At 45.5% G+C, this 71,148-nt stretch overlaps 2 protein-coding genes and 2 long non-coding RNA genes across 15 annotated transcripts; 1 reads left to right on the plus strand and 3 right to left on the minus strand.

The window, feature by feature from the left end:
• Nucleotides 1-5,564: 5,564 nt before the first annotated feature.
• On the minus strand, nucleotides 5,565-37,957 carry LOC119238867 (ribonuclease pancreatic-like). 11 transcript variants are annotated; one of them, XR_005123698.2, is made up of 5 exons: nucleotides 14,057-15,310; nucleotides 13,655-13,750; nucleotides 13,422-13,552; nucleotides 6,873-7,326; nucleotides 6,230-6,266 (listed from the first exon to the last, which is right to left on the minus strand). XR_005123698.2 is itself a non-coding variant. In XM_037502959.2 (3 exons), the coding sequence occupies exons 2-3, from the start codon at nucleotides 37,052-37,054 to the stop codon at nucleotides 5,807-5,809; spliced, it is 756 nt and encodes a 251-aa protein (XP_037358856.1). In that variant the 5' UTR covers nucleotides 37,055-37,082; nucleotides 37,692-37,778; the 3' UTR covers nucleotides 5,565-5,806. The 11 variants fall into 11 exon arrangements, 1 of the variants encoding a protein (XP_037358856.1); XR_008549501.1 differs by lacking the exons at nucleotides 13,655-13,750; nucleotides 14,057-15,310 and adding an exon at nucleotides 37,692-37,843; XR_005123696.2 differs by lacking the exon at nucleotides 13,655-13,750 and having other exon boundaries at nucleotides 14,057-15,304.
• Nucleotides 23,475-47,355, plus strand: LOC129144820 (uncharacterized). Of its 2 annotated transcripts, XR_008549510.1 has the most exons (6): nucleotides 23,475-23,547; nucleotides 24,876-24,996; nucleotides 38,917-39,144; nucleotides 42,756-42,883; nucleotides 45,185-45,242; nucleotides 46,903-47,355. It is a non-coding gene; the product is annotated as an uncharacterized LOC129144820 (long non-coding RNA). The 2 variants fall into 2 exon arrangements; XR_008549509.1 differs by lacking the exon at nucleotides 23,475-23,547 and having other exon boundaries at nucleotides 23,928-24,996.
• A 4,098-nt stretch (nucleotides 47,356-51,453) lies between these two features.
• Nucleotides 51,454-53,068, minus strand: LOC119238213 (brain ribonuclease-like). Its single transcript, XM_037501923.2, has 2 exons — nucleotides 53,012-53,068; nucleotides 51,454-52,134 (listed from the first exon to the last, which is right to left on the minus strand). The coding sequence occupies exon 2, from the start codon at nucleotides 52,104-52,106 to the stop codon at nucleotides 51,672-51,674; it is 435 nt and encodes a 144-aa protein (XP_037357820.1). The 5' UTR covers nucleotides 52,107-52,134; nucleotides 53,012-53,068; the 3' UTR covers nucleotides 51,454-51,671.
• Nucleotides 53,069-63,090: 10,022 nt separating this feature from the next.
• Nucleotides 63,091-65,258, minus strand: LOC119238214 (uncharacterized). Its single transcript, XR_005123504.2, has 3 exons — nucleotides 65,004-65,258; nucleotides 64,172-64,382; nucleotides 63,091-63,358 (listed from the first exon to the last, which is right to left on the minus strand). It is a non-coding gene; the product is annotated as an uncharacterized LOC119238214 (long non-coding RNA).
• Between the last annotated feature and the right edge of the window lie 5,890 nt (nucleotides 65,259-71,148).

Below are 71,148 nucleotides of genomic sequence, written 5' to 3' on the forward strand. Positions count from 1 at the left end.
AGCACGTGGCAGGTTTATCTACATGACAACCTGTCCTGTGGGTAAGGGTTATATACTAGAAGGAAAGAGGAACCAAAACCCCAAATCCCTTTCGGAGGAAAAATAGAGAACATATATCATGATATCATATTTCTCCCTCCAGATTGATGGTGACAGAATTGAGTTAAACAGTGGGGCACTCAGCTACTGTCACAGAGAATGGCACCGCGGGGAAGCCCCTTACATAACCCCTTACATATCCACTGTCACAAGAGTCATGAAGAAGAGAATCGAGTGAGAACGAAGAGGAACACAATAGAGAGGCTGGTCATTCCCAACAAAATTCTATAATGAATTTTTGACCATTATCAAAATTCATTTAAATGAAATTCTAGGGTGCTCGCTTCAGCAGCACATATACTAAATGAAATTCTAGGGGTGGGGACCGGGGATTTGGAGATGTTTTTTGGCAGCCATGGGACTGTTACCGGCAGCCTAGATTGCATCAGGGAGACAAAACTCCACCTGGGGACCCCAGGCCTGTGACGTGTCTGGTGCCACCCAGAGCAGTGTGGGCTTCACAAGCTTAAGGGGAAGGCGAGGAAGAAGGAGGAGGGTGGGAAAGAACATAGAGAGGAGAAGGAAAGTCCAAATATGGCCACAAATATCAAGAATTTATTTCAGAAAGAAATTACTGCCTTTGGGCTATTAGATGGTTCAGAAGATCTTGTCCTCAGACTGTGGCTTAGGCAGGTGCCAAATTCAGCAGAAGAAAAGAAAACCAGCACAATTCCAGTGCAGACAAGACAGTTTTTTCTTGTTTTTTCAAGTTTTTGAAAAAACTTTTTTTAGATATAAAAGTTTTATACATATATCATGTCAATCACAAAAGACAGAAGCAGAGGCACATAGAAATAAAAGTGAAGTAACTGAGAGAAAGAACTATGGAAATAGAACGACAGAAACACATGGAAAAAGCAACAGCATAACACAAAATAAAAATGAAAATGGCAGTAATTAAGCCTCATATACCAATAATGACCCTAAAGGTGAAAGTCTAAACTAGCAATAAAAGACACAGTGTCGTTGGAAGTATTAAAAGATAGGATCCACCAGCAATTCCACTCCTAGGTATTTACCCAAAGGACACAGAAACATCCATTCCAAAGAGCACCTGTACGCCTATGTTTATAGCAGCACTATTTAGAGTAGCTAAGATTTGGAAACAACCCAAATGCCCAAAAATAGATGACTGGATCAAGAAGATGTGGTACATATACACCATGGAATATTACTCAGCATTCAAAAAAGATAAACACATGCAATTTGCAGCAACATGGATGGAGCTAGAAGGGATCATGTTCAGCGAAATAAGCCAGAAAGAAAAAGAAAAATACCGGATGGTCTCACTCATAGCAGGAATCTAGAAAACTTAAATAAGGGACCAGGAAAAAGAATAACTATAAGAAAGAAAATATCAAAATCAACAAACAACTATGAACCAGAGACACTCTATGGGGGGGGGGGGCGGGGAAAGGAGGGCTTGGGGTCAAAATAAGGGGGTTGTAGGGCCTCCCTGGTGGCGCAGTGGTTGAGCGCTGGGTTGCGAAGCTGCCCACAGCCTCTGCAGCACCGGTTCGATCCCCGGCTGCCGGGTGAGGGTCCCACATGGCGCGCAGACCTCTCCTGTCACCCGCTGCTCCCCTCAGCAGTGTACTTCGGTCCTTCTGCCTGCTCTGCTCCCCACTCTGGCTCTGGTAAATTCTCTCACCCTCCCGCGCTTCTTACTATACCCAGTGCTGTATAAATAAATAAACAAATAAATAAATAAATCTTTAAAAAAAATAAGGGGATTGTAATTGTATGGGGAATAAATAAATAAAATTTAAATTAAATTTAAAAAAATAAAATGAAATAAAATAAAAAAGATAAGATCCATTTGTATTATGCAAACAAGAAACTCACACCAAATTGAGAGAGAAAAAGATGCAGTGAAAAGCTAGAGCAAGAGCTATCTGGATTTTAGAGAAAAAACTAGAAACTGTTATTTTAATTACTGATAAGTTAAATTCTTAGTGAAAAAGGTAATAATTGCACTGATGGGCAATATATAATGACCAAAGGGGTGTCCCTATAAGAAGATATAACTGTCATTATGTTTATGAACCCAGCATATTTGCAGCTGATACAGAAAACACTTATGAACAAAACTGACAAGACCGTGACAGCAGTACCCTGATAGTGGGGACCCTGACACACCACTTAGGTCAGAGGACAGATCAGAAAGCAAACAAAGAAATGACTTTAGGTGAAATAATTGATCACAAATAGACCAATACAGCAAATAGACCGATACAGCAATTTCATCCCAAAAGAAATGAATGCATAATGCACATTAGCATACTCAAGGTCAGATACTACGTAGGGATAAAAAAAAAAAAACCTCCATAAAAATGTGAGGTGAAAATCATATCAAACACCTTTCTTGACCACAATGGATGAACCTAGAAATCAACCACAGAAAGAAAACCAAAGAAGATTCAGTTATGTGGCAATTAAAATTAATGCTTCACAGTAACTCTTGGGTCAGGGCAGAGGATAATTGGCAAGGAGTGAAAAGAAGAGAGCAGCTCTCAGATCCTGCAGTATGCAGAGTGACATTGAAAGAGCGGGTCACAGCAATACAGACTCACAACAATAAATAAGAAAAGGCTCAAATAAACAATCTTTACATTGGAAGGAACCAGAAAAAGAAAAAATGAAACCAAAAGGCAGTAGGAGGAAAAAAACAGTAAAAACTGAATAGAAATAAATAAAAAAGAAACAAAAGATGATACAAGAGATCAATGAAACCAAGAGCTGTTTTTTTAAAAGGATAAGCAAATTGACAACCCTCTGCCCTGCTCACCAAGAGAAAACCCTAATAAAAAGAGTCAGAACTGAAAGAGGTGGAGTCACAACAGATACTGCAGAAATACAGAGGATCATGTGAGACTGCTATGAACATCATTATGCAAACAAACTGACAGGGAAGAAAAAATAGACAGATTTTTAGACATACAACCTTCCAAGACTCAGCCCACACAGACTAGACAGCTTCAACAGACCACACCATGCAATCGAGTCAGTAATCAAATCTCCATAAGGACACAAGCTGAGGACCATATGCCTTGTGACAGCTTTGTCGCTTCCCTGGAAGGGTGGCAGGGAGGTGTTGTCATGGCCATGGGAATGGGCTCCACTTTTCCTGCCCCCTCTTCCATGCCACCAAATCTCAGAGCCCTGAGATTTCGTCTTCCTGCAGTTGGTGAACTCCCGGCAGGGGGCAGCTGGAGAAAAGGAAGGAGCAGGGCAGATACAGGTGGGTATGGTTAGGAGAGGAGGACAGACCTGGGAGGGGCTCTTTCTGTCCTGGGTTTGGTGCTTTGGGCAACTTGTCAGGTGGGCAGGATGATGGCAGCTCCATCCGGGCCTTTTGATCGATTGTCCACTTTGGACAGTGCATTAAAATTTGGGTCTCTCGTCTCCCACCCTCTTGAACCCTGACCAACCTATTGATTTTTTCTTTTCCCCCCTTGGAGGTGCTTTGGACTCATTCTCTGGCTCAGCTGTGCACTTGGTCTATTTGCCCTGATATTTCTCCAAGAGACTTGGGAGTTTCAAGTTTGATTGGGAGCATCTTCCCTCCTCTTCTGAGCATTATCATTGTTTTTAGAAAAAACATTGGATCTGATCATATTTGCTTTCAAGTAGACACACATTTGAACAAGTTACCACATAATCTAAGATTTAACTCCTGGAAAGGGTGAGCTTCCTAATGTGTGGGCTAGCAGCATGGTCCCCGGAGCAGACTCCAGAGTGTCCATGACTGAGGTTTCTCTCCCGGTGTGCGCTGACCCCACCAGGACAGGTGCCCTCTCCCCTCTGCCAGGGTCCCCTACTCAGAGCACATCCCCACCCCACAGGCTCTCTGTTGTGCAGGGCTGCGCCTGGACCAGCGTCCTCCACACCGCTGGATCCCCAGATGGAGACCCGCAGGGATCCTGGGTGAGGACCAAAAGAGAGCAGATGACTGTGAGACTGAGATGCAATCAAACTCCATCTGAGCGTGCTTACACCCCCTCTACAGTGTCGACTTAGCAGGAGGGAAAATGAGGAGTTTGGGGTTAGTAAGAAGAGTAAGATGAACTGAAGAATAATTCTGGCTAAAGGAAATAACACATGCAGATACTTGAACTTTCCTTCATGAAAACCCACCCTCCAACACAACCCACCCTAACTAAGGAACAAGATCCCCATTTCCTCATGCAGGTGTCCCAGCCCCTCTCACCTGCAGGGCTTCTCCTCACACAGATGCCCCCAGGGCTAGGAATTCATGTTACTAAAAAAGAAAAGCAGTCACAACAATTACAAATGTTGAAAACAAAGACTGAACTGGTCCAGGAGATTGAATGGTCTGTCTCTCCAGGGGCAACTGTGAAGCGGGTCAAGGGAAATGAAGAAGTGGGAACAGTAGAGTACAGTCTTCTCAGTGCCTGTAGAGAAGGGCTGCCAAGAAGGGAGCAGTATGACCACAGGCCCACAGGCTGGGTCTGGGGAAGAGGCGCCAGGGAGCTCAGGAAGCAGCCAGATGCCACAGCCCAGGGAAGGAGGGAGACACAGGAACTCCCTTCTGGGGGACCCAGCAGCAAGAAGAGCAATGGCTGGGCAGCCATAGCCCTGGCGGTGCCAAGACAAGCAGCGGGACAGGGGCAGGACACGGGCCTGTCTGAAGCTCCAGAGGCTCCTGTGTCAGAGGCAGGGGTGACTTCAGACAGGGATGGGCAGTGGGTGGCACATATACCTCCCCCTACTCTCGTGCCCTCCACAGAGGCAAGGACTGTTCAAGCACCTCCCTCCTCAGACATGCATCTGGGGCACTGCAGGCCGGGGCTGCCAGTTAGAGCAGGTGCACAATCTGGAACCCACTTGCCCTCAAATGATGGTCTCACAGTCCCTTCTGCTCCTAAATGTGATGTTTGACTCTTCAATAGAGGTTTCTTGTTTCTGATTTAGTACTGGCTCGCTCAAAGGAAAAAGAAGTAGAAATTTAGGATCATAACTTCACAGATCCCTCCTCCCTACCCTGAAGCTGAGCAGGGTCCCCTGACATCCTGCTGTTCTTCCCAGGAAAGGGAAGAACTGAGCCTCACCCTGTGTCAGGTCACCCAGCAGGACAGTGTCCTAGATTGTATCTCATTTAAAATTTTTTTCTTATTTTTTTAAAGAGATAATATTGGTTTTCATACCACATATGACTCTTGGTATGTCTTTATATGTCACCCCTTCTTTATATGTATGTTACCAACATACCCCCCACCAGGTCACCCACAATCCCATAGCTCTCTTCTATCTGAAACAGCCCACACTTAAAATTTCATCCTGGCTCCACAGAATCTCTAGCAAAGGAATGTTCTTAGGTCACTGAAAACTAGGGTCAGAAGAGCAGGCACTTGATTTCTTCCGTGCTGCTTCCCAGTGCTCCCCAAAAGCCGGCTCTCAGCCCTGCGGGGAAGCATCACACAGACAGGCCCTGGCTGGGGCAGCTTCAAGTTGCAAATGTGTTTTATTGAAAGAAGCAATGAGGAGGTTAACATGGGGCCCCAGACAAGCCTGTGCCACTCCCCAAAGCCACGTGGTGCAGGCCTCAGGCAGGGATGCTGGTGTGGGATGGCCAGGAGCCCATTCTGGGTTATTCCCATTTGGGCAAAGAGGGAAAAGCTCGGGATTTAGGGGCATTGGGATGGGTGGGGGTGGGGTGCATCTCTATCAGCCTTAGAGGAGACCCTCACGGAACTGAACCATCATAGTGGATAGGCTCAAGCGGGTTCCCTGCACATGCAACGACAATGCGTCTCATTCTGTTAATAGTGTTGTAATGGGAGGTCGCTCCATTCCAATCACACTCTGTGATGCTCATTTGGGAAGTGCTCTTGCGGCACATCGACCCATCCTTGCAGGGGAAGTTTAGCTGGTGGCAGACAGCCTGGACAGCCGCCAGGGGCTCGTGCACAAATGTGTTGAACTGCTTCGTTGAAATATTCCGGCTACTCATCATCTGGTCACAGTAGGTGCGGCCAAAGGGGCCCCTTCTGGAATCCACGTGCTGCCGCTGGAACCTCTGGGCCTGAGTCTCCCTCAGCTGGGAAGGCCAAGCCCCCTCAAGCACCAGCAGCACCAGGCCCAGCAGTGAGAACAGGACAAGGGACTTCAGAGCCATGGTGGTCGCGCTCCCCTGGAGGCCGCACCTGGGAGAGGAGAGAGGAGGAAAAGCCGCCCCTTAGGAGAAGGACCCCCTCCCACCGTTGGGCTTCGGGTTACAGGTGCCCCTTAGATCAGCAAGAAATGCCCCTCTTCCTGAGATCTGCCAAGTCATCAGACACTATTGTTCTAAAGAGCATTTTCTCCTGCTTGCTGGAGACACTCCATCCTCCCCTCTGTGGGTGAGCGCCAAAGTGACCAAACCCTGGCAGTCCTGTCTGTGACTACTGAGCTGTTTTGATGTCAAATACATGTGTACCCCAACTCAACCGCCTCATTAGAGGATCCTTTCCAATAAAGCCTGAGCTGCCCTGACACTCAGGGTCAGGCTGACAGACCCAGCTGTCTTCCAGCTGAAGGACATTCAACCCAGTGCCTGACACTGGCCTCAGAGAGATGCCATGTGCTGCACAGAGAGATGCTCCCCTAGCCCAGCCTGGGGCTGCTCCTTCCCCAGCCCATGGGGGTCTCTTTGCAGATGGCAAGCTCTACCCAGGCCCCAGCACTGCCTGCCCCAAGCTGTCTCCCCTCCTGCTCCTGCCTCTCCACCCTCAAGCAGAAGCAGCTCCAGAGACCACCTGGTGGGCACTCACCTGGGCTTCCAGCTTGGTCTCTGGAGAGTGCAGGCCAGTTTCTGCAATTCTGGGGTGCCTGGGGTTCAGATCTTATAGAGACTACAAGGGGCGTGGCTTTCAAGAAGAGAAGAGTGGGAGGAGCATCAGAGATTGAGTCCACAGGAGGAGGAGAAGGACAATGTGAGAAGGGGGATTTGTCCAGGCTTCCCTCTGTTTGGAGGAGCCTCTCTCCCACGTGGATCATCTGTTTGTTGGCTCACCAGGAAGAACAGCGAAGATCATACAGCACTGATGCCTGAAACCTAGCCTACTCCTGGCTTTCTTTTTGTGGCCATTTTCAACAATTTGCTCTTGGAGTTAACAAAGGGCCTGTAACTTGTGATCTCAGGGGAGTGGGGGATGGAAGCCTCTCTCTGCCCAGGAGTCCTGGAACAGCTTAGACTGCAATCCATATCTCCCCATAGTAGTTTTCCTGGAGACAGAGGGAGAAGAGAGGTGTCCAGCTGTGCCCACATAGAAAGCTTCCCCAATCTGGAGAAAAAGGGAGGCGTGCCTGAACCAGAAGGAGAAGGAAGCCTCTAATTCTGCAATGGGCCTCCCCAGTCCTGGCCACTTCCTGCCCACCCTTCACTCCCAATACAGAAGGTTGAAAATTTTTGTTGGCGGGTTTACTATATTGACAATTTGTCCTGGGATTAGGGCAAAGTAGAGGAAAGAAAATAAAACAAACTCTAAATCACTTTTGGAGAAAAAATAGAGAACATCTGTAAAAAGAGAGTGATTTGAAAATCACAGAAGGTTGAAAATTTTTGTTGGCGGGTTTACTATAGTGACAATTTGTCCTGGGATTAGGGCAAAGTAGAGGAAAGAAAATAAAACAAACTCTAAATCACTTTTGGAGAAAAAATAGAGAACATCTGTAAAAAGAGAGTGATTTGTTTAATTTTAGTTTTATGTTTTCTACTGAGTGACAATTTAAATAACTAGGACATAAATATAACAAAAATCTTCCTCCGTTCTCTGGATTTAGACAGTCTCAGTTCAAATTTTGATGTGGCACCTTAACAGCAGGGCAAGTTATGGAATTTAATTTCCCTCTCTGAATTGCCTCATATCTAAGATGGGGTTCTTCACATGAACCTCTTAGATTTGTTACTAGGACAAAATAAAGCAGACACAGAATCTTAGAGCAGTGCCTAAAGCATCAATATATGTAACTATGTGATTGTTGACTTGAGGGGGAGGTTGAAAAATTCCCCAAGTAGTGGGTTAAACAACAATGGGCTGAGCCTTCTGAGATGCTGTCTACATAGCGTACAGTCTAGGGACACCACACTTCCTTTGCTCAAAACCTGAGCTGTAATTAGCAGGTACTTTTGAAGCTCTGAGAAGAGAAGAGAGAGACCTGCTGGGAAGAACAGAATGCTTTAAATGGATATTTTCATTATTTTTAGATGATATCAAAGAAATCTATAAAGTCAACATTATTTCTTATGTGCATGGATTTGGATATGGCCATGGGGCCAGGAAAGACCTGGTGGAATGAATTTTAGCTTCATGCTCCTTCTCTCCCCCATACCCAAACATCTACTCAGGTTTTGTCTGTTCTTAGTCTTCAGAGCCAAAGGGGATCTCTCTCTTCTCCTGGCTCTGGATTTCCCTTTAGATTCCAGCAGCTCTTCCTACTGTGGTGGTAGAAGACAGAGATGCCTTGCTTAATCCCAGCCATGATGGTAGGGTCTGCAGACTCACACTGAGGTACAACTGGGAACACTGTCCCATTGAACCAAGCAGAGTAAGGGCCGAGAATACAGGGCAGGCATGAGTAGGTCAGGGCTCCCAGCTCTGTTGTGTCTGTGGAGGACACTGGAGGAAAGGGAGCCTGTTTAGGAGAAAAAGGCCACCAGAAGGACAGTTCCTCCAACAGTACCTCCCTCTCTGAAGGGGTCTTCCATGCCCCTCCATCAAGGAAGCAAGGCCTTGCTTTAAATAAGTCATTTGCTTAGATATTGTGCCAGTCACTCCTGTTCCTGCTTTTCTTCTGTTAGTCATCAGTGACAGGAAAAAAACAGTACCACACTGGCAGGGAGATCTTGTCAAGGGACAAGCCATATAGGTGGGGAAGGAGGAGAGCCTGGCATTATGCAGTGGAGGGGCCAATTTTCACATCTACTTTGTGGGGCCTTTTATAAAGTCACCAAGTCCAACCCTCTGTCCTCTGATTCACCCTCTTTGACCTTTGGAATAAATAAAACTTTTCCTCATTACAAGCAACCTTGTAATAGACCCCAAAGAGGCAAATATATGGATCATCTAGTGTTCTCAGAGCTTTACACACCTCTAGAAAACCTGGTCTCAGGATCATGTTTCTGCCTTTAGAGTGGATATTTGAGCAGGATGGATGAAATGGCTGATGCTAGTAGTTACACAACTGGTAAGGGAGTTATTTCTTAACATCTTACATCATACCATTTCAACACAAACTATTACACTTTCTAGGAATTCTACCCATCTAGGTTTCTTAATATAAACTGCTAGCTAGCACTCATGTGCCAGGAGATAGTTCACAAACTCTGAGGACCTCCAGCATCACCTTCTGCTCCCAGCAGTCAAATCGACTCCTATTCCTTTCCACAAATGTACTCTTCTCTGCCTTCTTGGTTAACACAAGAGGACACTGCTCAGGAGATACATTTCCTCACAAAATTGCTCAATTGTTTTTCATCTTGAGGAAAGAAACAGGGCAAAACCCAGAGGCTAAGTCTGGATGTTCAGATTTATTTAAGACTTGTTAAGATTCAGAACACGTCCATTTATTTTTAAGAATACAAAGATGTTTCTCTAATGTAATAAGTGTACCTAGATCTAGATGACTGGTGGATTCTTTGGTGAGCCCAATATAAAACGTTGGTTCCCTTCAGTGCTTTGTGATCAACCATCAAGTCTACTACAAAAAAGACCAGAAGGGGCATTAAATACTTACCAACAGTTATCCATCTGGACATTCCTTTCCCATGTTAGAAGCAGCTAATGATGCCAACAAAGTGATATTGTTTTATTTTATTATTTTTTAGGCATGTTTTATTTATTTATTTATTTGTTTGTTTGTTTGTTTTGTTTATACATGCACTGGGTACAGTCAGAAGCGCTGGAGGGTGAGAGAATTCACCAGAGCAGGGAGCAGAGCAGGCAGAAGGACCGAAGTACACTGCTGAGGGGAGCAGCAGGCGGCAGGAGAGGTCTGTGCGCCATGTGGGACCCTCCTCTGGTGGCCGGGGAGCAGCCGGGGATCGAACCGGCGCTGCAGAGGCCGCGGACAGCTTCGCAACCCAGCGCTCAACCGCTGCGCCACCGGGGAGGCCCAAAGTGATATTGTTTTAAAAGACAGACATATTGGGCCTTCCTGGTGGCGCAGCGGTTGAGCACTGGCTTGCGAAGCTGCCCGCGGCCTCTGCTGCGCCGGTTTGATCCCCGGCTGCTCCCTGGCCACCGGAGGAGGGTTGCACATGACGCGCAGACCTCTCCTGCCGCCCGCTGCTCCCCTCAGCAGTGTCCTTAGGTCCTTCTGCCTGCTCTGCTCAACGCTATGGCTCTGGTGAATTCTCTCACCCTCCCGCGCTTCTGACTGTACCCAGTTCATGTATAAACAAGTAAGCAAACAAACAAACAAACAAATAAATAAATAAAACATGCCTCTATTAAAAAAAAAACAGACAGACATAGACAAATCAATAAAATATGAAAGAAAATGGCTAGGAAATTTTAATACAAAGAAAATACTAAAGCATTATCTTCAAGAGATGTTTTAAGTAGGGAAAGTCAATGTGACTTAAAGCTTTAAGAATTATTGTAACAGTTTGGAAATACAAAGAAATAAATGTATATTTTTGTAAAAAGCTTTATATTTAAAATAGTTACATACAAATTAGAAAACTGTGTCATGACAAGAGCATTAATAAACACACACTCACATACAAATCTAATGTGACTAAAAATTACATATATGGAAATTGCTAATGTATGAAATGAAGAAAGACGAGGTTGGCAACAAAAATTCTGGCTGACATGGTGCTTATAATACAATCTAGCATTTGGGGTTTTTTTTTGTTTTCGTTCTTTTTTTAAGATTTATTTTCCTTTACTTATGCATACAAGAACTTGGATTAGGCCAAGATGTAGAGGTGAGAGGGATCAACAGAGACTGAATGGGGAGCAGAACAGGGAGAGCTACTGAAATACATGCTAAGGGGAGCCACAGGCAAGACAGGAGGGGTCTGCTGCACCATGTGGGTCAGCTACCTGGCGGGGGATAGAATTCATGCCACAATGACTGACAATATTGAGAGTGCTAAGACTTTAAACCCCTGCACCACCAGGGATGCCCAATCTAGCATTTGTCTTAGTGAATTCATTGCACATTTTGACTGCCAGTCCCCACATTTGTTGGCTCAAACTCAATTTGTTTTTCAGGAGAAAACATGCAAGATCATAAAATATCCAGATATAAACCGAAATGATATTTTTTAATAACTGAAAGAATGTATAATTGCCACATTTCCTGAACTGCAGAGGTCAGCTAGAGCAATATACTCTAAAGAGGAAGAATACAAAGATATTTGGGCAGTGTCTAGTATAGATTCTGCGAGGATTTGTATGACATACAGAGTGTTTATAGATAGAAAGAGTCTGGGTCAAGTTGATTAGCAAAATAAAGGATTGTTCAGTAAAAACATCTTTCCTCAGGGGAGGCAGGGCTGTCTTAACTTAATTACCAGATAACTTATTTATCTGGTGGGCAAAGGATTTGAGAGAAAGGAGAGGACTGAACTATTGAAGTGTTGATGGACACCAGGCAATAACAGGGATCTACAAGTGAAATATCTGGGTCTAGTCGGTGCATTCAATGGATTCACAGGCAATTCTGCTGCTTTGGGTCCTTATTTTCACATATAATTTCTGACATTCCTTGCCATACCTCAGCCAGATTCATACATTTTTAAATGTATCTAAGAAAGGTGTCTAAAAAATTTAGGCAGTGGGCCTCCTTGGTGGCCTAGGTGTGAAGACTCAGCATTGTCACCACTACAGCCTGAGTTTGATCTCAGCCAGGGAGCAAACCCACATGGTGCAGCAGACCTCTCCTGTTCTATCTGCTGCTCCCAAAATAGGGCTGACTGCCCAGCTCCAAAAATAGCCCCTTCCCACAGCCTTGGATAAAGCTGGGCCATGGGGAAGGAGGTTTAGGAGTTTAGCCTCAGAAAGTGACAAGGCAGAGAAGCCACTGTAGGAAAGGCATAAACTCAGGTGCCAGATGGAACAAATCCCTCCCCTCTGCCTAAGGACACATTGCTACATGACACTAGCATGCTGTGTGATATTTCCAACCTCAGTAAAAACACAGTTACTCACATGAAGACTAATGGAATGAGCTAACAAGGAATTGAATATAAAGTGTTTTTGTAGTGACACCACCACAAACCAGGTAATCAGCAGTGCTGCAGAGCAACTATTATATACTGTGATCAATATAAGTGGACAAATGTAAGACACTAGTTTAATTGGTATGTTCTAAAAGCATGGGATTCACAGGCAGGGACATGACAGGGGCCCTTGTAGATATAAGGGATGAGAACCTCAGGAATGGAGATTCCCCTTCCCTCTCTCACATCCTAGAATATATATCTTATTATGCAATCAGCATCATCACCTAGAAAATAAGCCTGAAGATAAAGACAGATCATCCTGGATGAGTGTTCCTATTTCAGAGAAGAAGAAACACCAACAAGAAGAAGCTAAGAATCTATCCAAATTTTCCATGTAGCCAGTTTCATCAAGAGGCAGCCACAAATAAATGAAACACTCCAGCTTCAGAGGGAGACACTCCTAAATCTGCTACCGTCTGTCACTACAGTCGTCTCATTGCTCACATTTCTGGGTAACTGATGCTATCGACATTGGCGGTTTATGAGCAGATGTTGGGGGATTTCAAGCGTGGGTGAGTCATGCACTTTCTGCCTCTTTCTGTATAATCTCAGGAGCCAGATTCCCTCTTAGCCTCCTCTGCTGTCAGCCATGAATGCTTTCCTCCCTTCCCTCCAGCATGTCCTTTTCCTTCCCCAAGATCCTTACAGCCAGGACCAGCACCATCTTCAGTTTGAAGCCTAGCATATAAAGAGCTGGAATAAGCTCAGAGACAGCTCCACAGAGAGTATCAAGGATCAGGAAAAGAAAACCATCTGATCATTTTCAAATATATGAATCCCCACAAAAAGAAAAGCGAGAGAGGTTATAATGTGGTTTCCTAACAGGAAATAGTCCCCTGCTGCTGGAATCAGGGTGGGTGGGTATGTGTGAGCATGTCAACCAACCAGACATAAACACACACACACACACACACACACACACACACACACACTGACCTGAGGGAGGAGCCACAGCCACTGACAAAGGTTAAGCAAAAGGGCTGCTGACAGGGCTTCTGTCCCCACACATCAGTCTGCAGGGATGCTCAAAGACACCAGCTGTACATTACTACAATGTATTGTAAATGAATGAATGAAAAATTACTTCATGAGATTCAGAATTCTCAAGCTGAAACCATGAGGCTCCTGTCATTGTATCTTCTAGTTTCATTCTCCTTCGCACTGGGCCCTCTCCAGTTGTCGGGCTTCTCTCCCTCAAGTCAAGGAAATATGTTCCTGGAAAATGAGGGGAAGAGAGAAACAGGAGTCTCAAGCATGAAACGGAGACAAAAAGCAGGGAGTTAATGGTTCTGTTTCTAGGCTGTGTGTGTCACCCACCTCTCCTCTGAGATTGAGTGCTGATCTTGAAAATAGATACAGCACAGTATGGCATCAGGCCCTCTCTGCGTGGCTACTGGCTATGATCACAGGAAACTGAGAAATGAATTGGGCAAAGTTAGGAAGAATCATACAAACCACAGCAAGGCACTGTGTTCCCACGGGCTCACAGGAATGTCAGGCCCAACACAGTAGAGAGGTTAGTCAAGGAAAACAAAGCTCTCTCCCTGCTCCTCTACCTAACTTTTGGGATTCTCCTGCAGAGGCATCTATAGGAGACATACACGCTGTCAACATCCACTTCACACACACCTTCATGAAAGATATATACATACACACTCACATATGTAATCTTCTCCCTCTTTCAAAGATCACATGAGTCCAGGTGGAAGCATCACTTACCATCATTCCTATTGACCCATCGGGAAATTTTGTGTTTTCATCTAGTAACTGTGGACTCTGCAAGGTAAAAGATACAGGCCTCCAGAGGAAACTGCTGAATGTACATGTGCAGCAACCTCAGCCAGAGAGTGACTATCAAGGGCTTTGGAACCCTAGGGAATTTGGGTCATAATACAGGTCAGTCTCCAACACCTAATGTCATGACAACTGAGGGTGAGGAGTAATTAGCATGCAAAGTAAAGGGGGGGGGTGTGTGCCAGCACAGCCCTGAGATCAACTGCAGTGACAGAGGCAATAGTAGCTTGCCCCCCACCCCCGAACCTTTCCTAGAGGTCAGACCTGCATCTCAGTCTTACAGCTCTTCCTGCCTCATGTGGCCTCCTCTCCCTGTCCCCTCGCTGACATGTCACCAATAAATCTCTTACAAATCTAATCCCATCCTAATATCTGCTTTGTTGAGAGCCTAAACTAACACAGACATGCTCAAAACTGATTTAAAAGGTAACTCATGATTTCACACTAAGTATACATGAAGCCAGACCCAGGGTGTCTAACACATGTATCTGCCCCTCATCAGGAAATGTGGTAGTGGCCATCTCTCTGCTCATGAAACCTGCTTTTTCTACATTCTCTCTCAGAAACTCACTTGGTCACACCCTCTTCCACCTCACCCCCTTCTTCCTGTTGATACCGGAATTGTCAGGCCTAGTCTCCCAGCCAGGAACGGATTCCAGGCTGCAGGGCAGTGCTGAGCCCCAGCCGCTAGACCCCCCACAGGTTGGTGTCTCACGAAGCCGCAGCAGGAACTTCGCAGACGCTCAGGCAAGCAAGCGAGAAGAGGCAGTTTGTTTAGAAAAAGAAAAAGTTTATTGAGGAGAAAAAGAACAGAAATAAAGTGGGACTCCCAGGCCAGGGAACCAGGCCTGGGAGGGGCAAGGAAGCCAAAGTGGAGTCGTGTCTTAGGGAATATATACCTTTTTTTCCCTCATTATTCTAAAGCTGCCCCAGTCTCTCTGTGATTGGTCAGTTCTCGGCTGTCTCACTCAATTTGTTACTGAGTGGGGGAATCTTCACATTCCTTATCTAACAGCTTCCTCTTTTCCCATTTGTTGCATCTTTAAATTTATGGCCCAGTCTTCTGGATGGGCATCCCTGCATTGAAGTTAAACAGCTGCCCTTCTAATGTGACCATAAATTAAACCACTCTCCATTTCTCCAATTTCCGCCTCCCTTTACCACCTCAAGGAAACCAGGACCAGCTTTAACAATGTTGTCCTTGGTCCTGGCATGTTTGTTTTTCCTAATGGAATTGGTTATATTTCTTTGGTTGTCCTTATCTCTGAAGCCTCCCTAAATTCTTCAGAGGTCCCCTCCTGCACTGTCCCTAAAACTGCCTAATAACCCTAGCTTGCCCTGTCTCAGAATCAATATCTTATTAAAACAATATATTATTAGGTGATGATTTCTCTATGGAAGCCTTCTGTTTTTACTTTGATCATATGGTTATATGTTAGCAGGTTAACTAGAAAAAATCCCTTTGTCTTCCTTCCCCCAAATAACTTCTGTCCTTTAATTCCCCCAGCCTTTAGTTAATCATTCACTATGGTAAACATAGAAATGTTGTTAGTTTCAGGGCCTCCCTGGTGGCGCAGCGGTTGAGCTCTGGGTTGCGAAGCTGCCCACGGCCTCTGCAGCCCCGGTTCGATCCCTGGCTGCTCCCCAGCCACCGGAGGAGGGTCCCACATGGCGCGCAGACCTCTCCTGCTGCCCGCTGCTCCCCTCAGCAGTGTACTTCGGTCCCTCTGCCTGCTCTGCTCCCCGCTCTGGCTCTGGTGAATTCTCTCACCCTCCCGCGCTTCTGACTGTACCCAGTGCATGTATAAACAAAACAAACAAATAAATAAATAAAAAACATGCCTCTATTAAAAAAAATTAAAAAAAAAAGAAATGTTAGTTTCAGTCTCATAAGTTTTTTACTAGCAATAAGATGATTGCTTGGTGGTTTAAGATATATGACTACTCTAAGAACACTTTTGTTTAGCAACTGGGCCTTCTTTAAAACAAAGAATAATAAATGTCAGGACCTCTGCAGGAGGGCAAATAGACCCTTGGCTGTTCTTGAAAAAGATGTGATGATTTTTATCTTCTTGCTTTAATGCATATGCTTATGTACTGTCATGGTTTGCTTGAAATATATAAAAAGCTGCTGAGACCCTCAGCAGAAGATACTGGCACAAGACATTGTGTGTGTGCCTGCCTCATTCCTCAATTAAACTGATGCCTCCCATCCTTCAGAAACCCTCGACACCCAGTTTGCGAAGGCTGGCCCCCGGCAATTCCAGAACTTACATTTTTAAGTGCTTTAGGGTTTACTGTTTTTTTTATCTGATTCTCACAATCTTGTGAGTTCAGGCAAGTATTTGAAGTATTTTACATAGCATTCTTTAAAGAGATAAGTGTCAGAAAGTTTCAGTGACCTTTCCAAAATCAGACAGCTAAAAAGTGAGAAGCAGCCTAGAATAATTACCCATAAAAATATAGCCTCACCCCACTAGAAAACCATTTCATGCCACAAACAAAGAACCACACCAGCCTCTTCTCGGGCTCTTATTCCACCTGTTCATAATCATCTCACTTGGCCCCATCACCGAACCTCCAGCCCCCTCTTCTCCCGAAGTCCAAGAAGGGCCACCGGGCTCTCTCTGACCCCAAGGGCATCCTCATGTTCAGCTGTGAATCCTAGTATGCTGTCCCCTTTACTAGACCTGGGGCAGGTAGAGTTGGGGTTCTGGGACTGGGGAGAAATCGAACATCTCTCCTCCAAGGTGTGCTGGTGCCATGCTCACTGCAGGAAGGGACTGGAACTGTCCCAGGGAGTAACAGGAACTGTCCCCCAATCTCCCAGGGGTGACAGTTCAGACATTCAGTCCTAGACTCAACAACCTCCAGCTATGTGTGTAGAGACGGCCCCGGGGTCCTTAGGAAAATTAGACCCATGCAGAGCCTGGAGGGTGAAGGAAATAAAGAGGCAGCCCCAGCTCCTGGGGACCCCAAATGACTGACTCTCCTCCTTGTGCCTCCTTTTCACTGTGGTCATTGTCAAAGAGGTACATTGTACTCCTTTATCCAGAAAAGCAGTGGTGAATCCTCTCACACAGACCCCCACACCTCTGGCCTATAGCCTAGTTATTCTATATAAAAAAAAATTTTTAATTAATTTAAAAAATGAGATGAGAATTCTAAAAAAAATAATTAAAATCTACATGATCCACTTCTGTGCATTTATCCACTTCTGTACATTCATCCACTTCTGTGCATTTATCCTAGAATGCAAAACACTCAGTTGAAGAGATACATGTTCCCATTTCTTCAAAATATTATTTATTTATTTTTTTAAAGATTTATTTATTTATTTATGCAAGCACTGGGTACAGTCAGAAGCGCGGGAGGGTGAGAGAATTCACCAGAGCCAGAGCAGGGAGCAGAACAGGCAGAAGGACCGAAGTACACTGCTGAGGGGAGCAGCGGGCGGCAGGAGAGGTCTGCGCGCCATGTGGGACCCTCCTCCGGTGGCCTGGGAGCAGCCGGGGATCAAATCGGCACTGCAGAGGCTGCAGGTAGTTTCGCAACCCAGCGCTCAACCACTGCGCCACCGGGGAGGCCCCAAAGTACGATTTACAATAGCCTGGAGGCAGCCTAAGACTCCCAGGAGAGATGACTGGAGAGAGGGGGTGCATATACTCACTGCGATACAGCTCAGCTGTTAAAAAAAAAAAAATGAAACCATGCCATTAGCCACAGCATGGATGGATCTGGAGTGTATTATGCTTAGTGAAGTCAGTCAGATGGAGAAAGGCACATATATGATCTTGTTAGGGGGAAAGGATGTCCTGAGCTAATCCCATACAGGCTTTGTGGACTCCACCCCTACTCCAGACCAAAGCCATCAAGACACTGGGAAAGACAAATCCCATCACCACCAAAGGGAAGGTGGCTGGGACCTGAAGGTGGAGTTAAGCAGCCAGGTTTAGTATAAAAACCAAACACGTGGGCCTTGGGGGGCTCGCTCTCCGCTGCCTCCTGGCTTCACCGCTCCTGGCTTGTGGCCAGCTCTCACTGTGCCATTTGGGATTCCAGATCGGCGGATCAGGTAGGACGGATTTAAAACTTTTGTTAGGAGTTGGCGCCTCAACTCCGACCGGGGTTCCCAAAAACTACATGGAGCCAGAGATGCAAAAGCAAAAAGGCTTTATTGCTAGCTTAAGCTAGGGTCCAACTCTGCCTGGTGTACTGACACAGCAGTCTCATCAGGTTGAGAGAAGGACCCCTTTAAGGGTGACAAGCTGTTTTTTATACTCTATTCACAGTAGAAAAGGGGACCTTTCATATCAGTGAAAGGGGACCTTTCACAACAGGGACCAAGTTCGATCTGATTATGTGCCTTTTTTTGGCAATCTTTAAGTTTCATTCACCCTGGCCTTGTGGTTCTTGTGGTTTTACCCTGCAAAGGACAACTGTGTTCTTTAAAACGGTCGTTTTCCTTAAAATGGCTGTTGTCTTGCTATGTTTAGTCCTTTAAGTTCTTACACTTTGTCTCCCACTTTTCTCCCTGAGTTGTACATTTCCTCACTTGCCCTTCCCTTGTAAATAAATCTTTTATTAACCTTTCGTGTGTGCCTGCAGTAGAGTAGTGATAAGTCCTTTCAAGCGCGTGGGTGAGGACCCACAGTCAGGCAACCCGTTTTGTATCGGGGCTGCCCTATAACAATCTCACTCATATGTCCTACGTAGAGAAACAAAGCAAGCAAATGGCCTATATTATTAAAAATAATATTTTGTACATAAGACGAAATTAGTGGTTACTAGAAGGGAAGGGGAGTCAAGGGTGAGCAAATCAGGTCAAAGGGGTCAACTATATGGTGAGGTACAGAAGAGGACTGGGAGCAGTAAAATGTAGTATACACAGATGTAGATTTATAATGATGAATACCTGAAACTTATGTAATGTTATAATACAATATTACTTCAATTTAAAAAATGTTTACTTTTTAAAGTCAACCTTGAGCAAGGTGGAGGTAACTTCCTGAAAATCCTTTCAGGCCTGCCCTCTAACCATGCTGAATCATGGCCAGCCACCTCCAGGTCTTGTTCTGGCCTTGCTCCACCCTCCCCAATTTGGTCTTCCAGGAAAACTGTTCCTAATCATTCCAGATTCTTCTGGTGTCATTTTCTGCAGGAAACCTTACCTGTCCCCTGCCATACCTCCCCAGGCCTGCTCTTATGCCCCCTTCTTCCTACTCACCTTGGTATTATTATCGCTTATAGTTATGTTTTCCCCCAGCAGACTTGTCAGTTCCTGAAGGATACAATCTAGAACGTCAATTTCTGGCATCTCTGCCTAGAATATTATCTGTCAGATGGAAGAGACTCTATAAATGTTTACAGAATGAAGCTGGGATCATGTGCCAAAGGACATGAACATCCTATTGGATCCTGATATAGTGCAAAGTGTCCTCCATAAAGTTTGCACCTATTTACAATGCCATCTACAATGTATAAATATATAAATATAAGTCTACAATGTATAAATATACTGGAAGAAACTGTGTCCTTGTATTTCTTTACTAGTGAGGTTAAACAATTTCCCCAATGTTCATTTCACTGCTCATACACCTCCACTGTGAATTGCCTCTTTATGTCCCAGTAATGATTTCCTACAGCTTGCCAAAGTACATTTCTTTCTCCCCCTAAGCAAGGATCCGCAGGTCCAATCTTCTAACTGAGTGAAGGACATTTTTCCTAATCTATGTAAATTCATATCAATTTGCCCCAGAAGGAGAGTTTACAATCTAAGTGTGCTACATATGCCTAAGGCAGTTAAGATTTTCTACATTACAGACTCTGCCTTCTTGTAGCAGCTACAGATGAGAAATCGAGTTTGTGTTTTCAGCAAGTAGTTAAAATTTCTGGAAAAGCGCAAGTCTATTAAAATGATCCTTTCTTTTTATTCCTTCAACCGTTTCAAGTTTATTCTCTGAAATGTCTTCCCTTAAACCTCTAGATGGAGAGGGAAAGCAGGAGTAGGAGCATGGCTCAAGGTCAGGCCACCCTGCAAAATGGCACAGCATCTTTGTAGGCAGTTGGTTAAGTAGTTGTTGTGACACAAATTTGCATGTCAAAGCTTTTTCCAAAAAGTGTAGCCTGAGATCTTATTCTATCCCTATACTGTCACAATAAGCCTCCTCATTGCCTCCCATCTGTTATTTAAAGGACACATATTTTAGCAGTGACAGTGACTTTATAGTACCTCCCATATAGCATCAGGGTAAATCTATAGACACCATCTTATGCCACCTGATTCAGTTTGGCATAGTTTCACCCACTATTCGGGCATTGAAGTCTGCCCTGGTCCATTTCAAAGTTCGCATGTACTGCCAGGCTCCATTTTTTAGACCAGAGATATTTATCCCTTTATCTCTGAAGAAGCAGCTTCTTACCAAGTGAACTCTGGGCCAGGCTTCCTGACTCAAGTCGAAACCACCTCCTATTTCCATACAAAGCCAACTCAACTGCTTATCTGTATTTTGTTCCAAGAACATTTCTAAACTAGGCTCTGCATGACCAATGATTCTAAACCTTTCCTGCCCTGAAAACCTTCTCCCCCTTTTCTGGACTCCAAAGAAACTCTTCTTAAAATTAACCAATTTTCCAGCATTTAGTGACACGTCTCCCCAGACATTTGTCCCATTTACTAAAATATATTTGATGAGCAGCTTATTAGGAATCTACTATGACTTTGTGTAAGTGCTAGAAATAAAGCCAGAACAACTCTTAGACCTGGGAAAGAGGGAGCTCTTCCCATGACCACCTCACATTGTAACTAATCCAAATACACAAAACAATAAATTTCTCAAAGAATAAAAAAGCATTCTGTCACTTGGGATCCACTGCAACCTATAACCCTAACCCTCTGCTCTCATGACTGACAAGACTCTAACTCAAAGAAAACACTTCTCCGCATCTTTTGCTCAAGATTCCTAAATGGTGACTACATCTGAGAGACAAGTCTTTGTAGGTTGTGCCTCTGCCAGGACAGACACTGCCTCCATGTGCTGATGGTTCAGGGCAGTAATGTACATAGGTGAAAGAAGCACTAACTTGTCAAATTCTCTCTGACAGAGAGCACAATTGTGATGCCTTTTAAGATCATGATGCATCCTGGTGCCTGAATCTATTTTTGTTTTACCCTTCACAATCCTGTGCATAGTTCTAAAGGTTCTCACAAGTGAGCACAGTATTCACAATTGTACACAGTGCTAGAATACATGCTGCAATATTCAATCATTTCTTTTTTTTTAAAGATTTATTTATTCATTTATTTATACAAGCACCGGGTACAGTCAGAAGCGCGGGAGGGTGAGAGAATTCACCAGAGCCAGAGCAGGGAGCAGAGCAGGCAGAAGAACCGAAGCACACTGCTGAGGGGAGCAGCAGGCGGCAGGAGAGGTCTGGGCGCCATGCGGGACCCTCCTCCAGTGGCCTGGGAGCAGCCGGGGATTGAACCGGTGCTGCAGAGGCTGCAGGCAGCTTAGCAACCCAGCGCTCAACCGCTGAGCCACCGGGGAGGCCCTTCAATCATCTCTTTACTCTTAAATTTGTACACATGTAAGTTTGGACAACATCCGTGAAACATGATGCTAATTCTTTATAATACTCTATGTCTCTAAATACAGTTTTAAGAAGTTGTGAAACTTAAACTTAATAGCACTCCTATATTAAATATAACCCATAAAATATACTGCAATAATGTTAATTTAGCATTTGCAAGCCCATTACATTTTTTAACACAGCATGTAAAGCACACATTCTTTTCCAAATCTACGTACTACTTTAAGAATTATATTGACAACACTAGGTGCTGAAGCATTGACAAAGCAACATATCTTCAAATTTAAATTAATTTTTAAAAATGCCTGATAATTGCAATGATCAAGAAAGACTGATGAATTTGACAGAATGGGGAGCAGAATAGGTGGATTTCCTGAGCGGAGTGGCGGATGCAACATACTTAGTCTAAGTTTATCTAACACGTATAAGCAGGTATTACTTTAATTTTCTCCAGTATTAAGGACCAGCAATAACGCTGGCTGGAAACAATAAAGCTGACTTCCATGTGCAGTGATTTTCAGGATTTCAGTACATGGAAAACACTTGACGGGTCATCTTCATAGTTGGTAAAAAATACCCCCAGCACCTCTGGGGCCAGGACCATGTGCACATCTGGAAGATTTGGGTGCCACCTGTCCAATAATAGAAGTCCCAAAATGAAGTCCCTCATTCTGGAACCCTGACCTGGAATTAAACCCTATTGCAATATCATCCTCTCCCAAAAGTGTAATCCTAAAGAAACTAATGTGAGGTTTTCAGGTCAGCATCAATGAGGTAAACTACATAAGACACCCCTGCCTTCCCCTGAGGAAAGATGTTTTTACTTGAAATAATCCTTTCTTTTGCTAATAAGAGACAGTCCCAGTGTCTATCTGCCTACAAATACACTCCATAATATACAAGCTCTTGCAGTACCTAGACTGGATGCTGCCTGACTTGTAAAAATTTTTATAAAGCCAATTAGATCTCTAAATTTGTAAATTTGGTGTATTAGGATACCCCAGAGCCTCCCCGCCATGCAGTAGCTTCCGTGCTAGCTCCAAGGAGCGCTGATGGCACGTTCAGAGTGAGCTGCCCAACAGCTCCAAGCACAGGACCCGCTATTGCTCTTTTGTTCCTCCACATACGGAATTCATTGATAGCGGTAGATGATTGGAACATACTTGATGCACCCGAACGAGGGACTAGTTTCTAAAAGTGTTCAAACACACAGAAGACCATGCAACCGTTAACTAGCGGGAGATACACGCTTTGCCAAAACACATTGTTAGCAGTGGAAAAAAAGGAGCAGGAAGTTGTGTATCGGCGGGATAAACGGGGCGGTGCACGCAAACGACACCGCGCACACCAACAAGCTGATAGAAATGCGCAGAGTGTGAAAGGACACCAACAAACTGAGCACTCATCACTTTCAGAAACAAAATAAAATTGGGACCTAACAGACAAAGACAAGAGGAGGCACTTCTCACTGTGTCCCCTTCCCAACGCTTGACGCCCACCTGGACCATCCGAGCACACCGTCCAGTGGAAACGCCCAGACGCGTCACACCGCCCTGCTCAGCGCCCAGGCGGGTCTCCAGCAGGAGAAAGTCACCCGAAACCACCCAAATGAGCGGCCAGATTTGGCCTCAAGGAGACACTTTGCTCTTGGCACAGAAAAGGGGCGCGCTCCGGGGCGCTGCTCACTGCCCCCGCCCGGCCGCACCCCCACCCCACTGCGGGGGCTCCTCAGCGCGCCGGGCGCGTCCTTCTGCGGGGAGAGCGCGCGTCCCGGGGCGGCGCGGAGCAGGAGACAAAGCTGGGGATCCGCTCGTGGCAGAAGGGTAAGAATCTTGCGCTTTGCAACAGACCTGTTTTTGAGATATTTAAATCCCACGTGTCTGTTTTCTGGTGTTTATCTCTGTTCTCAAAGGGCTTTTTAAAGATCAAGCCCCCCTCAGCCAAACTTGAGGAAACAGCCTGAGCTCCCGCGCGCAGCAAGCCCGTGGCGCCCTCTGCCGGCCAGCGCTGCGGCTGCGCCTCTGAGGAGAAGGAGGTGGAGCCGCGAGGGCAAAGCAGGAACTCGCCTGCATCAAGATCAGAAGTTTCCGAATTTTTGATAGATTGGAGCAAGGGATCAAATTGGCACAGAAAGCATCACCCTACTGTGAGGCCAAGATGTTCTCTCACCCCCACATGGCGGGTGTTCTCGAAATAGATGTTCGCCCACCCCCACCCCGCACATGGCGCACCTGCCTAAGGTTGTCCAGGTGAAGGGAAATTTGCTGACATGAAGTGAAACAGCAGAGCTTGTGTTCCTCCACCCCCACTCGGTGCCCATTAGTATAAACCATGAGCTACCATGGTTATAGTCGTTTTCTGGGCAGAGGGGGTGAGGGGGGGTAGAGGTGTCCACCTGTGTCCAGCTGAAAGGCTTCCCAGTTCTGGAGAACAAGGGGGACCGCCTGAACCTGGAGGAGAAGGAAGCCCCTATTTTGGCAATGGGCCCCCCCAGTCCCGGCCGCTTCCTGCCCACCCTACACCCCCACTCCAGGGGCTTGCAAAAGAGCATGTGGCAGATGTATCTACATTACAGCCTGTCCTGTGGGTAGGGGTTATGTAGTGGCACTAAAGATAGAACAAAACCCCAAATACCGTCTGGAGAAAAAATATTTCATGGCATCATATTTTTTCGCTCAGATAGATGGTGACAAAATTGAGTTAAATAGCGAGACACTGTTTATCACAGAGAAGGGCTGCTGGAGAGAAGCCCTTCACATACCTGCTGTCAGAAGTGTCATGTGGATGGGAGTCCTGTGAGAGTGAAGAGGAGCAGGGTAGAGAGGCTCCTTGTTCCCAACTCGATTCTATCAAATGAACTTTATAACCTTTTATTGAAATTCATTTCAATGAACTTGGGATGGGACCTGGAATAGATTGGATTCGGAGAGGATTTTTAAACATTCCCATGTGACTGTAACAAGCAGCCTAGATTGGGTCAGGGAGCCATAAATCCACCCTGGGCCCCAGGCTGTGACCTGTCTGGTGCTGCCTGGAGCAGTGTGGGCTCCACAGGCTTAAGGGGAAGGGGAGGAAGGAGGAAGGGGCAGGACAGCATGAGGAGGAGGAGGAGAGACCAACCATGTCCACTAACATCAGCTGTTTACTTCAGAAAGAAATTGCTGCCTCCAACCTAGTATGCTGTTTTGCGGATCTTTGTTGCTGAGATGCCGAATCCAGCAGGAGAAAAGACAACCAGAAGGTTGAGAATGTTCCACTGGCACCTCAAGAAGGTAATGGAAACAGGACTGGGAGAGGATGAGACCTTTCCCGTCTCTCATCAGTGCTCTTCCTGTGCCTTCTTGCCGTTCTCTGGAGCGTTCTCACTTCCTCTGCTTTCCTGTCTCACTCACATGGTGCGTAGACGCTCGTGACACATGCCACTTTTCTCTGAAATATAACCTGCAGGTGGAGGCTGACGGTCCACCCCTTGGGCCAGTCAGTCATGACCATTCAGAGTCAAATTGCACACATCAGCTTCCAGGAGACTTTTTGGGGCACAGAAGATAGGATTAGAGTTAGAACTGTGCTTACAGTGGCCAGTGGGGTCTCTGCTCTGGCCCATTCGTCTTTCTACTCCATGGCTCCATCCAGCAAACTACTTTAAACTGAGTTGTCCCATCTCCTTCAACTCCTCTCAGCTGTGACAAATTCTCCAACAATCCTTGTTTTTGATAACCCTAACATTTCGTGGATAACTGGTGAGGCATTTTGTGAAATGTGACTGTTGTGCCTTTAAACCAATTTCTCTTTGCAACAGGCATAGATGTTAGGCCCAGGCATATCACCCTGCTGTAGGGTGAGGGGGCAGGGGGATGTAGTTGACTGTTGTGTTGATGCTGTAGTAGCAAAGAAAGATCCTTCTAGGTGAGGTTTTTTTGGTTTTATTTTTATTTTTCAGTCCTTTTTAAAAATTATTTCTTTATATATATTTTACATCATTGTTCATTTTTGTATAATGTTTGCTTTCTCCTCTCAGGTGTAGTGCCTGAGAAGATGCAGTCCCTTGGATTCTTCCGTCCCCTGTTTTGATACCTCTCCCTCCCCCTTCCCTGCAGAATGTCTCTGATTTATAGTTTCCTGTTAATTTTGGGTTATTTATTTATTATTATTATGATTTTGTTCCTGAGCCCTGATTTGGTTCCCCTATATTCTTCCTAGAAGTGAAATCACCCGATCTTTTTCTTTTTCCTTCTGACTTATTTCAATGAGTATAATCCTTTCTAGCTCTATCCATGATGCCAGTAAAAACGAGTTTATCTTTTTTGATTACTGAATAACATTCCATTGTGTATATGTACCACATCATCTTGATCCAGTCATCTGTTTTGGGGCATTTGAGTTGTTTCCATATCTTACCTATTGTAAATAGTGTTGCAATAAACATAGGGGAGCAGGTATCTTTTTGAATTAATGTTTTTGTGTCCTTTGGGTAGATTCTTATGAGTGGAATTGCTGGGACATATGGTAGTGAAATGGTCCAATCATTATGGAAAGCTGTGTGGAGGATCCTCAATCTTGTAAAAATGATTGGACCATTTCACTTTCCCACCAGCAGTGTAGGAGAGCTCCTTTTTCTCCTGGAGGTGGGGTTTTAATAAATTTAACAGGGTCATTTAATACATGCTTTCTCAACAGGAGTGATAGTGCCCCTACAGGGCAAAAATTAGTTATTGAATGGCAAAAAAATCTTGGACAGTATAATGGTTTGTGCCTCTAAAAGCTCAATTCAACTCAAAAAAATCTTATGTCTTACTGTTTATTTCATGGGGCAGGGATGTGGTTAGGAAAGGACTGTCTGAAAGAGAAGAAAATTGAAATTGACTGATTTGGTATAAACAGGAAGGCAACAACTAGACTAGTCATTATCTTCATCTGTCTTTAGAAACTTTCATGAGGATTTATGCTACACAACCTTGAAAAATCATCTTCCCAATTGAAAAAAAGTACTAGGAGGACTAGATTAGCTTAATTCACTTTTGTATTGGCAGCACATAAAGATGTGTATTTCTCTTACTGACCATACTATAACAGCTTATTGTGTGTATGAAGATTCCCAAGGGTTTGGGTGGGAGGAGGTTATAAAGGGATAGATAAGGAGGATTTGGGGGTGATGGAAATGTTCTGTGTCCTGCTTGTGATCATGACTGTGATGAAAAGGACAGAATCTTTATCATCAAATAATGATGAGTCCATTCCAGGGCAAAAAAATAAAAAGACTATTTTAGACATAGAAAGTTTGAAACAAATCTCATGTCAATCACAAAACAAAGGACTGGAGCAGAGACACTTAAAAGTGAAGTAACTGAGAGAAAGAACTATGGAAATAGAAAGATAGAAACACATAGAAAAGGCAAAATAAAAATCTGAATGGCAGAAATTAAGCAGCATATACCAGTAATGACCCTAATGTTTAACAGTCTGACCTTAGCAATCAAAGACACAGTGGCTGGAAGGATTAAAAAGTAGGATCCATTTATATTCTACAAACAAGAAACTCACATTAAATCAAGAGACAGACACAGTGAAAAGCTGGAGCAAGGGATTTCTGGATTTTTAGAGGAAAAAACCAGAAACTGCTATTTTAATACCTGATAAGTTAAACAATTAGGGGAAAAGTTCATAAATGCAGTGTTGGGAATTATATAATGACCAAAGGGTTATTCCAATAAGAATAATAACTGGCATCATATTTATGAACCCAGTGCATTTGCACTGAAAACACTTATGAACAAAGCTGACAAGACTGTGACAGCAGTACCCTGATAGTAGGGATCCTGACATACCACTTACGTCAGAGGACAGATCAGAAAGCAAACAATGAAATACTGATGTTAGATGAAATAATTGATCACATCGACTAAATAGACAGATACAGCAATTTCATCCCAAAAGTAATGAACACATAATGCACATGTAGCATCCTCAAGGTCAGATCCTATGCAGGGATATAAAAAATCATCCATAAAACTGAGAAGGTGGACATCATATCAAACACCTTTTCTGACCACAATGGTATGAACCTAGAAATCAACCACAGAAAGAAAACCGCAAAAGACTCAAATTGTGGCAACTAAAAATAATGCTTTGGTGTAACTCTTGGGTCGGGGGAAAAAAATCAGCAACCAATGAAAAATAAGAGAGCAGCTATCAAACCCTGCAGGATGCAAAGTGACGTTTAAAGGATGGTTCAGGGCCTCCCTGGTGGTGGTGCAGCAGTTGAGTGCTGGGCTGCGAAGCTGCCCACAGCCTTTGCAGCACCTGTTCTATCCCTGGCTGCTGGGCGAGGGTCCCACATGGTGTGCAGACCTCTTCTGCCGCCCCACTGCTGCCCTCAGCAGTGTACCTCAGTCCTTCTGCCTGTTCTGCTCTCCACTCTGGCTCTGGTGAATTCTCTCACCCTCCTGGGCTTCTGACTGTACCCAGTGCTTGTATAAATAAATAAATAAATCTTTTTAAAAAAATAAAGTTGAGAGTACGTCCCTGCATTGCCACTTTAGAACAGGGACATTTCTTTAGTAAAGCCTGATTGAAACCGGCAGATGGCTCTTGGAGGAGCCAGAAGAGAGCTGGGAAGTTCGCCCAAGATGTCGGCCAGTACCAGCAACACAGTGTCCCAATGCATAGGCAAATTAGAAAACAGACAGTAGGGAGTAGAAAAACCACACACAACCCAGCAACTCCTCAGGAAAAAAGCACACCACAAAAAGAAAACCACCCCCCAGATTGCAACGACAGTAACTTGGAAGAACTTCTGAGCCTTCCAGAAAGAGAATTTAAAATTGCCGTGATTGAAAAACTGACAGAAGTCATAAAGGAAAACAATGATAAGGGAAAAATAATCAATGATCAGAAGAATGAAATCGAGTCCCTAAAGAGGGAAGTAAAAGAAATGCAGGAGATCAAAGAATTAATGGAGGAGCTAAAGAACTCTGGGGAAAGCAATGAAAGCAGAATAGATGAAATGGAAGAACAAATAAGTACTCTTGAAGACACAGAAATAAAAAGAACCAAAACAGAAAAGGAAAGAGAAGTACGAAGGAAAAAGAACTAAGAAAGACTTCGGGAACTATCTGACTCCATGAGGAAAGGAAATATAAGAGTTATAGGAATCCCAGAAGCAGAGGCGAGAGATGTAGGAACAGAGAAAATATTCAAGGAGATAGTTGAAGAGAACTTCCCAAACGTGAAGAAGGAGCTGAAAATTGATATACAAGAAGCAAGAAGAACACCAAACTTCCACAACGAAAGGAAAAATACAGCAAGACACATAATAGTAAAGCTCCCAAGAATCCAGGAGAAGGAAAAAATAATGAAGCTGACAAGAGGGAAGAAACAGATAACATTCAAAGGAAAACCAATCAGACTGACATCAGACTTCTCTGAAGAAACACTACAGACAAGGAGAGAGTGGAGGGACATAGTCAAAAGACTCCAAGAAAACAGATGCCAACCAAGAATAGTCTATCCCGCAAAGCTCTCCTTCCTCTATGAAGAAAGAATAAGGACCTTCCCAGACAAACAGAAACTCTGGAATTTCATTACGATTATACCCCCACTCCAAAAAATACTACAAGGAGTCCTAAAGCCAGAACCTCAGAGGGACGAATAACAATGAAAGAAGGCCAAAAAAAAGTTATTAAAAGAATAAATAAATAAAATCAAAGGAAAGACAAACACAATGGCAAATAGAGATGCTAACATATCAATATTAACTCTAAATGTAAATGGACTAAACTCTTCAATAAAAAACACAGAGTCACAGGCTGGATTAAGAAACAAAATCCAACCTTTTGCTGTCTTCAGGAAACACATTTAGATACAAAAGATAAAAATAGACTCAAAGTTAAAGGATGGAAAACAATCCTACAAGCAAATGGATCAAAAAAGAAAGCAGGAACAGCTATACTTATATCAGATAAAACAGATTTCAAACTCAAAAAGATAAAAAGAGATCCCAACAGTAACTACATTATAATCAAGGGGACAATACTTCAAGAAGAAATAACACTCATTAACATATTCACCAAACGAAGGGGCACCAAAATATATCAGACAACTATTGTCCTCTCTGAAAACAGACATCAGAGAAAACACATACGTAGTGGGAGACTTCAACACACCACTATCAACAATGGGTAGATCAACGAAACAAAAAATAAGTAAAGACACTAAAGCTCTAAATAAGGATCTAGAGCGCTTGGGCTTAACAGACATCTATAGAACACTAAACCAAAAAAAAATCTGAGTACACATTTTTCTCAAGCACACACGGATCATTCTCCAGGATCAATCACATACTGGGACACAAGACAAACATCAACAGATACAACAAGATTGAAATCATACCAACCATCTTTTCTGACCATGAAGGCATCAAACTAGAAATAGACCATAAAAAGAAGGCAAGGAACTCTCCTACCTCATGGATATTGAAAACCACATTTCTGGAAGACCACTGGACTAATGAGGAGATCAAAGAAGAAATTAAAAAATTCTTTGAATTGAATGACAAGGAGGACACCAATTTCTGAAATGTATGGGATGCAGCAAACCCAGTAATAAGAGGAAAATATATAGCAATGGAGGCTCACATCAAGAAACAAGAAAGAACTCAAAGAAACAACCTAATCTCAAAGCTCAAAGATCTAGAAAAAGAACAACAAAAAAAAACCCAAAACCAGTAGAAGAAAAGAAATAATAAAAACCAAAGCAGAAATAAATGAAATTGAAACTAAAAAAAACAGTCCAAAAGATCAATGAAACAAAGAGCTGGTTCTTTGAAAAAATAAATAAAATAGACAAACCCCTAGCCAGGCTCACAAAGGAAAAAGGGAGAAAGCACAAATAAACAGGATCATCAATGAAAGAGGAGAAATCACAACGGACACAGCAGAAATCAAAAGAATAATCAGTAACTACTATGAATGGTTATATGGAAACAAGTTCAACAATCTAGAGGAGATGGACAAATTCCTACAACTCTACAATCACCCAAAGCTAGATAAAGAAGAAATAGAACACCTAAATAGACCAATTACAAGCAGTGAAATTGAAATGGTAATCAAAAACCTCCCCAAAAACAAAAGCCCAGGACCTGATGGATTTACAAATGAATTCTACCAAACATTCAGAGATGAATTAGTGCCTATCCTTCACAAACTCTTCCCAAAAATTGAGAAGGAAGGGATAATACCAAACACATTCTATGAAGCCAACATTACACTAATACCAAAACCAAACAAGGACAACACAAAAAAAAAAAAGAAAACTACAGGCCAATCTCCCTAATGAACACTGATGCAAAAATCCTCAATAAAATTTTAGCTATCAGGATCCAACAATGTATCCATAAGATACACCACAACCAAGTAGGATTCATTCCAGGGACACAAGGATGGTTCAACATCCGAAAATCAATCAACGTTATCCAACACATCAACAAAAAGAAATATAAAAACCGTATGATAATAGATGCTGAGAAAACTTTTGACAAAGTGCAACACCCATTCATGATAAAAGCCCTTGAAATTCTTGGGATACAAGGAACATACCTCAACATCATAAAGGCCATATATGACAAGCCAACAGCCAGTATCATTCTCAATGGTGAAAAGCTGAAAGCATTTCCATTAAGATCTGGAACAAGACAAGGATGTCCACTCTCACCACTGCTTTTCAATATAATACTGGAAGTCCTAGCCAGAGCAATAAGACAAGAGAAAGACATACAAGGAATCCAAATAGGAAAAGAAGAAGTCTAACTATCACTATTTGCAAATGATATGATAATATACATAGAGAACCACAAAAACTCCACAGAAAAACTAATTCAACTCATCAATCAGTTCAGTAAAGTGGCAGGATACAAAATCAACACGCAAAAGTCGGTAGCCTTCCTATACACAAACAATAAATCTGAAGAAAAAGAAATCAAAAAAACCATCCCTTTTATTATCAAAACAAAAAAAAAATCAAATACTTAGGAATAAATCTAACAAAAGAGGTAAAGGACCTATACAAAGAAAACTATAAAACACTGTTAAAAGAAATAGAAGAAGACACAAAGAAATGGAAAGACATCCCCTGCTCATGGATTGGAAGAATAAACATTATTAAAATGGCTATCCTACCAAAAGCAATATACAGATTCAATATACAGATTCAATATACAGATTCAATCAAAGTTTCAATGTCATTCCTCAAAGAAATAGAACAATTATTGATGAAATCCATATGGAATCACCAAAAACCCTGAATAGCCAAAGCTCTCCTGAAAAAAAAAAGAAGGGAATGGAGGCATCACACTCCCAGACTTCAAACTATACTACAAAGCCATAATCATCAAAACTACATAGTATTGGAACAAGAACAGACACACAGACCAATGGAATCGAATAGAAAATCCAGAAATAAACCCACAGATTTATGGTCAACTAATCTTTGACAAAGGAGCAAAGAATATGCATTGGAGCAAAGAAAGTTTGTTCAATAAATGGTGCTGGGAAAACTGGGTTGCTACATGCAAAAGAATGAAGCTTGACTACTACCTCACACCATACACAAAAACCAACTCAAAGTGGATTAAAGAACTAGACATAAGACCTGAAACCATAAAATACATAGAAGGAAATATAGGCGAAACACTACATGATCTGCACATCAAAGACATCTTTACAGACACATCACCCAAAGCAGTGATAGTGAAGGCAAAGATCAACAGCTGGGACTACATCAAATTAAAGAGCTTCTGCACAGCAAAAGAGACAATAACAAAAACAAAGAGAAACCCCACCGACTGGGAGAACATTTTTGCACACAACACTAATGATAAAGAACTGATCACATAAAATCTACAAAGAGCTGATGAGACTCAACAAAAACAAAGAAAATAATCCAGTCAAAAAATGGGCAGAAGAGCTAAAAAGAAACTTCTCTGAAGAGGAAATGCAAATGGCCAACAGGCATACGAAAAATGTTCAACATCACTTGTCATCAGGGAAATGCAAATCAAAACTACCATGAGATACCATCTTACACCAGTGAGAATGGCACATATTAAAAAACTTGCAACAACAAATGTTGGCGAGGTTGTGGAGAAAAAGGAACTCTCCTGCACTGTTGGTGGGAGTGCAAACTGGTCCAACCATTATGGAGAGCTGTGTGGAGATTTCTTGACCTACTAAATATAGAGCTTCCATATGATCCAGCAATTCCACTCCTAGGTATTTACCCAAAGGACACAGAAACATCAATTCCAAAAGAGCACCTGCACCCCTATGTTTATAGCAGCACTATTTACAGTAGCTAAGCTTTGGAAACAACCCAAATGCCCAAAAATAGATGACTGGATCAAGAAGATGTGGTACATATACACCATGGAATATTATTCAGCATTCAAAAAAGATAAACACATGCAATTTGCTGCAACATGGATGGTGCTGGAAGGGATCATGCTCAGTGAAATAAGCCAGAAAGAAAAAGAAAAATACCAGATGGTCTCACTCATAGCAGGAATCTAAAAACTTAAATAAGGGACCAGGAAAAAGAATAACTATAAGAAAGTAAAAATCAAAATCAACAAACAACTATGAACCAGAGACACTCTATGGGGGGTAGGGGCGGGGAGGGGAGGGATGGGGTCAAAATAAGGGGGTCGCAATTGTATGGGGAATATAAAAATAAAATTTATAATAAAAAATAAATAAAGTTAATTCTCTAAAATAAATAAATAAATAAAGGGTGTTTCACAGCAATACAGACTCACAAAAATAAATAAGAAAAGACTCAAATAAACAATCTATCCTTACATTGGAAGGAAACAGAAAAAGAAAAAATGAAACCAAAAGTCCGTAGAAGGAAGGAAACAATAAAAACTGAACAGAAATAAATGAAAAAGAAACAAATGATGACACAAGAGATCAATGAAAACAAAAGCTGTTTTTTTTTTTTTAAGGCTAAGCAAATTGACATCCCTCTGCTCAGCTCACTAAGAGAAAACCCTAATAAAAAGAGTCAGAAATGAAAGAGGTGGACTCAGAAGAGTTAATGCAGAAATACACAGGATCATATGCGACTACTATAAGTATCATTATGCAAACAAAACTAGGCAGCCAAGAAATAATAGACACATTTTTAGAAACATATGACCTTCCAAGACTCAGCCACGACAGACTAGACCACTTGAACAGACCATCCCGACACAGAATTGAGTCAGTAATCAAATCTCCATAAGGACACAAGCTGAGGGCCATATGCCTTTGTGACAGAATTGTCACTTCCCTGCAAGGATTACAGGGAGGTGTTGTCGTGGCCATGGGACTGGGCTTCATTTTCCCTGCCCCCTCTTCCATGCCACCAAATCTCAGAGCCCTTAGATTACATCTCCCTACTGGTGGTGAACTCCCTGCAGGGGGCAGCTGGTGAAAAGGAAGGAGCAGGGCAGATACATGTGGGTGTGGTAAGGAGAGGAAGACAGACCTGAGAGGGGCTGTTCATGTCCTGGGTTTGGTGCTTTGGGCAACTTGTCCAGTGGACGGGACCCTGGCAGCTGCGTCCTGACCCTGTGCTCGATTGCTCACTTTGGATAATACATTGTAATTTGGGTCTCATCTCCCACCTCCTGAGCTCTAATCAACCCATAGTTTTTGTTGTTTTTTTTTTTTTTTTTCCACTGCCAGGAGGTGCTTTGGACTCCTTTTCTGGCTAAGCTGTGCACCTGACCTTTTGCCAAGATATTGTCCACAAAGAATTGGGTAATTTCATAGTCTGATTAGGAGTCTCTCTCCTCTTCTTCTGAACATCATCTTTTTTTTAAAAGAGCACTATCTGATCATTTTTGCTTTCAAGTAGATACAAATTTGAAGAAGTTACAACTCAACTTATGATTTAACTCTGGAGAGGCTGAGCATCCTGATGTGTGGGCTAGCAGCACGGTCCCCAGAGCAGATTCCAGAGTGTCCATGACTGAGGTTTCTCTCCTGGTGTGCGCTGACCCTGCCAAGACAGGTGCCCTCACCCCTGCTCAGAGCACGTCCCCGCCCCACAGGTTCTCTGTGTGCAGGCCTGTCCCCGGACCAGTGATAACCGGAGAGAGGTCCCCAGGGATCCTGAGGTGAGCACCACATGAGAGCAGGTGAATGTGAGACCAACATGCAGCCAAATTCAACCTGAGCCTGCTAACACCCCCTCTACCTTGCCCCCTTAGCAGGAGGGAAAATGAAGAGTTTGGGGGTTAGTAAGAAGAGTAAGATAAACTGAAGAATAAGTCTGGCTAAAGGAAATAATACAAGCAGATACTTGAACTTCCTTCCCACCCTCCCCACCCTCCAACGCACCCTGCCCCCATCCTAACTAAGGAATGAGATCCCCATTTCCACATCCAGGGATACCAGCCCCTCTCATCTGCAGGTCTTCTCCTCACACATGCCCCCAGGGTTAGGGAATTGGGTTACTAAATAAGAAAATCACAGTCAAAACATTCACAAATGCTAAAGGAAAAGACAGAACTGGCCCAGCTGTTGAATGGCCTGTCTCTCTCCAGGGGCAACTGTAAACAGGGTCAAGGGAAATGAAGAAGTGGGGACAGTAGAGTCCAGTCTTCTCAGTGCCTGTAGAGAAGGGCTGCCAAGAAGGGAGCAGCGTGACCACAGGCCCACAGGCTGGGTCAGAGGGAAGAGGCACCAGGGAGCTCAGGGAGCAGGCAGACCCCATAGCCCAGGGAAGGAGGGAAACACAGGAATTCCCTTCTGGGGACTCCAGCAGCAAGAAGAGCAATGGCTGGGCAGCTGAGGCCCTGGCTGTGCTGAGACGAGCAGCAGGGCAGGGGCAGGGCAGGGCCCATCTGACGCTCCTGAGTCAGAGGCTGGGGTGACATCAGACCAGGGATGGGCAGTGGGTGATACATTCTCCCCCCACTCTGGTGTGCACCCGAAAGGTGACGAATATTCAAGCACCTCCCTCCACAGATGTGTATCTGGGGCACTGCAGGCAGGGGCTGCCAGTTAGAGCAGGTGCACAAAGCTGGAATCCACTTCCCCTCAATCTGATGGTCTCACAGTCCCTTCTAACTACTACATTTGATGTTTGACTTTTCAAGAAAATGTACCTTCTATTGGACTTAGTAACTGCTCACTCAAAGAAAAACAAGGTAGAAATTTCAGATCATAACTTCACAGATCCCTCCTCCCTGCCCTGAAGCGGAGAGTCCCCTGAGGTCCTGCTGTTCTTCCTGGTACAAGGATTATTGTACTTGAACCTCACCCTGTATCAGGTCACCCAGCAGGACAGTGTCCCAGATTGTATCTCATTTAAAATTTTATCATTTTTTGAATGAGATGACATTGGGTTCCAATACCACGTATGTTTCTCTGCATAGGGCCACACCTCTCTGGATGTGTTACCAACCACACCGCCAACTGGGTGCTAAAACAGCCCATACTTAAAATTTCATCCTGGCTTCAAAAAAGCTATAGAAAAGAATTCTCTCAGGTCACTGAAAAGGAGAGTCAGAAGAGCAGGCACCTGATTTCTCCCCATGCTGCTCCCCAGAGCTCCCCGATTCCTGGCTCTCAGCCCTGCAGGGAGGCATCACACAGACAGGCCCTGACTGGGGCAGCTTCTGGATGCAGGTGCGTTTTATTGAAAGAAGCAGTGAGGAGGTTAACATGGGGCCCCACACAAGCCTGTGCCACCCCGCAAAGCCACGTGGTACAAGCCTCGGGCAGGGATGCTGGTGTGGGATGGCCAGAGCCCAACTTGGGTTATTCCCTTCAGGGCGAAGAGGGAAGAGCCGGGGAGATGTGGGCCACAAGGGTGAGTGGGGTTGGGGGTGCATCCAGGTTCAGTCGAGACCTACACGGAATCATCATAGTGGACAGGCTTAGGCGGGTTCCCGGAACAGGCAATGATGATGAATTTCATGCTGTTGATGGTCTGGTAGTTAGGTTTGGGGTTTCTGCATGTCAAATTGCACTCTGTGATGTTCATTCGGTACCTGCTTTTGTGGCAGCTGTTCCGCCTATACTTGCAGGGGATGTCTGGCTCAAGGCAGATGGCCTGGACAGCTGCCAGGGGCTCATGCACAAATGTGTTGATCGCCTTCCCTAAAATATTCCGGCGTCTCATCATCTGGTTGCAGTATGTGCAGCCAAAGGGGCCCTTTCCAAAATCCACATGCTGCCGCTGGAACCTCTGGGCCGGTGTCTCCCTTGGCCAGGAAGGCCGGGCCCCCACCAGCACCAGCAGCACCAGGACCAGCAGTGAGAACAGGACGAGGGAATTCAGAGCCATGGTGGCCGCGCTCCCCTGGAGGCCCCACCTGGGAGAGGAGAGAGGAGGGAAAGCCGCCCCTTAGGAGAAGGACCCCCGCTCCCACCTCTGGTCTCAGGTTACAGGTGCCCCTTAGAATAGCAAGAAAATCACCCTGTTCCTGTGAGATCTGCCAAGTTATCAGACACTATTGTTCTAAAAAGCATTTCCTCCTGCTTGCTAGAGAAACTCCATGTCCCCTCTATGGGTGAGCACCAAAGTGACCAAACCCTGGCAGTCCTGTCTGTGACTACTGAGTTGTTTTGATGTCAAATACATGTGTACCCCGTGCTCAAGTGCCTCATTACAGGATCCTTTTGCATAAACCATGAGCTGCCCTGACACTCAGGATCAGGCTGACAGACCCTGCTGTCCTCCAGCTCCAGGAGACTCAGCCCAGTGCCTAAAATCAGAAATTGTTGTGTTCTTCAGAGAGATGCTTTCTCTCCCAACTAAGGGCTGCTCTTTCCCCAGCCCACGGGGTCTCTGCAGCTGGCAAGCTCTACCTGGCCCCCAGCCTGCCTGGCCCAAGCTGTGTCAATGCTGGCCTCTCCATCCTGCTCCTGCCTCTCCAGCCTCTAGCAGAAGCAGGTCCAGAGACCACCTGGTGGGCACTCACCTGGGCTTCTAGCTTGGTCTCTGGAGAGTGCAGGCCAGTTTCTGTAATTCTGCGGTCTCTGGGGGTTCAGATTTTAAGAGTCTACAGAGGGCGTGGCTTCCAAGAGGAGAAGAGTGGGAGGAGCATCAGAGGTTGAGTCACCGGAGGAGCACAATGTGACAGGGGGGATTTGCCCAGGCTGCCCTCTGCTGGGAGAGGCCTCTCTCCCACGTGGATCATCTGTTTGCAGGTTCACCCAGCTAGAAAACTTTCCCATTCTGGAGAAAAGGGAGGAGAGCCTGAACCAGGAAGAGAAGGAAGCGTCTGTTTTTGCAATGGGCCTCCCCAGTTCTGGCCACTTCCTGCCCACTCTTCACCCCCAATACAGAAGGTTGAAAATTTTTGTTGGCAGGTTTACTATAGTGACAATTTGTCCTGGGATTAGAGCAAAGTAGAGGAAATAAACTCTAAATCACTTTTGGAGAAAAAATAGAGAACATCTGATTTCTTCCATCCTAGAAAGAGAATTATTTAATTTTAGTTTGATGTTTTCTGCTGAGTGACAATTTAAATAACTCTGACATAAATATAACAAAAATATTCACTGTTCTCTGGATTTAGACAGTCTTCGTCCAAATTCTGATGTGGCATCTTAAGAGCAGGGCAAATTATATAATTGAATGTCCCTCTTCCTCAGTTGCTTCATCTCTAAGAATTGAATGTTCATATGAACCTCTTAGATTTGTTACTAGGAGAAAATATAGCAGACACAGAAGCTTAGAACAGTGCCTAAAGCATCAATATATGTAACTATGTGAAAGTTGATTTGTGGGTGGTGGAAAAATTCCCTAAGAAATGCGTTAAACAACAGTAGGCTGAGCCTTCTGAGATAGTGTCACACAGGGCACGGTCTAGGGACATCACACTTGCTTTGCTCAAAACCTGAGCTGTAATTAGCAGGTACTTTTGAAGATCTGGGAAGAGAAGAGAGACCTGCTGGGAAGAACAGAATGCTTTAAATGGATTTTTTCATTATTTTGAGATGATATTCAAGAAATCTGTAAAGTCAACATTATTCTTATGTGCATGGATTTGGATATGGACGTGGGGCCAGGGAAGACCTGGTGGGATGAATTGTACCTTCATGCTCCTTTTCCCCCCACACCCCAACATCTACTCAGGTTTTGTCTGTTCTTACTCTTCAGTAGTATTCACATATCTTTTTTGTTTGTTTGTTTTTTTACAGATAGCTCCAAGTGTTTTACTTCAGGAAGGTGAACCATTGTGCAATGTTGTGGGCCTACTGCACTAAAGGGAGCTGGAGTTTTTGGAGAATACCTGTTTGCTCTACACATGGAGATCCAGAATGTTACAAATTCTGCAAACAGAACTTCTTCCCAGAATTGACTCCTTTTTTCTGAGGACCGTTGGCTTGTGCGCATGATCCCTACTAACCAGGAAACTTGTTCCAGCGGTAACTTATTAATCTGTAAAAGCAAAAACGCAATTGCATGCTATTTTCTTGTTATTTTGTTCATATCTTTCATAAAAACTTGGGCTGGGAGAGTGAGAGGCAGAGCTGCTTTCAACGGCACTCTCCCCAGCCTCCCCCTGCTGCAAATTCATTTAGACTCTGAGTCTTCATTAATGGCAGAGAAATTCATCCGCTGTCCTGTCCACAGCAGTGCAGTTTTCAGTACTCTCTTCTGTCTGTTTTGGATAAAAGCAACTTCCGCTGCAACATAAACAAAAAGAGGTGTTGGTTAACCAAACTTTCTAGAAGTAGATACAAATCAAATGTTTTGTTAACACCTTCACCACAGGACTCCTTCCAGAGTTGACTGGGGTCCTTTTTACCTTGTTCCATTAGTCCTATTTCTAATAGCATTTCTGCACTTTTCCACAACCTCCAAGCAAAGAGGAAGGAATAGCGTCATGCCGTTCTACAGAATTTATCTGGATCTTCAGAGGAAGTGCTGGTAAAACGAAGGGCTTTCCATCAGTGCCATTTCCTTTGGCCCTCTTGTGATATTCAGTGCATCCTTGTTTGTCTCTCTCAGGAAATAACTCAGTATCTGTTTCATCAAATATAGGGTCTTGTTTAAAAGTTCTGGAGGATGGAAAGTCCAAATGGGTGTTACCTGCAGCTGGGTCTAGCAAGGGTGCATTTCCTGGTCATAGACAGCCTCTCCTCATGGGGTCCTCACATGGCAGAGGGCTGGTTTCTTTTCTTTTTCTGGTGTTGGCAGAACACCTTCCTACCCACTTCGGTATCTATTCAGGGATTATTTAACTAACAAAGGACAAATTAATGGAAAATAGACCAAGTTTTCATATACATATGGAGAGAACACCAAAAAATGGCTCCCTGAAAGGGTAAAGATAAGGATGTATACACCAACTTAACAGAGAATGGAAGTGCAAGAATAGGAACTCTATAAGATGCAAATGTGTGTTTTTATTTATCTGGAAAGTTAAATGAGCTCTTAGAGGAAGAAATGGGAGGAAAGATAGTTGTGAGGTTGATTCACAGGGATGAGTGATATGACTTCTTCTTGACCATAAAACTTCCCCCAAGAAGAGATTTACAGCAGCTTTGCCCTCAAAGACATTTCTTTTATTCAGGTAAGGAGAAGCTATAAAAAAAAATCTTCTTTGCTGAATCCTAAATGACTTCAATTTAAAATAATCTTTGTATTAAATTAGTGACCCAACTAAGTAAGTCCTTACAGAGGTCAGTTTCTGATTTATCCATTATTCACTAAAGAGTGGGTACACAGAGATAACTAAGGCTCAGGGCCTACCCTTATTGTCCTGGAGACACAGGTTGTCAGTCAGGCCAGTGCCAACCAGGTGCTGGGTATGGCTGCAGGAAAGAAATCATTCTTTTGGCAACTTTGTAGTGAGAGATGAATACCAAGCATTGGTCCAGCAAGATAGCAGACTAACGGTTCAGGTACGAACAGGCCTGTGTGACTCAGAGAAGGATCAACATCATCCTTCCCAGGGCATCCCTCACTGTAAGGGGGCATTGTGCCTGTATGTAGCCAATCTTTGGTATTTTAATCCACCTACATGGGAGCCATCAAACCTCATGCATATTAGCTTGGCCCTTGAGCCCACTGCAGAGGTGCATCCTCCCTTGTTTCAGGGTAATAGAGTCTCTGTGGAACTTACTGATGCTTCTGCTGAACTAAGTCTAGGCTCCCAGCTGGAGTTCATGCAACATCCTGTCTAAGACACTACTCCTAACCACACACAGACAAGTCAGCACTGACTAGCCCCTTAGGGTGTTCTGCCTCTCTCCCTCTCACATACTACTCACCTGCCCCTCTCCTGGTCCTCCTGGAGGGAAGGGAGCCTCATGATCACCATATCTCAGGCAGAGAATTTTTCCTCACTCAGAATTATTAGACTCCTATTTGTCCCGACCCGCGGGATTCGGAGGCACGAAAAGAGAAGGGCTGAGTATTGAAATGAGGGGCTTGAGACGACTTGCCGCTAGCGGTTGCTTCTTTATTTTTTCTTTACCTTCTCTTACTTTTACATGTTTTTCTTTTCCCTGTCTTTCTACCTTCCCTGGCCTTCTCCCTGCTCCTCTCGCAGTAACCTCTCTCAGTATCCTCTCTCGTCTCTCTCTCGAAGTCTCTACGCAGTATCCTTTCCGCAGTCTCCTCGAAGTCTCCTCGCCTCATCCTCTACGCAGTCTCCCCTACATATCCTCTACGCAGTCTCTTCTCCTTATCCTCTACGCAGTCTCTCCCACTCTCTCCCGTGGTTGCCTTCTTATACCCTCGTAGCTCCTCCCATCCTACCTCCCAGTCCCACGTGATTTACAGGATAACGCAGTGGTTTCTCAGAAGGAGAAATGGTAAATCGAAACCTAACTTATTGCACGCATGCGCAACACGGCGCATGCTCCAGGAGGCTCCGGACACTATTGAGAAACCTGACCTAATATTATTTGTAGATAGTAAAACCATATGACCAAGATAGTAAAACCATATGATAGTAAAACCATATGACCCCAAACTGCTAGTGGGTGTGCGTTCTAAGGCTTCTGACCATCTGCGTGGACAAAAGCAAACAAAACATCTTAGTGTGAAATATCTTTAATAAATTTGCGGTGCATAGAGACAAATAATAAAACTAATAAAGACTAATAAAACTCCAAATATTACACATCCCTTAATGGATATTGCCCAGCCAAACAGTGCTTGGCCAAAAGGAGCACAGTTGAGGCCCAAAAGCTTGTCAAAAATCATCATGGTGGCAGGATAATGGGTATTATCTGAATTTCTTCATGAAATCCCCATCATAGCGTAAATGATCGACAGGCTTTTCTGCCCTCCCACCATTAGGATTGCCCGGCCTGATGGGGTACCTGCAGTTGTTACATTGTACTAAGCTGTGCTGTTTACTCCTACAGGCCATGGGAGAAGTACTGAGATAACCCAGGGGAGAAGCAGAAGGAGAGAGGCAGGAGAGAGAAGGGGAGAAAGAAAGCCAGAAGAGAGAGAGAGAGAAGTCCAAAGTGAAGACTTGACAGGGGCTGGGGGGCTGGGGGCCTGCCGGCCTCCTGGCCCCCGGCACCCCTGCCTGCCATTTACCTGCTTGCCACACTACATGTAAAATTCAATAAAAGCCTGAGAAAGCCCCCTGGGCTCCAGGACTCCTCCTTTACCCGATCTGGTCTGCTGGGATCATAGATAACCTACTCTGTGCCCATCCTACCCCTACAGTTACCTGTCAGAAACACAATCCTAGGAAAACTGTAAAGAAAGAAATAGCCAAGAAACAAAGTCTCCAGGCACTTTTACATCTTTAGACTTTTATCCAGCTTCTATCCTCCAAGGGATTAGAATATGTTTTACTTTGAACTTCACACATGTATTCCCACCTGCTACTCCTTATGGACACACAGGCAATTCTGTCCAGGAAAACAGAGGTCACCCCTATGAATTGATCCTGGAAGGCCTGTGCATTTAGGAATCACACCTCTAATACTAGACCTGCCCTACTGCTTACAGACATGACAAAACATTGCAAGAGACTCATGTAGAAACCCAATTCTATCACCAACAGGTGAAGGCCACCTGACAACAACATCTTTCTGAACAACTGTATCATCCTCTTCAGCCAAGAGATCTTAGCTATTGGAAAAGACAGAAGAGACAAACTGTTCGTGAGCCTGGTTGGAAGCACCTTATCAGGTAGGACTAATGACAATGTCGCAGCAGCGAAACTTCGGGGAGTTAATCATTGGATTAAAGAATGCTGCAGTCCAGCATTATCTCTCAACTCCCTGCTTCGGGTGCCACTTGCCAGGGACCAGCCTCCGGCAAAATGTCATGTCAGGGGTTCCTGAAAGGATGAGACGGCCTAGGCGACATGTTAGGGGCTAAAGGGAAGGGGATTAGGTAGTGAGGAGACACTGACACTGCATGAGGTGCAAGTATCTTCTGCCAAGAGACTCAGCAGGTCTTTATTTATTCATTTTTAGTAATCAGAAAAATTGCATCATCATGTGCAAACCAGAAACAATTAGTGTGTTATATTCCCGTGGACTGCTGGCTCCTTTGGGTCTCAGCTAGACTGTAGCCTTCAAGGTTAATAGATAAAAAACCAAACCTAACAGTAAAACTTATTATTTCAGCTAGACAATTACCGAAGACAGTTGATAGCCACCAGTGCTTCCCTATCAGCTAAAGCCTAAGCATCAAAAGACGATTCTATTCATATGGCCTTCAGCCGGAGACCAGCTGCTACTCAGCTATCAGAACTTTTTCTACCTAGAAACTTCTTAACACAGTTAACTTCATTTAAAAACTTTCCTAAGAAACTTCTAATTAAAAAGGAACTTCTGAAAAAGCAAAAGAAGGACTTACTATAATAGTTGTGCTGGTTTGCTTGTCAGATATGTACAATAAATCTTCTCCCATTGTCAAGCGGGCCAAATTGTTTAATAACTAATTTCTAAACAGAAAATTTTCCATGCCATCCACCCAGAGTCTGCTGACACGTACAATCCACTGCCCAGTATACTCTCTAATACATTTTTCTCTCTCTATGACTAAGAACAAAAAGCAAAGGGATGCCAGATCTTCAGCCCCATGGTGTGAGGCCCTTTCTCTTAGCTGCTTGTCAGTATCCTATCTGGCTGGGGCAACAAGACCCCCTGCAGCAAAAGAATTCTCCTGCCCAGCATTTTACTTCATATGACAAACAACTACAAAAGGGCTAAGGCTTTCAAGGGACACAACGATCCTGGTTCATTATTCCCACGTCGAAAGACTTCCCATTTCTTGTTCTGTCTGTTCCTGCCACACGCTGAACAGCTCAAACCAGGAAAGAAAGGAGTTCCATCACCTGAGCCCTGGTTTGAGGACCCCAAGCACAGGTTTCACTGTGCTCTGTCCTAGGAGCTGAGGGAAGATGAGAGGGTCTGGTGCTGTCCAAGTCTGTTCTCCAGACACAGAGATGGCTCCCAGTTCCTGCCTCCACTCGGCCTCCAGACCCTCTCATCTTCCCTCAGCTCCAAGGACAGAGCACATTCTCCAGATGTCCTTCTCCAAATTATGAACCTTGAGTCTTTTTTTTTTTTTTTTGATAATTAGTGGTCAGTTCTCATCCACATAGTAGTTTTTAAAGTGAGACAAGTACGTAGGTAACCAACCTATAGAGCTTGCTTGGTGACTCTTCCTCTGTGTAGTATCAACCACAAAGGGACACATTCCTTATTCTTTGGTCCCAAACAGCTTTGTTGAAACTGGTGTGGGGGTGGACATCTGGACCACCAATCTCGTTCAGAGGTAATTGCCTTATCTCTCTGAGTGCTGAGGGACATGCTTGATACCCCATGTGTCTGGAGATGGTGTGCTGTCTGCTCAACACCTCTTTGATGGCAGAATGGTCCTTCTCACCACCTTTCCTTACAAGAACCACTCTGAATGGCCCAACTGGGAAAGGAAGGCCCAGGACCTTCTAAAGGGAGGTCAGACATTGTCCAGTGCATCTGAGCGAGCATAAAGATGGCGTGTCTGTGGTTCCTGAGTGATGAAGACCTGATCACCTTCACTCTGGGTTGTCCAGAGGTGTGTTGGTTGCCCAGACTAGGGGATCCCGCCCTGTCCTTCAGCTCTTCAACATTTCTCCTCTAAAGCAAGCAACAGTGTCTCACCCTTTACCCAGGGAATAGTCCACTGCACCAGCACTTCTGAGAACTTATCACATGCGATAGTTATTGTGAAAGCAATAGCTGGTAGAAGAGGAGACAGCAGATCTGAGAATTGTTAGGGGGAAAGGATGTCCTGAGCTAATCCCATACAGGCTTTTTGGACTCCACCCCCCACTCCAGACCAAAGCCATCAAGATATTGGGAAAGACAAATCCTATCATCAACAAAGGGAAGGTTGCTGGGACCTGAGGGTGGAGTTAAGCAGCCAGGTTTGGTATAAAAACCAGACACAGGAGCCTTGGGGTCTCTCTCACTTGCTCGCCTCCTGGCTTCACAGCTCGTGGCTCGCAGCCAGCTCTCAGAGTGCCATTTGGGATTCCAGCTCAGCGGATCGGGTAGGACACATTTAAGTCTTTATCTACCACTTTTCTCCCTGCATTGTACATTTCCTCATTTGCCCTACCCTTGTAAATAAACCTTTTATTAATCTTTTGTGTGTAAAGTGTTAATAAGTCCTTTAAGTCCTGCAGTAGAGTATTAATAAGTCCTTTTAAGCGCATGGGTGAGAACCCACAGTCAGGGAACCCATTTTGTATCAGGGCTATCTTCTAACAGTTTGGCACCCAACGTGGTTTCCAAGTTACACCCAGGGTTGGCCAGCCCAAAGTAACTTTCCTTAATGAGGGATGTGGGAACCTGGGGTCTGCATTCTCTGCCATAGCCACTGACCTTCTTTTCTTCCTAAGAAGAGCTAACCAGTTAACACAAGGGTTTATTTAAGATCCAAGAGCTGAGCATCCCCCCCTCAACAGAAGCAGCCCTCAGTTGTAACACAAAACAGACCTTGATAAGAGCCCAGGAGTGGTGAAGATGACACAACAATGAAGGACAAGTCTCCTGAGCTCTGTCTCCTTTATTGGCCAAGGGCACCAAGACCAGCTGGCTCTCTGGTATCAAGGAGAGGTTATTTGTCATCATTTCGTGGAAAGAGCAAGAGTGGGAGGAATTCAAGGCAGTCTTCACAGGAAAAGATATGTTGGGAGGGACTTTTCATGATAAATATTTTTTCATTAAGAAATAGGAGTGGGCAATTCAAGGAGAAACATTCCCAGAAAGAGAAGTAGAGACACGTGACACAGAACTATGTTTCCAAAACAGTAAATTTCCCCATGTCACTGGGAGGCAGGGGCATTGCTTAGGCCAGCATAGAAGTATCTTAAATGCCATGTAAAAGAAGTCAATATGTAAAAGATGGACAGTTACCCTGAATTCAGGAATGAAAGTGACAAGCAATGGAAGGATCTTCCTCCAGGGCTCCCACTGCAGGAGGAGGCCGAGGGCCAGGGCCAGTCCTGCCTTGGCAAGGTCTTGTTAGCAGGAGCAGAAATCAGCCTCAGGTCCCTGTTTCCAGGGACAGCAGCAATCTGTGGGGGCAGGAACCCTGGACTGGGGAACCTGCCATGGGACACACAGTCAAAGGGGATCTCTCTCTTCTCTTGGCTCTGGATTTCCCTTCAGATTCCCCTAGCTCATCTCCTGCCATGGTGGGAGAAGATAGAGATGCCTTGCCTTGACCCCACTCGTGATGGTAAGGACTGGGGATTCACAATTGGGAGCACTGTCCTTTTGGATCAAGCAGAGTGAGGGCCAAGAATGCAAGGCAGGCATGAGCAGGTCAGGGCTCGCAGCTCTGTTGTGTCTCTGGGGGACACTGGAGGAAAGGGAGCCTATTTTGTAGGAAAAGACCCCAGAAGGACAGTTCCTCCAAGCAGTACCTTCCTCTCTGAAGGGGTCTCCCTGAATGAGGGACTAGTTTTTAAAAGTGTTCAAAAACCATAAAGACCACAGAATCATTAACTAGCAGGTGATACACCCTTTGCCAAACCATATTGTTAACAATGACAAATGAGGAGCAGCAAGTTGGGTATAGGGTGCGCTTGTCCTGCGATAAACGGGTGCGGTGCACACAAACAACTCTGCACACACACTAATATAAGCTGCTAGAAATCGCAGACTGTAAAAGGACAAAACAAACTGAGCACTCATCATTTTCAGAAACAAAATTGGGACCAAACAAAGACAAGAGGAGGCATCTTCTCACTGTGTCCCCTTCCCAACGCTTGACGCCCACCTGGACCATCCGTGCGCACCATCCAGTGGAAACGCCCGGGCCACTTCACACCGCCCTGCTCAGCGCCCAGGTGGGGTCTCCAGCAGAGAAAGTCACCCTGAAGAGCTGATGCAATGACACCTGAAACCCCCAAAAGGAGCAGCCAGATTTGGCCTCAAGGAGAGACTTTGTTCTTGGCACAATAAGGGGGTTAGCTCTGGGGCGCTGCTCACTCCCCCGGGTCCTTCTCCACTTCCACTCTACTGTGGGCAGCTCCTCAGTGTGCCCATTGCTGTCTGCCAAGAAGGGTGTTTGTTATTATCCCGCGGCAATAAGTTAATGAGACAAAGCTTGGGATCCGAGTCGCAGCAGAAGGGTAAGAATTTTGCACTTTTGCAAAAGACCTGTTTTTGAGATATTTTAATCACACGTGTGTGTCTGTTTTTCTGTTGTTTACTCAAGGCTCAAAGGCCTATTAAAAGTTAAAGCCCCGGGCCTCCCCGGTGGCACAATGGTTAAGAGGCAGCACTATAAAGCGATCTGCAGCCGCTCCAGCACGAGTTCGAACCCTGGCCAGAGAAGTGACCCACATGGCGCAGCAGATCTCTCCTGCCTAGCCTGCTGCTCCCCACAGCAGTGTATTTCAGTACATCTGCCTGTTCTACTCCCCACTCTGTCTCTGATGAATCCTTTCACCTCCCGCATCTCTTACCTGCACCCCAGCTCTTATGTGCATAAATAAATAAATCTTCAAATTGAATAAATAAAAGATAAAGCCCCTCTCAGGCTAAGTGGAACAGCCTGCGCATTCTCATCGCAGCAAGCCCATGGCGCCCTCTAGCGGGCAGTGCGGCAGATGCACCGCTAGAGGAGAAAGAGGTGGAGCCGCCAGGGCAAAGCAGCAACTTGCCTAGATCAGGACCAGAGGCTTCGGAATTTTTGATAGATTGGAGCGCCGGATCAAATTGACACAGAAAGCATCAGCCTGAGGTGCGGCAAAGTCTTGCCGAAATGGATGTTCGCCCACCCCCACCGAGCACACGGCGCACCTGCCTAAAGTTGTGCTGACGCGAAGTGAAACTCAGCCGAGTTTTGTGCTGCTCACCCACTAGGCTGCCTCTTAATTTGAACCATGAGCTACCGTGGTTATAGCAGTTTTCTGGAGACAGAGGGGGTGAGGGGGGGTAGAGGTGTCCATCTGAGTCCAGCTGGAAGGCTTCCCAGTTCTGGAGAACAAGGGGGACTGCCGGAACCTGGAGGAGAAGGAAGCCCCTATTTTGGCAATGGGCGCCCCCAGTCCCGGCCGCTTCCCGCCCACCCTCCACCCCCACTCCAGGGGCTTGCAAATGAGCACGTGGCAGGTGTATCTACATTACAGCCTGTCCTGTGGGTAGGGGTTATGTAGTGGCACTAAAGATAGAACAAAACCCATTTCCCTTTTCAAGAAAAAAGAGAGACCATATTTCGTGGCATCATATTGCTTTCCTCCAGGTAGAGGTGACAAAATTGAGGTAAACAGCGAAACACTGTTTATCACAGAGCAGGGCTGCTGCCGGGAAGACCCTCACTTATCTGGTGTCACCAGTGTCTCGAGGATGGGGGTTGTGTGAGAGTGAAGAGGAACAGGGTAGAGAGACTGCTTGTTCCCAACTCCATCCTATCAGATGAACTTTATAACCATTTATTGAAATTCATTTAAGTGAACTTGGCGTGGGACTGGGAATTTGGAGATGATTTTTAAAGACCCCATGAGACTGTAACGGGCAGCCCAAATTGGGTCAGGGAGACATAAATCCACCCTGGGCCCCAGGCTGTGACCTGTCTGGTGCTGCCTGGAGCAGTGTGGGCTCCACAGGCTTAAGGGGAAGGGGAGGAAGGAGGAAGGGGCAGGACAGCATGAGGAGGAGGAGGAGAGACCAACCATGTCCACTAACATCAGCTGTTTACTTCAGAAAGAAATTGCTGCCTCCAACCTAGTATGCTGTTTTGAGGATCTTGTCTCTGAGATGCCGAATCCAGCAGGAGGAAAGACAACCAGAAGGTTGAGACTGTTGCGCTGGCACCTCAAGAAGGTAATGGAAACAGGACTGGGAGAGGATGAGACCTTCCCCATCTCTCATCAGTGTGCTTCCTGTGCCTTCTTGCCGTTCTCAGGAACATTCTCACTTCCTCTGCTTTCCTGTCTCACCCACATGGTGTGCAGATGCTCGTGACACCTGCCATTTCTCTCTGAAACATAAGCTGCTGGTGGAGGACACCCACGATGCCAGTCGGTCATGACCAGTCAGTGTTGAGTTGCACATATCAGCTTCCAGGAGACTCTTCCTCTTCTGAATCTTGTCGTTTTTATTTATTTTTTTTTATTTTTTGAAAAGATTTATTTTATTTATACAAGAACCAGAAGACAGGCCAGATTGGCGGGAGGGTGAGAGGAGTCACCAGAGACAGATTGGGGAGCAGAACAGGCAGACTGCTAAAATACACTGCTGAGGGAAGCAGCGGGCGTGACAGGAGAGGTCTGCGGCACCATGTGGGACCCTTGCCGGACGGCCGGGATTGAACAGGTGCTGCGGAGGCTGCGGACAGTTCACAGCACGGCGCTCAACCGCCTGCACCACCAGGGGAGGCCCCCCTTATCATTTTTAGAAAAAGCACTATCTGATCATTTTTGCTTTCAAGTAGATACACATGTGAAGAAGTTACAACTCAAGATTTAACTCCTGAAAGGGTGAGCAAACCTGATGTGTGGGCTAGCAGCACAGTCCCCAGAGCAGATTCCAGGGTGGCCATGACTGAGGTTCTCTCCTGATATGTGCTGACCCCGCCAGAACAGATGCCCTCTGCCCTCTGCTAGGGTCCCCTACTCAGGGCATGTCCCCGCCCCACCCCACCTACTCTCCTGTGTGCAGGCCTGCGCCTGGACCGGTGATACCCAGAGAGAGGTCCCCAGGGATCCTGAGGTGAGCACCACATGAGAGCAGGTGAATGTGAGACCAACATGCAGCCAAATTCAACCTGAGCCTGCTAACACCCCCTCTACCTTGTCCCCTTAGCAGGAGGGAAAATGAAGAGTTTGGGGGTTAGTAAGAAAAGTAAGATAAACTGAAGAATAAGTCTGGCTAAAGGAAATAATACAAGCAGATACTTGAACTTCCTTCCCACCCTCCCCACCCACCAACGCACCCTGCCCCCATCCTAACTAAGGAATGAGATCCCCATTTCCACATCCAGGGATCCCAGCCCCTCCCACCTGCAGGTCTTCTCCTCACACAGATACCCCCAGGTCTAGGGATTCACGTGACTAAATAAGAAAAGCACAGTCACAACATTCACAAATGCTTAAGACAAAGACAGAACTGGTCCGGCTGATTGAATGGCCTGTCTCTCTGCAGGGGCAACTGTAAACAGGGTCAAGGGAAATGAAGAAGTGGGGACAGTAGAATCCAGTCTTCTCAGTGCCTGTAGAGAAGGGCTGCCACGAAGGGAGCAGCGTGACCACAGGCCCATAGGCTGGGTCATGGAGAAGAGGCGCAGGGGAACTCAGGGAGCAGCCAGACCCCAAAGCCCAGAGAAGGAGGGAGACATGGGAACTCCCTTCTGGGGGACCCAGAAGCAAGAAGAGCAATGGCTGGGCAGCCGCAGTCCTGGCTGTGCCGAGACGAGGAGCAGGGCAGGGGCAGGGCACGGGCCTGTTGGAGGCTCCAGAGGCTCCTGTGTCCGAGGCAGGGGTGACCTCAGACCAGGGATGGGCAGCAGGTGGCACATTCACCTCCCCCCACTCTGGTGTCCTCCCCAGAGGCAACTGTTCAAGCACCCCCTCCTCAGACAACCATCTGGGGCACTGCAGTCTGGGGCTGCCAGTTAGAGCAGGGACACAAGCTGGAACCCACTTGCCCACAATCTGATGATCTCAGTCCCTTCTGCTCCGACATTGGATGTTTGGCTCTTCAATAAAGAGCTTCCATATTTCTGATTTAGTACTAGCTCACTCAGAGAAAAACAAAGTGGAAATTTAGCATCATAACTTCACAGATCCCTCCTCCCTACCCTGAAGGTGAGCAGGGTCCCCTGACATCCTGCTGTTCTTCCCTCTTCAGGGATTATTGTACTTGAGCCTCACCCTGTGTCAGGTCACCCAGCAGGACAGTGTCCCAGACTGTATCTCATTTAAAAGTTTTTTCTTTTTTTTTTTAAGAGATAACATTGGTTTTCATACCACATATGACTCGTGGTACAGGGTCACCCTTTCTTTATATGTATGTTACCAACCACACCCCCACCAGGTCACCCACAATCCCATAGCTCTCTTCTATCTGAAACAGCCCACACTTAAAATTTCATCCTGGCTTCACAGAATCTCTAGCAAAAGAATGTTCTCAGGTCACTGACAACTAGGGTCAGAAGAGCAGGCACTTGATTTCTCCCCATGTTGCTCCCCAGAACTCCCTGATTCCCAGCTCTCAGCTGGGAAGCATCACACAGACAGACAGCTTCAGGTTGCAAGTGTGTTTTATTGAACAAGGAGGTAAACATGGGCCCCACACAAGCTGTGCCCCACTCCCCAAAGCCATGTGGTGCAAGCCTCAGGCAGGGATGCTGGTGGGGGATGGCCAGGAGCCCAACTTGGGCTATTCCCATTTGGGCAAAGAGGGAAAAGCTCGGGAGAGTGGGGGCCATGGGGATGGTTGGAGGTGGGGTGCATTTCTATCCGGCCTTAATTCTCCACACGATCAAGGTGCATGGGCTCACCCCGGTCACTGCAGGCAATGGTGATGTGTCCTGTTTCCAGAGTGGTGGTGTAATCCAAGGGCCCCCGGCTCATTGCACAGTATATGAGATTCATTGGGGACCTGCTCCTGTGGCAGTTCATGTTGCCATTCTTGCAGCGGACACTTGGCAACTCGCAGATAGCCTGGACAGCATCCTGGGACGCGCGCACAAATACATTAAAGTCTCGGTCGAAAATCTGCCTAGCCCTCATTTGATTGTGACAGTAGGTGGTAATGTTATTATAGCGTGAACGGGTTTCCAAGTGCAGCCGCCGGAACCTCTCGGGCCCAGTCTCCCTCAGCGAGGAAGGCTGGGCCTCTACCAGCACCAGCAGCACCAGGACCAGCAGTGAGAACAGGACGAGGGACTTCAGAGCCATGGTGGCCGCGCTCCCCTGGAGGCCGCACCTGGGAGAGGAGAGAGGAGGAAAAGCCGCCCCTTAGGAAAAGGACCCCGCTGGGCTCCAGGTCACAGTTACCCCTTAGATCAGCAAGAAATCACCCTTTTCCCTGTGAGATCTGCCAAGTTATCGGACACTGTTGTTCTCAAGAGCATTTTCTCCTGCTTGCTAGAGAAACTCCAACCTCCCCGCTGTGGGTGAGCGCCAAAGTGCCAAACCCTGGGCTCCCTGGTGGTGCAAGGGGTTAAGACACAACCTATGAAGCAATCCGCAGCCTTTGCAGCACCCGGCCAGGGAGCAACCCACATGGCATAGCAGACCTCTCCTGCCTCGCCCGCTGCTCCTCTCATCAGTTTATTTCAGTCAATCTGCCAGTTCTGTTCTCCACTCTGTCTCTGGTGAATGCTCTCACTGCACCTCTGGCCTGTACCCAGCTCTTGTATGCATAAATAAATATATCTTTAAAAAAGTCACCAAACCCTGGCAGTTCTGTGACTACTGAGGTGTTTTGATGTCAGTATATGTGCACCCCTATTCAACCACCTCATTAGCGGATCCTTTCAAATAAACCATGGGCTGCCCTGACACTCAGGATCAGGCTGACAGAGCCTGCTGTCCTCCAGCTCAAGACACACAGCCCAGCACCTGACACTGGCCTCAGAGAGAGATGCCACGTGCTGCACAGAGAGAGGCTGGCCTCCACCCACCCCCCCGGAGCTGTTTCTTCCCCAGCCCCACGGGGTTTCTTTGCAGCTGGCAAGCTCTACCTTGCACCCCTAGCTCTGCCTGGCCCAAGCTGCCTCAGCGCTGTCCTCTCCCCTCCTGCTCCTGCCTCTCCACCCTCAAGCAGAAACAGCTCCAGAGACCACCTGGCGGACACTCACCTGGGCTTCTAGCTTGGTCTCTGGAGAGTGGAGGCCAGTTTCTGAATCCAGGGTCGCTGGGGGTTCAGATCTTATAGAGACTACAAGGGGTGTGGCTTCCAAGAAGGGAAGAGTGGGAGGAGCATCAGAGGTTGAGTCCACAGGAGGAGGAGGATAATGTGATAGGGGGATTTGTCCAGCCTTTCCTCTGCTGGGAGGGGCCTCTCTCCCATGTGGATCATGTGGTTGCAGGTTCACCAGGAGGAACAGGGAAGATCATACAGCACTGATGCCTGAATCCCAAACTAGCCCTGGCTTTCTTTTTGTGGCCATTTTCAACAATTAGCTCTTGAAGAAAACGAAGGGCCTGTAACTTGTGATCTCAGGGGAGTGGGGGATGGAAGCCCCTCTCTGTCCAGGAGTCCTGGTACAGATTGGACTGGAATCCACATCATCAATAGTAGTTTTCCTGGAGACAGAGGGAGAAGAGAGGTGTCCAGCTGTGCCCACATAGAAAGGCTCACCATTCTGGAGAAAAAGGGAGGAGAGCCTGAACCAGGAAGAGAAGGAAGCCTCTAATTTTGCAGTGGGCCTCCCCAGTTCTGGCCACTTCCTGCCCAGCCTTCACCCCCAATACAGAAGGTTGAAAATTTTTGTTGGCTAGTTAACTATAGTGACAATTTGTCCGGGGTGTAGGGCAAAGTAGAGGAAATAAAATAAAACAAACTCTAAATCACTTTTGGAGAAAAAAATAGAGAACATCTGATTTCTTCCATCCTGGAATGAGAATTGTTTAATTTTAGTTTGATGTTTTCTACTGAGTGCCAATTTAAATAACTCAGACAAAAATATAACAAAAATCTCCCTCCGTTCTCTGGATTTAGACAGTCTCAGCCCAAATTCTAATGTGGCACCTTAAGAGCAGGGCAAATTATAGAATTTAATTTCCCTCTCTGAATTGCCTCATTTCTAAGATGGGGTTGTTCACATGTACCTCTGAGATTTGTTACTAGGACAAAATACAGCAGACACAGAATCTTAGAGCAGTGCCTAAAGCATCAATATGTAACTATGTGATTGATGACTTGGGGGGGAGATTGAAAAATTCCCTAAGACGTGAGTTAAACAACAGTAGGCTGAGCCTTCTGAGATGCTGTCTACACAGGGCGCAGTCTAGGGACACCACACTTGCTTTGCTCAAAACCTGAGCTGTAATTAGCAGTTACATTTGAAGCTCTGGGAAGAGAAGAGAGAGACCTGCTAGGAAGAACAGAATGCTTCAAGTGGATTTTTTTTATTATTTTGAGATGATATCCAAGAAATCTATATAGTCAACATTATTGTCTTATGTGCATGGATTTGGATATGGACGTGGGTCAGGGAACATGGTGGGATTTTAGCTTCATGCTCCTTCTCTCCCCCACAACCCAAATCTACTCAGGTTTTGTCTGTTCTTAGTCTTCAGAGCCAAAGGGGATCTCTCTCTTCTCCTGGCCATGGATTTTTCCTTTGGATTCCAGCAGCTCTTCCTACTGTGGTGGTAGAAGACAGAGATGCCTTGCTTGACCCCACCCGTGATGGTAGCGGTCTGGGGACTCACATTGAGGTCCAATTGGGAACACTGTCCTGTTTGACCAAGCAGAGTGGAGGCCGAGAATATAGGGCAGGCATCAGTCGGTCAGGGCTCCCAGCTCTGTTGTGTCTGTGGGGCACACTGGAGGAAAGGGAGCCTGTTCAGGAGGACAAAGCCCCCAGAAGGACAGAGACAGTTCCTCCAAGCAGTACCTTCCTCTCTGAAGGGGTCTTCCATGCCCCTCCATCAAGGAAGCCAGGCCTTGCTTTAAATCAATCATTTGCTTAGAAATTGTGTCAGTCACTTGTCTTCCAGCTCCTGCTTTTCTCCTGTGTTAGTCATCAGTGACCAGGAGAAGAACAGTACCATACTGGCCAGGAGAACTTGTCAAGAGACAAGTCATGTAGGTGGGGAAGAGAGGAGAGCCCGGCATTGTGCAGTGGAGGGGCCAAGTTTCACATCTATTTGAGGGGCCTTTTATACAGTCACCAAGTCCAGCCCTCTGTCCTCTGGCTGATCTGCTTTGATCTTTGGCATACATAATGCCTTCCTTCATTACAAGCAACCTTGTAGTAAACCCCAAAGTGGAAAATATATGGATCATGTAGTGTTTTCAGAGCTTTACACACCTCTACAAAACCTGGACTGAGGATCATGTTTCTGGCTTTAGCTAGTAGTTACACAGCTGGTAAGGCAGTTATTTTTTAACTTCTTACATCATACCATTTCAACACAAACTATTACACTTTCTAGGAATCCTACCCATCTAGGTTTCTTAATATAAAGTGCTAACTAGCAGTCATGTGGCAGGAGATAGCTCACAAACTCTGAGGACCTCCAGCATCACCTTCTACTCCCAGCAGTCAAATCGACTCCTATTCCTTTCTACAAATGTCCCCTTCTCTGCCTTCTTGGTTCACCGAAGAGGACACTCTGCTCAGACGATGCATTTCCTCACAAAATTGCTCGATTGCTTTTCATCCTCAGGAACGAAACAGGGCAAAACCCAGAGGCTCAGTCTGGATGCTCAAATTCGTAGAAACCAGGATGGAAGTGACAGATTTATTTAAGACTTGTTAAGATTCAGAATATGTCCATTTATTTTTAAGAATACAAAGATGCTTCTCTAACACAATAAGGATATCTAGATCTAGGTGACTGGTGGATTCTTTGGTGAGCCCAGTATAAAATGTTGGGCAGTTCCCTTCAGTGCCTTGTGATCAACCATCAGGTCTACTACAAAAAAGAGCAGAATGGGCATTAAATACTTACCAGCATTTATCCATCTGGACATTTGTTTCCCACATTGGAAGCAGCTAATGAGGCCAACAATGTGATATTGTTTTACAAGAAAGACGTAGGCAAATGAATAAAATATGAAAGAAAATGGTTAGGAAATTTTAATACAAAGAAAATACTAAAGCATCTTCAAGAGATGTTACTAAGTAGGGAAAGTCAATGTAATTTAAAACTTCAAGAATTTTTGTAACAGTTTAGAAATACAAAGTAATAAATGTATTTTTTGTAAAAAGCTTTACATTTTAAATATCTACATAAAAATTAGACAACTGTGTCCTGAGAGGAGCATTAATAAACACACTCACACACAAATCTAATGTGACTAAAAATTACATATATGGAAATTGCTAGTCTTTGAAATGAAGAAAGATGAGGTTGGCAACAAAAATGCTGGCTGACATGGTGCTTATAATACAATCTAGCATTTGTTTTCTTTGTTTTTTTTTTTCTTTTTTAAGATTTATTTTCATTTACTTATGCTGTAGGAAAATAAAGTGTTAATGTCGTTTTGCCGGGGACATTGGAAGTTGTGCGACCACCTTTTGGCCCCCTGGGCAGGGAGCCTGGCCAGGGCCAGGACCAGGAGCCAAAAGATAGGGCTGGTTATGTAACTGTTCGCGATGTCCAGGACCACCAAGAAATAGATTGGTTATGTAAGTCCGGGGCATCGTGCACAGCAGGAATGTGGCCAGCCCACCATGAACCCCTGGGCTTGGATACTGGCCATATCGGACCGTGGGAGATAAAAACACAGTGGTCGCCTAGCTGCTGCTGCTTGCAGCTGGTGGACGTGGATATGTCTCCCATGCTGTTCTCCGGAGTGCTGACTTTTTGCCTCCGTGATGCTGGTCTCCGGAGTGCTGACTTTTTGCCTCCGCGATGCTGATTTCTGAGGAAACTGTACAGTATGCATGCATGACTACCAGTTTGGTCGGGTTTGGGGCACTGTTTATAATTTTGCTTGTGCATCGCCTGTGTTGCTCACAATAAATCTTTATTTCCTTTTAATACGGTGTGGTCATTGAATTCCTCGGAATCGAGCCTCCCTCAAACACCTGTGCACAGGGCTAGCAATTATATTTTATTGCTAGTTACATAATTGGTTAGTCGGCAGGATTCCGTGTGATGATAAGGACCATGCCTTTCTTTGCTAAACATTCGCCTCAGGTCGCTGTTGCTGCCCAGGATATTCCTGGGTGGGAAGATCCAAGCTTTGCTGCTTTGGCTAAGGAATGGGCAGTGGGGAACGGCCTTAGTGAGTCTTGGGACGGTCTGCTCCAAGATGTGCTGCCCTGCCGCAATTAATCCGGGCCCTTCAGAAGGTCCCTGTTGAGAAGCGGAAAGAACCAGGAGCAATATCCCAGCAGGCCTGGTTGTTGTTATCTGCTTATGACCGCTTATGCCATAGATTGGATGATTTGATTGATGAGAAATGTGACTCGAGCACAGGCCTTAATGGATAAGGGAGTGGAGGCCACCCTAATTTATGGAAGCCCTAAAAAATTTAAAGGAATGGCTATCATCATGCAGGGTCTGGGGGAAAAAGAGATTCGAGCCACCCAGACCACTATATGTATATTAGTGGGTTACCCCAAAATCCTATTTAGTAGTAATCATTCCAATTCCAGAATATATCATAGGGATTGACATCCTAAAGGGAATGTCATTACACTTGGAAAAGACGGGGATTATCATTTTGCATTTAAAACGTTAATAATACACAATGTAGTGGTGGGAAAGTTGAAACAGCCTCCCTTGATCTTCTGGCCCCCTCCCAGTTGATAACTGCTAAACAATATTGGATTCCTTGTGGGCAGGACAAAATTGAACAGACTATTAAAGATTATGTTAATATTGGAGTGCTGATAACCACCACCACTGCTTGGAATAATCCGATTTGGCCAGTCCAAAAAGCAACAGATTGTGGTGGTAGACTATAGACAATTAAATCAGGTAACTCCACCATTGACTGCTGCAGTCCCTGATACTGTTACCCTTATTGAAAATATTCAAGGACACCCTGGACAGTGGTACGCAGTGCTAGACTTAGCCAATGCCTTTTTCACCATCCCAATCTCACAAGACAGGTGGGAGCTGTTTGCTTTTACATGGAAAGGCCGATAATACATGTTCACCCGGTTGCCACAAGGATATAAACATAACCCAACTATCTGCCACTGGATAGTGGCCAAACATTTAGATCAATATCAAGCCCCACCAGGGATTCAAATTGTCCACCTTAAAAAAAACTATTTTGTTTCATTCTAGGAAAAAAGTTCTATTTCCCTGTGTTTTTCTGATTTTAAAGTGTAAATTGTCTAAGGTAAAAACTGCTGAGTTACTTTGGACTTGCTAACAAGGTATACAAAATGCTTATTGGTTAAATAAAAGCTTTTAAATTTACTTATTGGATTGGACCTGTAAAGGTTAAGTTTCTTGTTAAAACTAATTAACCAGGTAAAATACAAAGTGGTAATACAGACATTTTTGAGCTAAATACTAAGCCTCAGATTTTGATAAAAGCCTAAAAACAGGCAGACTGTAAAAATTTACCTCTTCTCCTGTTCTTAAGATAACAGTGTTCTTTTTGTTTTAAAATATGCTCATTCTCAATGAAATAAAGCATTGACAACCTAAAGCCAAAGGATCATTTCTTAAAAATATAAACTCAAAAAAAATATTTTCTTATCTAAAAAGTTAATAAAAACTGCCGTGACTGCTGTGGTCTCGAAACCAAGGTCTTTGGTAATAATTAAGATTAGACATTTATTCTCTGCGCAGATTTTAGCTTTTAACTTATTAAAAACCTCAGTATCTTCATACATATTGGTAAAATAACTATGTTTTAAAATATATGCATATGGCCAAAATTTTAAATGTATATCAAGAGATCTCTGTGTCTGTTTGTGTCTGTCTTTGTGTTTTGTTTTGTTTTTTTTTTTTTTACCTCTGGAAGACTAATTACAAACGGCGCCTATATAAGTTCTCATAAAAACAAATTTTCATAATCCAAAATTTTTAATATACAAGAACTAGTTCAAATTTTATGATATAATTCAAAGCATATATGCCTTAAAGTTATAGTGTTAAACATACTTACATATGTAAATTTTTTTTTGTCATATTAACTTTACCAAGTGCAACTAAGCTATACTGTTTTTAAGTCAATTTTAATAATCTGCAATGTTTAAAGTAACATTTTGGGGTGGTGAACACACAAAGTACTTCCTTGTGTTCTGGACTACTGAAAGAAAACCACCATCATACCTGAAGGGACTGGTTTTCTTTCACACTGGAACCCGGTAAAGGGCCTCACACCGTGGGGCTGAAGATCTGGTATCCCTTTACTTTTTGTTTTTGGTCATAGAGAGAAAAAAAATATTATTAAAAAGTATATTGGGCAGTGAATAGTACGTGTCAGCAGACTGTGGGTGGATGGCGTGAAAAATTACCTGTTTAAAAATTAGTTATTAAACAATTTGGCCCACTTGACAATGGGAGACAATTTATTGTACATGCCTGACAAGCAATCCAGCACAATAATTCTAGCAGGTCCTTCTTTTGCCTTCTCTTAAAGTTTCTTAAAAAAGTTTTTAAATAAAGCTATTTAAGTTAAAAAGTTTCTAGGTAAAAACAAAGTTCTAATAGCTGAGTAACAGCTGGTCCCCGACTAAAGGCCATGCAAATAAGAAAAGTCTTTTCTTGCTTAGGCTTTAGCTGATAGGGATGTGCTGGTGGCTATCTACGGTCTTAGGTTATTGTTTAGCTAAAACAATGAGTTTTAGTGTAAGGCTTAGTTTTTTCACTAACCTTGAAGGTGCCTTCTTGTTAAGAGCACGTAGTGGCCAAAAGTCTATAAAAAGGGGATACACTAATTGTTTCAGCTTTGTTTCTATGTATATAATGATGACATCTCTTGGCTTGCTAAGAAGTATAAATAAAGACCCCGCTGAGCCCCTCAGTAGAAGATACTGGCACCTCACCAAGTGTCAGTGTCTCCTCATTCTACCTCATCCCCTTCCCCTCAGCCCCTTTCGCTTCACCTAGGCCATCTTTTCCTTTCACCGACTTCTGACCCGACATTTTGCCAAAAGCTGGTCTTCGGCACTTGCCCATAGTTTTTGGTATCAAAATCGGCCCTAGGTCCCCGACAAACCGTAGGGCCGAAATGTAGGAAAATAAAGTGTTAATGTCGTTTTGCCGGGGACATTGGAAGATGTGCGACCACCTTTTGGCCCCCTGGGCCGGGAGCCTGGCCAGCGCCGGGACCAGGAGCCAAAAGATAGGGCTGGTTATGTAACTGTTCGCGATGTCCAGGACCACCAAGAAATAGGTTGGTTATGTAAGTCCGGGCTTCGTGCACAGGAATGTGGCCAGCCCACCATGAACCCCTGGGCTTGGATACTGGCCATATCCGACCTTGGGAGAAAAAAACACAGTGGTCGCCTAGCTGCTGCTGCTCGCAGCTGGTGGACGTGGATATGTCTCCCATGCTGTTCTCCGGAGTGCTGACTTTTTTTGCCTCCGTGTTGCTGTTCTCCGGAGTGCTGACTTTTTGCCTCCGTGATGCTGGTCTCCGGAGTGCTGCCTTTTTGCCTCCATGATGCTGTTTTCCGGAGTGCTGACTCTTTGCCTCCGTGATGCTGATTTCTGAGGAAACTGTACAGTATGTATGCATGACTACCAGTTTGGTCGGGTTTGGGGCACTGTTTATAATTTTGCTTGTGCATCGCCTGTGTTGCTCACAATAAATCTTTTTTTCCTTTTAATACGGTGTGGTCATTGAATTCCACGGAATCGAGCCTCCCTCAAACACCTGTGCACAGGGCTAGCAATTATATTTTATTGCTAGTTACATATGCATACAAGAACTTGGGTGTAGGCCAAGATGTAGGGGTGAGAGGGGTCAATAGAGACTGAGTGGAGAGCAGCAGGAGAGACAGGGGAGGTCTGCTGCACCATGTGGGTCACTAACCTGACTGGGGGACAGAACTCATGCTACAGTGGCTGACCATATTGAGAGTGCTGTGACTTTAAACCCCCACACCATCAGGGAGGCCCATTTGTCTGAGTGAATTCATTGCACCTTTTGACTGCCAGTCCCCACACTTGTTGGCTCAAAGCTCAATTTGTTTTTCAGGAGAAAACAAGCAAGTAAAAGCAAGATCATAAAATACTCAGATAGACACCAAAATGATATTTTTTAATAATTAAAAAAATATATAATTACCACATTTTCTGAACTGCAGAAGTCAGCTGGAGCAAAGTACTCTAAAAAGAACAGATTTTAACTTAATTGTCTGGTGGGCAAAGAATTTGAGAAAAAGGAGAGGACTGCACTATTGAAATGTTGATCAACATCAGGCAATATTAGGGAACTACAGCTGAACTATTTGGGTCTAGTCACTGCATTCAATGGATTCTCGGGCAATTCTGTTGCTTTGGGTCCTTGTTTTCACATTTAATTATTGACATTCCTTACCACCCCTCAACCAGATTCATACATTTCAAAAAGTATCTAACAGGGGTATCTAAAACGTTTAGGGAGTGGGCCTCCTTGGTTGTCTCAGGGTGAAGTCTCAGCCCTGTCACCACTGCAGCCTGAGATCAATCCCGGCTTGGGAGGAAACCCACATGGCGCAGCAAACCTCTCTTGTTTCACCTGCCGCTCCCCTCAGCAGCGTATTTCAGTAGATCTGGCTGTTATTCTCTCAACTTTGTCTCTGGTGTATCCTGTCATCACCCATTCCTCTGGCCTACACCAAAGTTATTCCATGCAAAAATAAGTACGTTTAGGCTAAGAATTAGACAATAAGAAAAAGAAAGATTCACATGAGATAGCAATCTTATCAGTCAGGTTTATATGTTAATGTTCACCACATAGGTTTAAAGTGTTCTTAGACACCTTACTAAACACTTAAAAAAAAAAAAAATTCTCCTGAATCCGACTCTGGAGGAGAGAGAGAAGCATTCTGTTCTGTAGTGGGAGAAGGCAGAGGTGGCTCTGCCTCTGACCGTATGGGTCATGGTAGGGGACTGGGGACTCACACTGAGGTTCAATTGGGAGCACTGTCCTGTTTGACCAAGCAGAGTGGAGGCAGAGAATATAGGGCAGGCATGAGTCGGTCAGGGCTCCCAGCTCTGTTGTGTCTGTGGGGGACACTGGAGGAAAGGGAGCCTGTTTAGGAGGAAGAGAACCCCTGAAGAACAGTCCTCCAAGCAGTACCTTCCTCTCTGAAGAGGTCTCCCATTCCCCTTCATCAAGGAAGCAAGGGCTTGCTTAAAGTAAGCCATTTTCTTTGAATTGAGTCAGTCACTCATCTTCCAGCTCCTGCTCTTCTGGTATTCGTCATCAGTGACAAGGAAAAGAACAGTTCCATACTGGCCAAGAGATCTTGTCAAGTTCCATACTGGCAGGACAAGCCAAGTGGATGGGGAAGCCAGGAGAGCCCTGCCTAATCCAGTGGAGGGCCAAGTTTCACATCTACTTCAGTGGAGCCTTTTATAAGTCCAGCCCTCTGGGCCTCTGGCTGACCTGCTTTGAGCTTGGAATTAATAACGCCTCCCTCATTATAAGCAACATTTTAGTAGACCCCAAAGAGGAAAATATGAGGATCATTTAGTGTTCTCAGAGCTTTACACACCTCTACAAACTCTGGGCTGAGGATCACGTTTCTGGCTTATGAGTGGAAAATTTGAATGAGACAGACGAAATTGCTTATGCTAGTTGTTACACAGCTAGTAAGGGACAGGGTTGGGGGTTATTTCATCAATTATTACAGCATCAAACCATTTCCATACAAGCTGTTACACTTTCTAGGTATCCGGCCCATCTAGGTTTCTTAATATAAACTGCTGGCTAGCAGTCATGTGCCAGGAGATAGCTCACAAATTCTGAGGAACTCCAGCATCACCTTCTACTCCCAGCAGTCAAATCAACTCCTGTTCCTTTCCACAAATGTCCCTGTCTCTGCCTTCTTGGTTCACACATAAGGACACTCTGCTCAGGAGATACATTTCCTCCCAAAATTGCTCAATATTTCTTCGTCTTCAGGAAAGAAACTGGGCAAAACCCGGAAGCCCAGTGTAGTTGCACAAATTCTTAGAAACTAGAATTGCAGTGACAGATTTAAGACTTGTTAAGATTCAGAATATGTTAATTTATTTTCAAGAATAGAAAGATGTTTCTCCAGTAATTCCAAAGGGAATTACTGCACACCATAGCACACCCATTTTTATAGCACACCCATTTTTATAGCAGCATTATTTACAATAGCTAAGATCAGGAAACAACCCAAATGTCTAAAAACAGATGACTGGATCAAGAAGATGTGGTACATATACACAATGGAATATTACTCAGCAATCAAAAAAGATAAACACATGCAGTTTGCAGCAACATGGATGAAGCTAGAAGGGATCATGCTCAGCAAAATAAGTCAGAAAAAAAGAGAAAAATACTGGATGGTCGCACTCAGGGCAGGAACTTAGAAAACCTAAATAAGAGACCAAGAAAAAGATTAATCAATACAAAGTAATAATCAAAATCAACAAGCAACTATAAACCAATGACAAGGTGGGGGGAGGGAGAGGTGAGGAGAGGAGGAACTAGAGTCAAAATAAGGGGGGGGGTGCAATCGTATGGGGAATATAACCAAAATGAAAATTCATACATTGTGCAAAGATGAAAAATGATGTAAGAATTATATAAAATAAAATATTTTAAAAAAAGATGTTTCTCTACCATGAAAATGTACCTAGATCTACATGACCAGTGAATTCTTTGGTGAGCCCAATCTAAAATGGTGGGCAGTTCCCTTCAGTGCTTTGTGATCAACCATTGGGTCTGCTACAAAGGGGGCATTAAATACTTACCCATGTTTATCTATCTAGATAAACATTCCAACAGGGAAGCCAGAAACGAAAGAAAGACCTGCCCGCGCAGCTTGTGATAAGGCCGTCACCTCCACCCTCAACACACACCCCCCGGGGAGCAGCGTGTGCCCCAAGACCCCGTGGGAAGGGAGCCCCAGGTCACTTCTCCGGAAGACCACACCCCCGTCCAGCCGCAGGTGGACGGGTGACGTGCCCAGGCCAGGAAATGCAAACTCCCCACCCGGACACCCCTCCCCGCGCCAGCCGTGGGCAGGCGGCACCCCGAGGGGAACAGCCCCTGCGGCTGCCAGATGCCCGCCCACCCCACCGGGCCGAACAGAAAGGAACCCTGCCAGAACCGCGTAGGGGGCGCCAGAGTCACCGGAGGCGAAGTCCGGCCCCGCTCCCCGCTGGACCCTCTACATTCCCCCTACCTTATTTCTAGCTGCTGCGCTTGGCCCTCTTCTGCTCCTGCTCTCTGCCGCAGCCTTCATTTTCGCAGCCCCGGAGCTCAGATGTGCCGGGTAAGCAGGCCCACCGCTCCCGGCAGGTGCCCACCCTCGGGCAGCCGACGCGGAGCCCTCACTCCCAAAGCCCATCGTTTTCACAGCCGCAGTTTTGCCACAAAGGCGGTCGGGGCAAACCCTGAAAGGAAGCAATCTTCCCTTACCCCCCCGTACCCCGCCATTTGCTGTCTCTGGACATCTCCGGGGTTTCTCTTGGTCAATGACCCCTGCAGCCATGACCTACACAGGTGAAGGGCGCAACTGCGCGCACCCTCAGGGCAGACACAGCAGCAACCTGTTCCTTCCTGACAGGGCACCCCCAGGGCTGACTGAGGCGCTCCTTTGCACGCACCCCCTTTGCTCGCTCTCGATGGCCCCCACAGCTCCGCTCCCTCCAGGGGACACTGCTCAGTCTCCGCTGTCCCATGAGGGGCATCTGGCTCTTGGGCCTCCTCCGGGCTGTGTCTCAGCACAAGCCACCCTCAACCCCCACCCCCAAGTGTGAGCACTCTGAGGTCTGAGACCCTCAGCTCTCTTGGGGGGACCCGCCCAACCCCAGGGGTACTCACTGCCATCCCCGCCGCACCAGGTCTCACCACCGCTGCCAGGCAGCCCCTGCCTCAGGCCAGCCCTTGGCCCGTGGGCACGGCCTGGCCATGGGGACCGCTCTCCCCGCAGGGCCTCTCCAGTCGCCTCTCTCTGCCATGGGCTCCCCCACAAGCCAGGGCCCCACCCACCCCGAGCTTCCTCGGGCCCTCACCATCGCTCTCCAGCCAACGGGCCTCGCCCAGAGGTGCCACGAGGAGGCTTCGCTGCTCTGGGAGCCCCGCGTCTGCGCCCCCTCACATTCAGGGCTCCGGACATCTGGGGCCCGCCTGTGCTGTGCTGAGAGGCCTTTTGAGACTCTGCCACCTGCTGCTGAGAACCTCCCCCCAGGCCACTTAAGGCCACCCGGACTCTCCTCTCCCGAGGCACACAGAGGATCCCCGCGCTCCCGGTCCCAGGCACCACGGAGAAGGTGTCCCCCGCCCCAGCCCCCATTCTTTTGGCAACTTTGTAGTGACAGATGAATACCAAGCATTGTCTAGCAAGATAGCAGACTCATGGTTCAGGTATGAACAGGCCTGTGTGACTCAGAGAAGGATCAACATCGTCCTTCCCAGGGCATCCCTCACTGTAAGGGGGCATTGTGCCTGTATGTGGCCAATCTTTGGGATTTTAATCCACCTACATGGGAGCCATCAAACTTCACACATATTAGCTTGGCCATTGAGTCCATTGCAGAGGTGCATCCTCTGCAATGCATCCTCCCTTGTTTCAGGGTAATAAAGTCTCCGTGGAACTTGCTGATGCTTCTGCTGAACTAAGTCTAGGCTCCAGCTGGAATTCACGCTACATCCTGTCTAAGACACTACTCCTAACCACACAGACAACTCAGCACCGGCTAGCCCCTTAGGGTGTTCTGCCTCTCTCCCTCTCACATACTACTCACCTGCCCTCTCCTGGTCCTCCCATAGGGAATGGAGCCTCATGATCACCATATCTCAGGCAGAGAATTTGTCCTCACTCAGAATTATTAGACTCCTGTTGAGAAACCTGACCTAATATTATTTGTAGATAGTACAACCATATGACCATGGGGTATCCCAAACTGCTAGTGGGTGTGCGTTCTAAGGCTTCCGACCATCTGCGTGGACAAAAGCAAACAAAACATCTTAGTGTGAAATATCTTTAATAAATTTGCGGTGCATAGAGACAAATAATAAAACTAATAAAGACTAATAAAACTCCAAGTATTACACATCCCTTAATGGATATTGCCCAGCCAAACAGTTCTTGGCCAAAAGGAGCACAGTTGAGGCCCAAAAGCTTGTCAAAAATCATCATGGTGGCAGGATAATGGGTATTATCTGAATTTCTTCATGAAATCCCCATAGTAGCGAAAATGGTTGTCAGACATTTCTGCCCTCCCACCATTTCTGAACAACTGTATCATCCTCTTCAGACAAGAGATCTTAGCTATTGGAAAAAACAGAAGAGACAAACTGTTCGTGAGCCTGGTTGGAAGCACCTTATCAGGGAGGACTAACGACAGTGTCACAGCAGCAGAACTCCGGGGAGTTAATCATTGGATTAAAGAATGCCGCAGTCCAGCATTACCTCTCAAGTCCCTGCTTCGGGTGCCACTTGCCAGGGACCAGCCTCCCACAAAATGTCGTGTCAGGAGTTCCTGAAAGGATGAGACGGCCTAGGCTACATGTTAGGGGCTAAAGGGAAGGGGATTAGGTAGTGAGAAGGCACTGACACTGGATGAGGTGCACATATCTTCTGCCGAGAGACTCAGCAGGTCTTTATTTATTCATTTTTAGTAATCAGAAAAATTACATCATCATGTGCAAAGCAGAAACAATTAGTGTGTTATATTCCCATGGACTACTGGCTCCTATGGGTTTCAGCTAGATGGTAGCCTTCAAGGTTAATAGATTAAAAAACCAAACCTAACAATAAAACTTATTATTTCAGCTAGACAATTACCTAAGACAGTTGACAGCTGCCAGTGCTTCCCTATCAGCTAAAGCCTAAGCATCAAAAGACCATTCAATTCATATGGCCTTCAGCCGGAGACCAGCTGCTACTCAGCTATCAGAACTTTTTCTACCTAGAAACTTCTCAACACAGTTAACTTCATTTAAAAACTTTCCTAAGAAACTTCTAAATAAAAAGGAACTTCTCAAAAAGCAAAAGAAGGACTTACTATAATAGTTGTGCTGCTGTGCTTGTCAGATATGTACAATAAATCGTCTCTCATTATCAAGCGGCCCAAATTGTTTGATAACTAATTTCTAAACAGATAATTTTCCGTGCCATCCACCCAGAGTCTGCTGACACGTACAATCCACTGCCCAGTATACTCTCTAATATATTTTTCTCTCTCTATGACCAAGAACAAAAAGCAAAGGGATGCCAGATCTTCAGCCCCACGGTGTGAGGCCCTTTCTCTTAGCTGCTTGTCAGTATCCTATCTGGCTGGGGCAACAAGACCCCCTGCAGCAAAAGAAGTCTCCTGCCCAGCATTTTACTTCATATGACAAACAACTACAAAAGGGCTAAGGCTTTCAAGGGACACCACGATCCCGGTTCATTATCCCCACGTCGAAAGACTTCCCATTTCTTGTTCTGTCTGTTCCTGCCACACGCTGAACAGCTCAAACCAGGAAAGAAAGGAGTTCCATCCCCTGAGCCCTGGTTTGAGGACCCCAGGCACAGGTTTCACTGTGCTCTGTCCTAGGAGCTGAGGGAAGATGAGAGGGTCTGATGCTGTCCAAGTCTGTTCTCCAGACACAGAGATGGCTCCCAGTTCCTGCCTCCACTCGGCCTCCAGACCCTCTCATCTTCCCTCAGCTCCAAGGACAGAGCACATTCTCCAGATGTCCTTCTCCAAATTATGAACCTTGAGTCTTCTTTTTTTTTTTTTTAATTAGTGGTCAGTTCTCATCCACATAATAGTTTTTAAAGTGAGACAAGTACGTAGGTAACCAACCTATAGAGCTTGCTTGGTGACTCTTCCTCTGTGTAGTAACAACCACACAGGGACACATTCCTTATTCTTTGGTCCCAAACAGCTTTGTTGAAATTGGTGTGGGGGTGGACATCTGGACCACCGATCTCATTCATAGGTAATTGCCTTATCTCTCTGAGTGCTGAGGGACATGCTTGATACCCCATGTGTCTGGAGATGGTGTGTTGTCCACTCAACACCTCTTTGATGGCAGAACGGTCCTTCTCACCACCTTTCCTTGCAAGAACCACTCTGAATGGCCCAACTGGGAAAGGAAGGCCCAGGACCATCTAAAGGGAGGTCAGACATTGTCCAGTGCATCTGAGCGAGCATAAACCAGACATTGATAAGAGCCCAGGAGTGGTGAAGATGACACAACAATGAAGGACAAGTCTCCTGAGCTCTGTCTCCTTTATTGGCCAAGGGCACCAAGACCAGCTGGCTCTCTGGTATCAAGGAGAGGTTATTAGTCATCATTTCGTGGAAGGAGCTAGAGTGGGAGGAATTCAAGGCAGTCTTCACAGGAAAAGATATGTTGGGAGGGACTTTTCATGATAAATATTTTTTCATTAAGAAATAGGAGTGGACAATTCAAGGAGAAACATTTCCGGAAAGAGAAGTAGAGACACGTGACACAGAACTATGTTTCCAAAACAGTAAATTTCCCCATGTCACTGGGAGGCAGGGGCATTGCTTAGGCCAGCATAGAAGTATCTTAAATGCCATGTAAAAGAAGTCAATATGTAAAAGATGGACAGTTACCCTGAATTCAGAAATGAAAGTGACAAGCAATGGAAGGATCTTCCTCCGGCCTCCCACTGCAGGAGGAGGCCGAGGGCCAGAGCCAGTCCTGCCTTGGCAAGGCCTTGTTAGCAGGAAGAAATCAGCCTCAGGTCCCTGTTTCCAGGGACAGCAGCAATCTGTGGGGGCAGGAACCCTGGATTGGGGAACCTGCTGTGGGACACACAGTCAAAGGGGATCTCTCTCTTCTCTTGGCTCTGGATTTCCCTTCAGATTCCCCCAGCTCATCTCCTGCCATGGTGGGAGAAGACAGAGATGCCTTGCCTTGACCCCACTCGTGATGGTAAGGACTGGGGATTCACATTGAGGTACAATTGGGAGCACTGTCCTTTTGGACCAAGCAGAGTGAGGGCCAAGAATACAGGGCAGGCATGAGCAGGTCAGGGCTCGCAGCTCTGTTGTGTCTGTGGGGGACACTGGAGGAAAGGAAGCCTGTTTTGCAGGAAAGGACCCCAGAAGGACAATTCCTCCAAGCAGTACCTTCCTCTCTGAAGGGGACTCCCTGAATGAGGGACTAGTTTTAAAAAGTGTTCAAAAACCATAGAGACCACAGAATCATTAACTAGCAGGAGATACACCCTTTGCCAAAACCATATTTTTAACAATGACAAATGAGGAGCAGCAAGTTGGGTATAGGGTGCGCTTGTCCTGCGATAAACGGGTGCGGTGCACACAAACAACTCCGCACACACACTAATATAAGCTGCTAGAAATCGCAGACTGTAAAAGGACAAAACAAACTGAGCACTCATCATTTTCAGAAACAAAATTGGGACCAAACAAAGACAAGAGGAGGCATCTTCTCACTGTGTCCCCTTCCCAACGCTTGACGCCCACCTGGACCATCCGCGCGCACCGTCCAGTGGAAACGCCCGGGCCACTTCACACCGCCCTGCTCAGCGCCCAGGCGGGGTCTCCAGCAGAGAAAGTCACCCTGAAGAGATGATGCAATGACACCTGAAACCCCCAAAATGAGCAGCCAGATTTGGCCTCAAGGAGAGACTTTGTTCTTGGCACAAAAAGGGGGTGAGCTCTGGGGCGCTGCTCACTCCCCTGGGTCCCTCTCCACTTCCACTCTACTGCGGGCAGCTCCTCAGTGTGCCCATTGCTGTCTGCTAAGAAGGGTGTTTGTTATTATCCCGCAGCAATAAGTTAATGAGACAAAGCTTGTGATCCGAGTTGCCTCAGAAGGGTAAGAATTTTGCACTTTTTCAAAAGACCTGTTTTTGAGATATTTTAATCACACGTGTGTGTCTGTTTTTCTGTTGTTTACCAAGGCTCAAAGGCCTATTAAAAGTTAAAGCCCCGGGCCTCCCCGGTGGCACAATGGGTTAAGAGGCAGCACTATGAAGCGATCTGCAGCCGCTGCAGCACGAGTTCAAACCCTGGCCAGAGAAGTGACCCACATGGCGCAGCAGATCTCGCCTGCCTAGCCTGTGTTCCCCTCAGCAGTATATTTCAGTACATCTGCCTGTTCTACTCCCCACTCTGTCTCTGACGAATCCTTTCACCTCCCGCATCTCTTACCTGCACCCCAGCTCTTATGTGCATAAATAAATAAATCTTCAAATTGAATAAATAAAAGATAAAGCCCCTCTCAGGCTAAGTGGAACAGCCTGCGCATTCTCATCGCAGCAAGCCCATGGCGCCCTCTAGCGGGCAGTGCGGCAGATGCACCGCTAGAGGAGAAAGAGGTGGAGCCGCCAGGGCAAAGCAGCAACTTGCCTAGATCAGGACCAGAGGCTTCGGAATTTTTGATAGATTGGAGCGCCAGATCAAATTGACACAAAGCATCAGCCTAAGGTGCGGCCAAGTCTTCCCGAAATGGATGTTCGCCCACCCCCACCGCGCACACGGCGCACCTACCTTAAGTTGTGCTGACGTGAAGTGAAACTCAGCCGAGTTTTGTGCCCTTCACCCACTAGGCTGCCTCTTAATTTGAACCATGAGCTACCGTGGTTATAGCATTTTCTGGAGACAGAGGGGGTAAGGGGGAGTAGAGGTGTCCATCTGTGCCCAGCTGGAAGGCTTCCCAGTTCTGGAGAACAAGGGGGACGGCCTGAACATGGAGGAGAAGGAAGCCCCTATTTTGGCAATGGGCCTCCCCAGTCCTGGCCACTTCCCACCCACCCTACACCCCCAGTCCAGGGGCTTGCAAATGAGCACGTGGCAGGTGTATCTAATTACAGCCTGTCCTGTGGGTAGGGGTTATGTAGTGGCACTAAAGATAGAACAAAACCCATTCTCTTTTCAAGAAAAAAGAGAGACCATATTTCGTGGCATTATATTGCTTTCCTCCAGGTAGAGGTGACAAAATTGAGGTAAACAGCGAAACACTGTTTATCACAGAGCAGGGCTGCTGCCGGGGAGACCCTCACAGAGCTGGTGTCACCAGTGTCTCGAGGATGGGGTTTGTGTGAGAGTGTAGTGGAACAGGGTAGAGAGACTGCTTGTTCCCAACACCATCCTATCAGATGAACTTTCTAACCATTTATTGAAATCCATTTAAGTGAACTTGGGGTGGGACCTGGGAATTTGGAGATGA

Source organism: Talpa occidentalis, unplaced genomic scaffold, assembly GCF_014898055.3.
Source record: "Talpa occidentalis isolate TD23 unplaced genomic scaffold, MPIMG_talOcc4v2.1 talOcc4.11, whole genome shotgun sequence".
In the NCBI taxonomy this organism is placed as follows: domain Eukaryota; kingdom Metazoa; phylum Chordata; class Mammalia; order Eulipotyphla; family Talpidae; genus Talpa; species Talpa occidentalis.

What these genes read in the sequence shown, in the direction of transcription:
- LOC119238867 (XM_037502959.2), bottom strand. Translation starts at nt 37,054, where the DNA reads ATGGCTCTGAATTCCCTCGTCCTGTTCTCACTGCTGGTCCTGGTGCTG. An exon ending in AACAGCTGCCACAAAAGCAG is followed by an intron (nt 6,267 to 36,758) that starts GTACCGAATGAA and finishes CTCCTCTCCCAG; the next exon opens with GTGCGGCCTCCAGGGGAGCG.
- LOC119238213 (XM_037501923.2), bottom strand. Translation starts at nt 52,106, where the DNA reads ATGGCTCTGAAGTCCCTCGTCCTGTTCTCACTGCTGGTCCTGGTGCTG.